General features: G+C 39.5%; 1 protein-coding gene across 2 annotated transcripts; it reads right to left on the bottom strand.

Annotated features, from left to right (window-relative positions):
- Positions 1 to 18,829: 18,829 nt before the first annotated feature.
- On the bottom strand, positions 18,830 to 56,926 carry ywhabb (tyrosine 3-monooxygenase/tryptophan 5-monooxygenase activation protein, beta polypeptide b). 2 transcript variants are annotated; one of them, XM_079897534.1, is made up of 6 exons: positions 56,805 to 56,926; positions 53,899 to 54,198; positions 47,448 to 47,571; positions 19,964 to 20,127; positions 19,537 to 19,632; positions 18,830 to 19,457 (listed from the first exon to the last, which is right to left on the bottom strand). In XM_079897534.1, the coding sequence occupies exons 2-6, from the start codon at positions 54,190 to 54,192 to the stop codon at positions 19,407 to 19,409; spliced, it is 729 nt and encodes a 242-aa protein (XP_079753660.1). In that variant the 5' UTR covers positions 54,193 to 54,198; positions 56,805 to 56,926; the 3' UTR covers positions 18,830 to 19,406. The 2 variants fall into 2 exon arrangements, with proteins under 2 accessions (XP_079753660.1, XP_079753661.1); XM_079897535.1 differs by having other exon boundaries at positions 56,829 to 56,925.
- Positions 56,927 to 72,089: the final 15,163 nt, after the last annotated feature.

A 72,089-nucleotide genomic window follows, 5' to 3' on the forward strand; every position in this document is an offset into this window, starting at 1 on the left:
AATATACATACCAAGTTTTGTGATTCTAGGTAAAACTAAGCCCCCATTTTTGACTAAAGGTGGCGCTACTGAGTCCCTCACCACGCCCGTTTCTGAAACTTTGCCCATGTCTACTGGATAATAAGTGTGATGTGTCTGTCGAGTTTCATGCAATTTCAAGTATGTTAAGAGTCTCAAAAGCATCAAAAAAGAATATTAAAATTTGATGCGTTGCCATGGCAACAGTATCTAAGATATCAATAATCCTTTCACAGGTCTACATCTGCCGTGTGTCTACATTATACACATAAAGTTTGAAGCAAATCGGGTAAAAATAAGAGAGTGATTTCAAAGCATTTTGAAAGTGACACACTTCCTGCTGCCAGTTGGTGGCGCTATAACTTTGACTCACAATAGTCACATCCTTGTGTTCGGCCTCTTACAACGAACACACTGCTGAAGTTTCATCAAGATCAGATAATGTATGCTGAAGTTATAACACACTTCCTGTGTCCCTTATTCGCCATAAATTCGTTTCCTTGCCATGGCCAAACCGTTCGAGATATCAAAAATCTGTCCGCAATTTAGCATCCTCAATGTCTTGACTTCATGCTGACCGAGTTTGGAGGCGATTGGATGAATTCTCTAGGAGGAGTACATTAAATTCCACAGCATGCGTTTCAAAACAACCCATAATAGCCGACTTCCTGTTGGGCTGGCGTAAAAAGTAAAAGTACGAAAGTTGTTCGGCCCGATGAGATCTATAGGTGTACCGAGTTTCATATTATTACATGCAAGCGTGTCTGATTTATGGACCAAGTTTTCGGACCCCGTTCAAGGGGGCGCTGTCGAGCCCCCCTGCCACGCCCGGGTACCAGCTTCAGCCCGGCCCTGATGGCCGCGGGTTCTGACCCGTGTGCAAAGTTTCAAGAGTTTTCGAGCACGTTAAGGGTCTCAAAAGTGCCCGAAAGGTTGACAGAAAAATAATAATAATAATAAATATAGCTGCGAGCAGCGATTACGGGCCCAAGCCGGTGGCACCGCAACCCCGGTGCCTTTAGTTACCTAAAGGCACCGGGGTGGCGGTACCGCCGGCTTTGGCCCTCCATCGCTGCTCGCAGCTATATTTATATATATATATATATACATACATACATACACACACATACATATATATGTATATATATATATATATATATATATATATATATATATATATATATATATATATATATATATATATATATATATATATATATTATTGTTCAAAAGTTTGGGGTCAGTAAGATTTTTTATGTTTTTAGGAGAAGTCTCTTCTGCTCACCAAGGCTGCATTTATTGATTAAAAATACAAACAAAAACAGTAATATTGTGAAATATTATTCCAATTTAAAACAGCTGTTTTCAATTTTTAAATATTTTACATAGTAATTCATTTCTGTGATCAAAGTTGAGTTTTCAGCATCATTACTCCCGTCTTCAGTGTCACATGATCCTTCAGAAATCATACTAATATGATGATTGATGCTCAATAAATATTCATTATTATTTTCAATGTTGAAAACAGTTGTGTACAGATTTTTTTTTTCAAAATGCTTTGATGAATGTAAAGTTCAAAAGAACAGCATATATTTCAAATATATATATTTTTAACATTATAAATGTCTTTACTGTAACTGTTGATCAGTTTAACTCATCCTTCATAAATAAAAGTACTGATTTATTTTATTTATTTCCCCAAAAAATAAAATTTTAATTATTACTAACCCAAAACTTTTGAGCGGTAGTGTTTAATGTTACAAAAGCTTTAGATTTCAGATAAATGCTGTTCTTTTGAACTTTCTATTCATCAAAGACTGTACACAACTGTTTTCGACATTTAAAATAATAATGAATGTTTCTTGAGTATCAATCATCATATTAGAATAATTTCTGAAGGATCATGTGACAGTGACGACTGGAGTAATGATGCTGAAAACTCAGCTTTGATCACAGGAATAAATAACAGTTTAAAATATATTAAAATAGAAAGCAGCTGTTTTAAATTGGAATAATATTTTACAATATTACTGTTTTTGTTTGTATTTTTAATCAAATAAATGCAGCCTTGGTGAGCAGAAGAAACTTCTCTGTTATGTGCGCGCCACAGACTGCACGCACGTCCGCTTAGAGTTCCGCCTTTTGCCTTCCGTCAATATTACGTTATTAGAAAAAATTTTTTTAGAGAATCGATTTTTTGACATTTGTGAATCGATTCAGAATCGTCCACGTCCGCATCGCGATGCATCTAAGAATAATTTTTTTCTCCCACCCCTAGATTTCATACAGCAGGTTAATAAACAGTTACAATTAAGTCACTTACATTTTAGATGCAATGTTGACTGTTTTTGTTCTGTTTCAGCAGCGAAAATAGTTAAACAAAGATCACGGCAGAACCATCACTTATCACGTGTTTTCTCATAACTGAACGATTCAGCATTTTTAACGAATCGGTTGACTCAAAGATTGAATGATCAATCCATAAACATCTGTCTTAATCATGATCGACTCATTCGAACGAATCGTTTGAACGAATGAATCAATGACTCGCTTATTAAGATGGATGCCTGGCGACACCTAATGGCGGTTTAGTGTTGTTTATTCTTTCCCACATGTGTGTGATTTGTGTGTGCAACATTATCATTATTTTTCTTTCACTATTATATTAGCGATTTAAAAGCACCCACTCGTGTCACACGTCGATTAACCGGTGGGAAAATATCCTCAGACACATACCTAATAAATGTACATTTAAATACAATATTGGCCTACCTGGTAAAAAGTTTTATATACTATTTTGATGTCCTTTTGGACACAAGAGGGCAGTATAGCCCTATGTTTGCTTTTTTGTTGAACCAAATAGCACTAAATAGCCTGTTTTAACCTTTTCATTCTTCTTGAATTGCAAAAACAGAATAAAATGGGTTTAGTTGTGATATTTGTATTCTTTTATATAGAAATAAATGGTATATAATTACATTTTTAGAAGATTTTTAGTGTTTCCTTTTTGGACATTACTTTAATCCCTCGCCATAGCAAAACCGTTTGAGATATTTATTATCCATTCACAATTTAGCATATTTAATGTAGTTTCATCATGTTGAAAAAGTTTGGTACGAATAAAATAAATAGTTTAAGAGGAGTGGCTAAAAATTCAGAGGCTGATTTTGCAAAAAAATTCACATTCAGACCAAAATATCTGACTTCCTGATGGCCAGAGCTATTGAATGTAAATTAGAAAGTTGTCCGGCTTGATGAGAACAATATACAAACTGTTTTTTCTTTACTGTAGTTAAAACTAACCCCCCCACTTTTGTCAAAAGCATGTTGAAAGTGACACACTTCCTGCTGCCAGTTGGTGGCGCTATAACTTTGACTCACAATAGCTACATCCATCTGATCGGCCTCTTACCACGAACACACTGCTGAAGTTTCATCAAGATCAGTTAATGTATGCAGAAGTTATTCCACTTCCGTGTTTCTCTTTTCTCGCCATAAATTCGATTCCTCGCCACAGCCAAACCGTTCGAGATATCAAAAATCCGTCCGCAATTTAGCATCCTCAAAGTCTTGACTACATGCACACCGAGTTTGAAGGGGACACGGTGAATTTTCTAGGAGGAGTATTTCACATTCCACAGCAAGCGTTTTCCAAACAACCCATAATAGCCGACTTCCTGTTGGGCTGGCGTAAAACTTGACCGGGGTAAAGTTGTTCGGCCCGATGAGATCTATATGTGTACCGAGTTTCATATTAATTCATGCGAGCGTGTTTGATATATGGATCAAGTTTTAGAACCCCGTTCAAGGGGGCGCTGTTGAGCCCCCCAGCCACGCCCGGGTCCCAGCTTCAGCCCGGCCCTGATGGCCGTGGGTTCTGACCTGTGTGCAAAGTTTCAAGAGTTTTTGAGCACGTTAAGGACCCCAAAAGCCCCTGAAACCTTGATTAACAATATAAAAGCAATAGTCCAATCCCCCCCCTCCCCTCACACACACACAGACACAGAGAGAGGGAGAGAAAATTCTTCAGAAAATCCACATTCAAACCAAAATATCTCTCTTCCTGTTGGTCGGAGATGGTTCATGTAAATTAGAAAGTTGTCCGTCTTGATGAGAACAATACACATACCAAGTTTTGTGATTCTAGGAAAAACTAAGCCCCCATTTTTGACTAAAGGTGGCGCTACTGAGCCATTCCACCACGCCCGTTTCTGAAACTTTGCACATGTCTACGGGCTAATAAATGTGATGTGTCTGTTGAGTTTCATGCAATTTCAAGTATGTTAAGAGTCTCAAAAGCATCAAAAAATAATATTAAAGTTTGATGCGTTGCCACGGCAACAGTATCTAAGATATCAATAATCCTTTCACAGGTTTACATCTGCCGTGTGTCTACATTGTACACATAAAGTTTGAAGCAAATCGGGTAAAAATAAGACACTGATTTCAAAGCATTTTAATAGTGATGTACTTCCTGCTGCCTGTTGGTGGCGCTATAACTTTGACTCACAATAGTCACATCTGTGCGATCGGCCTCTTACAACGAACACACTGCTGAAGTTTCATCAAGATCAGTTAATGTATGCAGAAGTTATAACACACTTCCTGTTTCATTTTTTCGCCATAAATTCGTTTCCTCGCCACGGCCAAACCGTTCAAGATATCAAAAATCCGTCCGCAATTTAGCATCCTCAATGTCTTGACTTCATGCTGACCGAGTTTGGAGGCGATTGGATGAATTCTCTAGGAGGAGTACATTAAATTCCACAGCATGCGTTTCAAAACAACCCATAATAGCCGACTTCCTGTTGGGCTGGCGTAAAAAGTAAAAGTACGAAAGTTGTTCGGCCCGATGAGATCTATATGTGTACCGAGTTTCATATTATTACATGCAAGCGTGTCTGATTTATGGACCAAGTTTTCGGACCCCGTTCAAGGGGGCGCTGTCGAGCCACCCGGCCACGCCCGGGTACCAGCTTCAGCCCAGCCCTGATGGCCACGGGTTCTGACCCGTGTGCAAAGTTTCAAGAGTTTTCGAGCACGTTAAGGGTCTCATAAGTGCCCGAAAGGTTGACAGAAAAATAAGAATAATAATAATAATAATAAATAATCCTACCGAAAACAATAGGGCCTTCGCCCTTTCAGGGCTTGGGCCCTAATAATAAATAATCCTACCGAAAACAATAGGGCCTTCGCCCTTTCAGGGCTTGGGCCCTAATAATAATAATAATCCTACCGAAAACAATAGGGCCTTCGCCCTTTCAGGGCTTGGGCCCTAATAATAATAATAATAATAATAATAATAAATATAGCTGCGAGCAGCGATTACGGGCCCAAGCCGGTGGCACCGCAACCCCGGAGCCTTTAGTTACCTAAAGGCACCGGGGATGGCGGTGCCGCCGGCTTTGGCCCTCCATCGCTGCTCGCAGCTATATTTATATATATATATATATATATATATATGTGTATAAATATCTATCTATCTATCTATCTATCTATCTATATAATATATATATATATATATATATATATATATATATATATATACACACACACACACATACATATACATATACACACACATATATATATATACATATAAGACAGAAAATATTACTTGTCTTACCTTATTCTGATTTTATGATACACTCAAAATATTCCACAACAAATCCTTTAAATTTAATGTAAAAATAAAAACGAAAGTAAGCAGTGTTGGTCTCACGTAACCCTCTCATTAGAATCAAAATGTTTCAATATTTGCGATGTATTTGGATGCTAAACTATTCTTTATTATAGGCTTTGTACTTCACTTGTGTTCCAATATCGATGGAAAAAATCATCCTCTTCACACGCGCAAAAATGTGCTTGGAAACATCACAGTGGAGCTCTGCTTTCTGTGAATGGTACAAATTGTACTACTGACTATTTAAACAGAGCAGTGTAATTCGTTTATGTTAGGTTGACTATTTTTATTATTATATTGTTTTAGGGCTATAATGAACAGGCTGCGATGTCAAGATAGCAATTCTGGAATGTGTGTGTGTGTGTGACGCGGTTGCGGTTTAACAGTGGACACAAAAACAAATAAAATGTTTTAGTTAATTCCTACATCCATAGGAATACATTGAAAATGCTCGCTCTACTCTGCACCATTATCAATGTCTGTGCGGACGTCTGTATTTTACTAGTATATAGTATACTATAGTTAGCGATTTAAAAGCACCCGCTCGTGTCACACGTCGATTAACCGATGGGAAAATATCCTCACAGTCATATACCTAATAAATTTATATTTAAATACAATAGGCCTACCTAGTAAAACGTTTTATATAGTATTTTGATATCCTTTTGGACACAAGAGGGCAGTATAGCCCTATGTTTGCTTTTTTGTTGAACCAAATAGCACTAAATAGCCTGTTTTTTACTTTTTCATACTCCTTGAATTGCAAAAACAGAATAAAATAGGTTTAGTTCTAATATTTTTATATAAAAATACATGGTGTATAATTACATTTTTAGAAGTTATGAGATGTTTCCTGCTTCCTTTTTGACATTAATTTAATCCCTCGCCATAGCAAAACCGTTTGAGATATTCAATATCCGTTTACAATTTAGCATCATTAATATATTTTTATGATGTTGAAAAAGTTTGGTGGGAATAAAATAAACCTTTTAGGAGGAGTAACTAAAAACTCAGAGGCTGATTTAACAAAAAATCCATATTCAGACCAAAATATCTGACACCCTGTTGGTCGTAGCTAATAACTGTCAATTAGAAAGTTGTCCGGCTCGATGAGACCAATATACGTACTGATTTTTGTAATTGTGGGTAAAACTAACCCCCCCACTTTTGTCAAAAACATTTTGAAAGTGACACACTTCCTGCTGCCAGTTGGTGGCGCTATAACTTTGACTCACAATAGTCACATCCATCTGATCGGCCTCTTACCACGAACACACTGCTGAAGTTTCATCAAGATCAGTTAATGTGTGCAGAAGTTATAACACTTCGTGTTTCTCTTTTCTCGCCATAAATTCGTGTCCTCGCCACGGCCAAACCGTTTGAGATATCAAAAATCCGTCCGCAATTTAGCATCCTCAATGTCTTGACTTCATGCTCACCGAGTTTGGTGGCGATTTAATTAATTCTCTAGGAGAAGTGTTTCAAATTCCACAGCAAGCGTTCTCCAAACAACCCATAATTGCCGACTTCCTGTTGGGCTGGCGTAAAATTTAGAGCACGAAAGTTGTTCGGCCCGATGAGATCTATATGTGTACCGAGTTTCATATCATTACATGCAAGTGTGTTTGATTTATGGACAAGTGTTCGGATCCCGTTCCAGGGGGCGCTGTTGAGCCCCCCTGCCACGCCCGGGTACCAGCTTCAGCCCGGCCCTGATGGCCGCGGGTTCTGACCTGTGTGCAAAGTTTCAAGAGTTTTCGAGCACGTTAAAGGCCCCAAAAGACCCTGAAACCTTGAAAAACAGGAATTTTAAACAAATCTCACTCAAAAGACAAATCCCCCCACCCCTCACACACACAGAGACGCAGAGGCAGAGAGAGAGAGGGAGAGAATTCTCCAAAAAATCACATTCAAACCAAAATATCTCACTTCCTGTTGGTCACAGCTTATGACTATAAATTAGAAATTTGTCCGGCTTGATGAGAACAATATACATAACGATTTTTGTGACTCTACTTAAAACTAAGCTCCCATTTTTGACTAAAGGTGGCGCTACTGAGCCCCTCACCACGCCCGTTTCTGAAACTTTGCACATGTCTACTGGATAATAAATGTGATGTGTCTGTCGAGTTTCATCCAATTTCAAGTATGTTAAGAGTCTCAAAAGCATCTGAAAAGAATATTAAAGTTTGATGCGTTGCCACGGCAACAGTATTTAAGATATCAATAAACCTTTCACAGGTCTACATCTGCCGTGTGTCTACATTATACACATAAAGTTTGAAGCAAATCGGGTAAAAATAAGAGGGTGATTTCAAAGCATTTTGAAAGTGACACACTTCCTGCTGCCAGTTGGTGGCGCTATAACTTTGACTCACAATAGTCACATCCATGTGATCGGCCTCTTACAACAAACACACTGCTGAAGTTTAATCAAGATCAGTTAATGTATGCAGAAGTTATAACACACTTCCTGTTTCCATTATTCGCCATAAATTCGTGTCCTCGCCACGGCCAAACCGTGCGAGATATCAAAAATCCGTCCGCAATTTAGCATTCTCAATGTCTTGATTTAATGCTGACCGAGTTTGGTGGGGATCGGATGAATTCTCTAGGATGAGTGTTTCAAATTCCACAGCATGCGTTTTTCAAACAACCCATAATAGCCGACTTCCTGTTGGGCGGAGCTAATAACTTAGAGTGCGGAAGTTGTTCGGCCCGATGAGATCTATATGTGTACCGAGTTTCATATTAATTCATGCAAGCGTGTTTGATATATGGACCAAGTTTTCAGACTGTGTTCAAGGGGGCGCTGTTGAGCCCCCCTGCCACGCCCGTGTACCAGCTTCAGCCCGGCCCTGATGATCGTGGGTTCTGACCTGTGTGAAAAGTTTCAAGTGTTTTTGAGCACGTTAAGTGCGCCAAAAGCCCCTAAAACCTTGAAAAACAAAGATTAAATGGAATAGACAAACCCCCCCCCACACACACACAGACACACAGAGAGAGAGAGAAAATTCTTCAGAAAGTCCACATTCAAACCAAAATATCTCTCTTCCTGTTGGTTGGAGCTTATAAGTGTAAATTAGAAAGTTGTCCGGCTCGATGAGAACAATATACATACCGATTTTTGTGATTCTAGGAAAAACTAAGCCCCCATTTTTGACTAAAGGTGGCGCTACTGAGCCCCTCACCACGCCTATTTCTGAAACTTTGCACATGTCTACTGGCTAATAAATGTGATGTGTCTGTCGAGTTTCATGCATTTTCAAGCATGTGAAGAGTCTCAAAAGCATCCGAAAAGAATATTAAAGTTTGATGCGTTGCCACGGCAACAGTATCTAAGATATCAATAATCCTTTCACAGGTCTACATCTGCCATGTGTCTACATTATACACATAAAGTTTGAAGCAAATCAGATTAAAATAAGAGGGTGATTTCAAAGCATTTTGAAAGTGACACACTTCCTGCTGCCAGTTGGTGGCGCTATAACTTTGACTCACAATAGTCACATCCATGTGATCGGCCTCTTACAACGAACACACTGCTGAAGTTTCATCAAGATCAGTTAATGTATGCTGAAGTTATAACACACTTCCTGTTTCCATTATTCGCCCTAATTTCGTTTCCTCGCCACGGCCAAACCGTTCGAGATATCAAAAATCCGTCCGCAATTTAGCATCCTCAATGTCTTGACTTCATGCTGACCGAGTTTGGAGGCGATTGGATGAATTCTCTAGGAGGAGTACATTAAATTCCACAGCATGCGTTTCAAAACAACCCATAATAGCCGACTTCCTGTTGGGCTGGCGTAAAAAGTAAAAGTACGAAAGTTGTTCGACCCGATGAGATCTATATGTGTACCGAGTTTCATATTATTACATGCAAGCGTGTCTGATTTATGGACCAAGTTTTCGGACCCCGTTCAAGGGGGCGCTGTCGAGCCACCCTGCCACGCCCGGGTACCAGCTTCAGCCCAGCCCTGATGGCCACGGGTTCTGACCCGTGTGCAAAGTTTCAAGAGTTTTCGAGCACGTTAAGGGTCTCAAAAGTGCCCGAAAGGTTGACAGAAAAATAATAATAATAATAATAATAATAATAAATATAGCTGCGAGCAGCGATTGCGGGCCCAAGCCGGTGGCACCGCCACCCTGGTGCATTTAGTTGCACTAAAGGCACCGGGGTGGCGGTGTCACCGGCTTGGGCCCTCCATCGCTGCTCGCAGCTATATTTATATATATATATATATATATATATATATATATATATATATATATATATAAATGTAATATATATATATATATATATATATCGGACAAGTAATATTCTCTGTCTTGTCACTTTAAAATATATATATATATAAAATTCAGAGGCCGATTTTGCAAATAAATCCACATTCAAACCAAAATATCTGACTTCCTGTTGGTCAGAGCTAATTACTGTAAAATAGAAACTTGTCCGGCTCGATGAGACCAATATATGTACTGATTTTTGTAACTGTGGGTAAAAGTAACCCCCCATTTTGCCAAAAGCATTTTGAAAGTGACACAGTTCTTGTTGCCAGTTGGTGGCGCTATAACTTTGACTCACAATAGTTGCATCCATCTGACCGGCCTCTTACCACGAACACACTACTGAAGTTTCATCAAGATCAGTTAATGTGTGCAGAAGTTATAACACTTCGTGTCTCTCTTTTCTCGCCATAAATTCGTTTCCTCGCCACGGCCAAACCGTTCGAGATATCAAAAATCCGTCCGCAATTTAGCATCCTCAAAGTCTTGACTTCATGCACACCGAGTTTGGTGGGGATGGGATGAATTTTCTAGGAGGAGTATTTCACATTCCACAGCAAGCGTTCTCCAAACAACCCATAATAGCCGACTTCCTGTTGGGCTGGCGTGAAACTTGACCAGGGAAAAGTTGTTTGGCCCGATGAGATCTATATGTGTACCGAATTTCATATTAATTCATGCAAGCGTGTTTGATATATGTACCAAGTTTTCAGACCCCGTTCAAGGGGGCGCCGTTGAGCCCCCCTGCCACACCCGTTTCTGAAACTTTTCACATGTCTACTGGCTAATAAGTGTGATGTATCTGTTGAGTTTCATCCAATTTCAAGTATGCTAAGAGTCTCAAAAGCATCCGAAAAGAATATTAAAGTTTGATGCGTTGCCACGGCAACAGTATCTAAGATATCAATAATCCTTTCACAGGTCTACATCTGCCATGTGTTTAAATTATACACATAAAGTTTGAAGCAAATCGGGTAAAAATAAGACGGTGATTTCAAAGCATTTTGAAAGTGACACACTTCCTGCTGCCAGTTGGTGGCGCTATAACTCTGACTCACAATAGTCACATCAATGTGATCGGCCTCTTACAATGAACACACTGCTGAAGTTTCATCAAGATCAGTTAATGTATGCAGAAGTTATAACACACTTCCTGTTTCCATTATTCGCCATAAATTAGTTATCTCGCCACGGCCAAACCATTCGAGATATCAAAAATCCCCTGGCAATTTTTCATCCTCAATGTCTTGACTTCATGCTGACCGAGTTTGGAGGCGATTGGATGAATTCCCTAGGAGGAGTATTTCACATTCCATTGCATGCGTTTTCCAAACAACGTATAATAACTGACTTCCTGTTGGGCTTTTGTAAAACTTAGAGCACGAAAGTTGTTCGGCCCGATGAGATCTATATGTGTACTGAGTTTCATATTATTACATGCAAGCGTGTTTGATATATGGACCAAGATTTCGGACCCCATTCCAGGGGGCGCTGTCGAGCCCCCCTGCCACGCCCGGGTACCAGCTTCAGCCCGGCCCTGATGGCCGTGGGTTCTGACCTGTGTGCAAAGTTTCAAGAGTTTTCGAGCATGTTAAGGGCCCCAAAAGCCCCTGAAACCTTGAAAAACAAAGATTAAATGGAATACACAAATCCCCCCCCCCCCACACACACACACACAGACACACAGAGAGAGAGAGAAAATTCTCCAGAAAATCCACATTCAAACCAAAATATCTGACTTCCTGTGGGTCTGAGGTTATGACTGTAAATTAGAAAGGTGTCCTGCTTGATGAGAACAATACACCTACCAAGTTTTGTGATTCTAGGAAAAACTAAGCCCCCATTTTTGACTAAAGGTGGCGCTACTGAGCCATTCCACCACGCCCGTTTCTGAAACTTTGCACATGTCTACTGGATAATAAATGTGATGTGTCTGTCGAGTTTCATGCATTTTCAAGCATGTGAAGAGTCTCAAAAGCATCCGAAAAGAATATTAAAGTTTGATGCGTTGCCACGGCAACAGTATCTAAGATATCAATAATCCTTTCACAGGTCTACATCTGCCGTGTGTCTACATTATACACATAAAGTTTTAAGCAAATCGGGTAAAAATAAGAAAGTGATTTCAAAGCATTTTGAAAGTGACACACTTCCTGTTGCCAGTTGGTGGCGCTATAACTTTGACTCACAAAGGTCACATCCATGTGATCGGCCTCTTACAACGAATACACTGCTGAAGTTTCAGCAAGATCAGATAATGTATGCAGAAGTTTTAATACACTTCCTGTGTCCCATTATTCGCCATAAATTCGTTTCCTCGCCACGGCCAAACCGTTCGAGATATCAAAAATCTGTTCGCAAGAATTCATCCTCAATGTCTTGACTTCATTCACACCGAGTTTGGCGGCGATCGGATGAATTCCCTAGGAGGAGTATTTCACATTCCATTGTATGCGTTTTCCAAACAACGTATAATAACCGACTTCCTGTTGGGCTTTTGTAAAACTTAGAGCACGAAAGTTGTGCGGCCCGATGAGATCTATATGTGTACTGAGTTTCATATTATTACATGCAAGCGTGTTTGATATATGGACCAAGATTTCGGACCCCATTCCAGGGGGCGCTGTCGAGCCCCCCTGCCACGCCCCGGTACCAGCTTCAGCCCGGCCCTGATGGCCGCGGGTTCTGACCTGTGTGCAAAGTTTCAAGAGTTTTTGAGCATGTTAAGGGCCCCAAAAGTGGCAAAAAGGCAAAAAAAAAAATAATGAAGAAAAAAAAAAAAAATAATCCTTACGAAAACAATAGGGCCTTCGCCCTTTCAGGGCTTGGGCCCTAATAAATAATCCTACCGAAAACAATAGGGCCTTCGCCCTTTCAGGGCTTGGGCCCTAATAATAATCCTTACGAAAACAATAGGGCTCTGCGCCCTTTCAGGGCTTGGGCCCTAATAATAAATAATCCTACCGAAAACAATAGGGCCTTCGCCCTTTCAGGGCTTGGGCCCTAATAATCCTACCGGAAACAATAGGGCCTTCGCCCTTTCAGGGCTTGGGCCCTAATAAACAGAGCAATTCCAAGAGGGTCCTCACACCATCGGTGCTCGGGCCCTAATAATAAACAGAGCAATTCCAAGAGGGTCCTCACACCATCGGTGCTCGGGCCCTAATAATAAATAATCCTACCGGAAACAATAGGGCCTTCGCCCTTTCAGGGCTTGGGCCCTAATAATCCTACCGAAAACAATAGGGCCTTCGCCCTTTCAGGGCTTGGGCCCTAATAATAATCCTACCGAAAACAATAGGGCCTTCGCCCTTTCAGGGCTTGGGCCCTAATAAATAATCCTACCGGAAACAATAGGGCCTTCGCCCTTTCAGGGCTTGGGCCCTAATAATAATAATAATAATAAATAATCCTACCGAAAACAATAGGGCCTTCGCCCTTTCAGGGCTTGGGCCCTAATAATAATAAATAATCCTACCGGAAACAATAGGGCCTTCGCCCTTTCAGGGCTTGGGCCCTAATAATAATAAACAATAATCCTACCGAAAACAATAGGGCTCTGCGCCCTTTCAGGGCTTGGGCCCTAATAATAATAATCCTAACGAAAACAATAGGGCCTTCGCCCTTTCAGGGCTTGGGCCCTAATAATAATAATCCTAATGAAAACAATAGGGCCTTCGCCCTTTCAGGGCTTGGGCCCTAATAATAATAATAATAATCCTAACGAAAACAATAGGGCCTTCGCCCTTTCAGGGCTTGGGCCCTAATAATAATAATAATAAATATAGCTGCGAGCAGCGATTACGGGCCCAAGCCGGTGGCACCGCAACCCCGGTGCCGGGGTGGCGGTGCCGCCGGCTTGGGCCCTTCATCGCTGCTCGCAGCTATATTTATATATATATATATATATATACACATACATACATACATACATATACACACATATATATATATATGTGTATATATATATATATATACATACACACACACACTATATATATATATATATATATATATATATACATATATATATATATATATAGAAGACAGAAAATATTACTTGTCTTACTTTATTCTGATTTTATGATACACTGAAAATATTCCACAACATTGATTAACGTTGATTAACCCGTTGATTAACCGGTGGTAAAATATTCTCACCGTCACATACCTAGTATATTTTTATATAGATACAATAGGCCTACCTGATTTTGAACACAAGAGGGCAGTATAGCCCTATGTATGACTTGACTTTTATGGGACTAAAGAGTACAATTGCTATTTTTAAACGTATAAGTAATTCTTAAATTGAAAAAAAAAAAGAATAAAATGGGTTTAGTTGTGATATTTGTATACTTTTATATAGAAATAAATGGTGTATAATTACATTTTTAGAAGATGAGGCTTTTAGCGTTTCCTTTTTGTACATTACTTTAATCCCTCACTATATCAAAACTGTTTGAAATATTTAATATCCGTTCACAATTTAGCATCTTTAATGTATTTTCATCGTGTTGAAAAAGTTTGGTGTGAAAAAAATAAACCAGTTAGGAGGAGTAGCTAAAAACTCAGAGTCTGAAACATCCCAAAAATCCACATTCAGACCTAAATATCTGACTTCCTGTTGGTTGGAGCAAATTACTTTAAATTAGAAAGTTGTCCGGCTCGATGAGACCAATGTACGTACTGATTTTTGTTACTGTATATACAACTAACCCCCCCACTTTTGTCAAAGGCATTTTGAAAGTGACACACTTCCTGCTGCCAGTTGGTGGTGCTATAACTTTGACACACAATAGTTACATCCATCTGATCGGCCTCTTACCACGAACACACTGGTGAAGTTTCATCAAGATCAGTTAATGTATGCAGAAGTTATACCGCTTCGTGTTTATCTTTTCTCGCCATAAATTCGTTTCCTCACCACGGCCAAACCGTTCGAGATATCAAAAATCCTTCCGCAATTTAGCATCCTCAATGACTTGACTTCATGCACACCGAGTTTGGTGGGGATTGGATGAATTCTCTAGGAGGAGTACTTCGCATTCCACAGCAAGCGTTTTCCAAACAACCCATAATAGCCGACTTCCTGTTGGGCTGGCGTAAAACTTGACCGGGGAAAAGTTGTTCGGCCCGATGAGATCTATATGTGTACCGAGTTTCATATTAATTCATGCAAGCATGTTTGATCTATGGACCAAGTTTTCAGACCCAGTTTAAGGGGGCGCTGTTGAGCCCCCCTGCCACGCCCGGGTACCAGCTTCAGCCCGGCCCTGATGCCAGGGGGTTCTGACTTGTGTGCAAAGTTTCAAGAGTTTTTGAGCACGTTAAGGACCCCAAAAGCCCCTGAAACCTTGATTAACAATATAAAAGCAATAGTCAAATCCCCCCCTCCCCTCACACACACAGAGACACAGAGACAGAGAGAGGGAGAGAAAATTCTCCAGAAAATCCACATTCAAACCAAAATATCTCTCTTCCTCTTGGTCCGAGCTAGTTACTGTAAATTAGAAAGTTGTCCGTCTTGATGAGAACAATACACATACCAAGTTTTGTTGCTGTTGATAAAACTAACCCCCCCCACTTTTGACTAAAGGTGGCGCTACTGAGCCATTTCACCACGCCCGTTTCTGAAACTTTGCACATGTCTACTGGATAATAAATGTGATGTGTCTGTCGAGTTTCATGCATTTTCAAGCATGTGAAGAGTCTCAAAAGCATCCGAAAAGAATAGTAAAGTTTGATGCGTTGCCACGGCAACAGTATCTAAGATATCAATAATCCTTTCACAGGTCTACATCTGCCGTGTGTTTACATTATACACAAAGTTTGAAGCAAATCGGGTAAAAATAAGAGGGTGATTTCAAAGCATTTTGAAAGTGACACACTTCCTGTTGCCAGTTGGTGGCGCTATAACTTTGACTCACAAATGTCACATCCATGTGATCGGCCTCTTACAACTAACACACTGCTGAAGTTTCATCAAGATCAGTTAATGTATGCAAAAGTTATAACACACTTCCTGTTTGAATTATTCGCCATAAATTCGTTTCCTTGCCACGGCCAAACCGTTCGAGATATCAAAAATCCGTCCGCAATTTAGCATCCTCAATGTCTTGACTTCATGCCGACCGAGTTTGGAGGCGAATGGATGAATTTCCTAGGAGGAGTACATCAAATTCCACAGCATGCGTTTCCAAACAACCCATAATAGCTGACTTCCTGTTGGTCTGGCGTAAAACTTAGAGCACGAAAGTTGTTCGGCCCGATGAGGTCTATATGTGTACCGAGTTTCATATTATTACATGCAAGCGTGTCTGATTTATGGACAAGTGTTCGGATCCCGTTCCAGGGGGCGCTGTCGAGGCCCCCTGCCACGCCCGGGTACCAGCTTCAGCCCGGCCCTGATGGCCGCGGGTTCTGACCTGTGTGCAAAATTTCAAGAGTTTTCGAGCATGTTAAGGGCCCCAAAAGTGCCCGAAAGGTTGACAAAATAATAATAATAATAATAATAATAATAATAATAATAATAATCCTACCGAAAACAATAGGGCCTTCGCCCTTTCAGGGCTTGGGCCCTAATAATAATAATCCTAACGAAAACAATAGGGCCTTCGCCCTTTCAGGGCTTGGGCCCTAATAATCCTAACGAAAACAATAGGGCCTTCGCCCTTTCAGGGCTTGGGCCCTAATAATAATAATAAACAGAGCAATTCCAAGAGGGTCCTCACACCATCGGTGCTCGGGCCCTAATAATAATAATAATAATAATAATCCTAACGAAAACAATAGGGCCTTCGCCCTTTCAGGGCTTGGGCCCTAATAATAATAATAAACAGAGCAATTCCAAGAGGGTCCTCACACCATCGGTGCTCGGGCCCTAATAATAATAATAATCCTACCGAAAACAATAGGGCCTTCGCCCTTTCAGGGCTTGGGCCCTAATAATTATAAATAATCCTACCGAAAACAATAGGGCCTTCGCCCTTTCAGGGCTTGGGCCCTAATAATAATAATCCTACCGGAAACAATAGGGCCTTCGCCCTTTCAGGGCTTGGGCCCTAATAATAATCCTTACGAAAACAATAGGGCCTCCGCCCTTTCAGGGCTTGGGCCCTAAAAATAATCCTTACGAAAACAATAGGGCCTTCACCCTTTCAGGGCTTGGGCCCTAATAAATAATCCTTACGAAAACAATAGGGCCTCCGCCCTTTCAGGGCTTGGGCCCTAAAAATAATCCTTACGAAAACAATAGGGCCTTCGCCCTTTCAGGGCTTGGGCCCTAATAATAATAGAAAAAAATAATCCTACCGAAAACAATAGGGCCTTCGCCCTTTCAGGGCTTGGGCCCTAATTATACATTTTTAAGACCAGACAAGTAGTTTGTTGAGGGTTGGTTTGTAAAGGACTACACACCTGCGCACATGTTCAAGGCTTGCACCTTTGAACCTATTTCAAGGTTTGCGTTCTCGAGCCACCAGGCACTGTTTCATGAGTTCACACTTCCATACAATTAGAGGGGGTAAAGTTTAATGTGTATTTGGCGTGCTATCCAGGGGGAGGGCTCCGAGCTTGGAGTTCGGCCTGAACCCCGTATGTAAGTGGTTAGGACTAGAAGTGTGGAGAAGGGATGCTGCTGAACTGTCAATGGATTGAGGTGAGACTGCTGAATGTATACCTCTTACCATTGATTGCTGAGTGCCCTCCACTTGTGTTAATTATCTGAACATGCTCCTCCCGAACTTTAAAACCATTTAAAAATCATTTTGAGCAGATCAGCGGGCCGGAGTGCATTGAGGGTTTTCTGTTAGAACGGTGTCATGTTAGCAGCCCCTAAGTTAATAACTAATGATCTTTGCAACGGAAGTAAATCAATCAATCAAAACTAACTTTAGCTGGACAATAACATTATTCTAGAGCTGCTGTAAATCCAAAATAATCTCTGTTACTGTCATTATTATCACTGTAAAGCTGGTTTGAAACAATCTATATTGTTAAAAGCGCTAAATAAATGGTGACCTGACTATACAAAATTGATAAAACTGGAATTCACCTTTTTTGCTTACTCTACCATTTGGGGTCAGTAAGATTTTTTTAAATGTTTAAGAAAGTCGTCTTGTATGGTCACCAAGACTGCATTTACTTGATAGTGATATTTTGATATAGTAATATTGTGAAATATAGCAATTTAACATAACTATTTTCTGTTTACTACTGTTTTCTATTTATGTATATTTTAAGATTTAATTTATTCCTGTAATGACAAAGCTGAGTTTTAAGCATCCTTACAACAAAGAAATCATTCTAATGTTTAAAAAAAAAAAAAAAAAAAAAAAAAAAAAAAGTATAATGATCAATGTTTAAAACAATTATTTAAAATAGAAATCTTTGGTAACAAATGTCTTTAACTGTCCCTTTTGACCAATTTAATGCATCTGTGTTGAATAAAAGTAGTAATTTCTTTCAAAATAGAAATCTCACACACACCTAGTGGCAAAAAATATGGGACTTTTTCAAACATGCCATTCCAGCCTCATGTTAAAACCTGTTTAAATATTTAACTTCTGTTGATTTATATTGACTGTCAGGTTTTATAAGAGTATAATGTTGAAGCAGAAACTATTTAACACATAGGGCTTTTGTTTGCAAGAGAACTTAAAAGCTGTTTTTACTCATACTATTTAAATGGTAGTAATGAGTTTTGAATATGAAATACAATAGTGTCCTCTTATCAATGTTAAAAAATGAAATGGCTTGTGTTTAAGAATATGAAGTAAAAAAAATACAGCTTAATCAGAAACAGATTCAAACAAGAAAGCAGATAAGTCAGAATTAGTATTTGGTGAAAATAAACTGCCAGTTTAATAACCATACAATAAAACCTGTAAATACCAATGAATTATACTAAAAAATATGACCGTAAAAAAAAAATTAAAAAAAATGCACAACCAGCTAAAGTGGAACAAAGGGAATTATCAGGAAGGACGATTAGAGTTCACAACCCCTGATCCCCAATACACTCACTCTTACACTCACTACATACAAACACACATACTCACACAGCCACTCAGTTACTCTCTGTTAGCGATAGTCACTTACAGACACTCAGAGACACATAATGGACAGGGTTAAATAATCAGTACACATTAAATTCACAAACAAAATGACTGGACCTGCTATAATGTCAGCATGTCTCCCTGTGACCCACCCCCCTCCCAGCCACTGGTGTCTGTAAGGGGCTTTGCTGAGCGTCTTTCTGTGGGTGCTGATCATCAATCAGAAGGTATAGGGGAAGGGGCTAGGAACTGAATGGAGAGGGGTGGGTGGTTTTGGGTGGAATGAGGTGAAGGGTTGGTGGAAGCCATTTGTGTATTTAAAATGGATGTGTGAGTGTTTGGAGATCAGTGCAGCTCCCCTAGTTCTCATTATCGCCTGCTTCGTCACCTTGGTTTTCTGACGTCCAAAGCTGCAGGCATAAGAATCAATATATTAATTAATAAAGCACTTAAACATAACTGGTGCAGTATGTGTGATGGAGGACTCACAGTGAGGTTGTCCCTTAGAAGCTGCATGATCAATGTGCTGTCTTTGTAGGAGTCCTCATTTAAAGTGTCAAGCTCAGCAATAGCTTCATCAAAAGCCTGTAATAAAAAAAACCCTCAAATTTCTCATTTGGGCTGAATGAGTGAAATATACAGGTGCTTCTAATGGATACAGCTCAAAAATCATTCAATGTAGTAAAAGGAATAAAATACACATTTATGTGATGAAGTGTATAGATTAGAGGCTGTTAACACAGGATGAGTTGTTACATTTATCTGAGATCAAAACAAAATGTAAACATGCATGGCTGTTTTTGGCAACTGTCCCTTGTCTCAATGTTTGGCAAGTTGAAAACAATCCAGCTTTTGTTAAAGAAGAACTTGTCCTGTGTGAACAGCCCCTTATGCTGCTAGTCATTTCGATACTAACTGTCTTGGCGAGGTGACAGGCATTCTCAGGAGAGTTGAGGATCTCGTAGTAAAAAACTGAAAAGTTGAGGGCAAGACCCAACCGTATGGGGTGCGTGGGCTGCATGTCCTTCTTGCTTATCTCAAAAGCATCTTGGTAAGCCTTCTGAGAGCTCTCAACTGTGGCTGAGAAGAACAAAAAGATAATTTTGTATTGATCACATTCATAAAAGCCAAATATACTTTATAATTAATTTAGTATAAATGTTACACAGAGAGACAGATTGAAGACATTTCCTGATATAAGGTAATACAATATAGCACGATAATAAACATGCACTGTACTGTTATTGTGGGCACTAGTACGGATCTCTATAGTGGACCTTACGAACTATTCAGATTTTTAGAACATGGATGGGAGGCCAGCATATCGAGTGGAGGTGCAACTGAATAAAAATGCACGTTCACTCTCTTATGGAACAGCAGAAATGCAGCTTTTACCCCAGTAACCCCCATAAACAAAGCAGCTGTGCTACATTCTGTTTCTGAACAGTATTTAAATGTTTTAAACAGCCATTTGGATTTTTGTATTCGCAATGGTGTTCATCACAGCACCAAATACTTAAATTTAATAGCAAATTATTTATTTTCACATTTAAACATTTTTAAATTTCAGCTATAGCAATTATCATAACATGAAAATGTAATACTGTCAAATGAATAATAGAGACACAATAGTGATTTATTTAGCAGAAAACAAAAGTTAAGTTTACATTTAGCTGAAAAACCAAAAATGAAATATAGCTGCGAGCAGCGATTGCGGGCCCAAGCCGGTGGCACCGCCACCCTGGTGCCTTTAGTTACACTAAAGCCACCGGGGTGGCGGTGTCACCGGCTTGGGCCCTCCATCTGCTCGCAGCTATATATATATATATATATACAGTACCAGTCAAAAGTTTGGAATTTTTTTTTAATATATTAAATATTTTTAATGCTTTTGAAAGAAGTCTCTTATGCTCATCAAACCTGCAGTTAAAAAAAACAACAAAAAAAAAAAAAAAAAAACAGTAATATTATGAAATATATACAATTTAAAATAATGGTTCTCTTTTTTAATATACTTTAAAATGTAATTTATTTTTGTGATGCAAAGCTGAATTTTCATCAGCAAGTACTCCAGTCTTTGGTGTCTTATGATCCTTCAGAAATCATTCTAATATGCTGATTTATGATCAATGTTGGAAACAGTTGTGCTGCTTAATATTTTTTTATAACCTGAGATACTTTTTTCAGGATTATTTGATGAATAAAAAGTTAAAAAGAACTTTATTTATTTAGAATAGAAATCTTTTGTAACAATATACACTACCGTTCAAAAGTTTGGGAACAATAACTTTTTTTTTTAAAGAAATTAGTACTTTAATTCAACAAGAATGCGTTAAATTGATAAAAGGTGATGGTAACGATTTATATTGTTAGAAATGTTTTTATTTTGAATAAATGCTGTTTTTATGAATAAATGCTGTTAACGTTTTACTCAATGAATCCTGAAAAAGGTATTCCAAAAAAATATATTAAGCAGCACAACTGTTTCCATCATTGATAATAACTGAGTATCAAATCATCATATTAGAATGATTTCTGAAGGATCATAAGACACCAAAGACTGGAGTACTTGCTGATGAAAATTCAGCTTTGCATCACAAAAATAAATTACATTTTAAAGTATATTAAAAAAGAGAACCATTATTTTAAATTGTAATAATATTTCATAATATTACTGATTTTTTTTTGTTTTTTTTTGTTTTGTTTTTTGTAAAAATAGTAGTGTTTCCAAACTTTTGACTGGTACTGTGTATATATATATATATATATATATATATATATATATATATATATATATATATATATATATATATATATATATTTATATTTATATTTATATTTATATATATATATATATATATATATATATATATATATATATATATGCCAGTTGGTGGCGCTATAACTTTGACTCACAATAGTTACATCCATCTGATCGGCCTCTTACCACGAACACACTGCTGAAGTTTCATCAAGATCAGTTAACGTATGCAGAAGTTATATTACTTTGTGTTTCTCTTTTCTCGCCATTGTTTCCTCGCCACGGCCAAACCGTTCGAGATATCAAAAATCCGTCCGGAATTTAGCATCCTCAATGTCTTGACTTCATGCTGACCGAGTTTGGAGGCGATTGGATGAATTCTCTAGGATGAGTACATTAAATTCCACAGCATGCGTTTTTCAAACAACCCATAATAGCCGACTTCCTGTTGGGCAGAGCTAATAACTTAGAGTGCGGAAGTTGTTTGGCCCGATGAGATCTATATGTGTACCGAGTTTCATATTAATTCATGCAAGCGTGTTTGATATATGGACCAAGTTTTCAGACCGTGTCCAAGGGGGCGCTGTTGAGCCCCCCTGCCACGCCCGGGTACCAGCTTCAGCCCGGCTCTGATGACTGTGGGTTCTGACCTGTGTGGAAAGTTTCAAGAGTTTTTGAGCACGTTAAGGGCCCCAAAAGTCCCTGAAACCTTGAAAAACAAAGATTAAATGGAATAGATAAATCCCCCCCCCCCACACACACAGACACACAGAGAGAGAGAGAAAATTCTCCAGAAAATCCACATTCAAACCAAAATATCTGACTTCCTGTGGGTCTGAGGTTATGACTGTAAATTAGAAAGGTGTCCTGCTTGATGAGAACAATACACCTACCAAGTTTTGTGATTCTAGGAAAAACTAAGCCCCCATTTTTGACTAAAGGTGGCGCTACTGAGCCATTCCACCACGCCCGTTTCTGAAACTTTGCACATGTCTACTGTATAATAAATGTGATGTGTCTGTCGAGTTTCATGCATTTTCAAGCATGTGAAGAGTCTCAAAAGCATCCGAAAAGAATATTAAAGTTTGATGCGTTGCCACGGCAACAGTATCTAAGATATCAATAATCCTTTCACAGGTCTACATCTGCCGTGTGTCTACATTATACACAAAGTTAAGCAAATCGGGTAAAAATAAGAGTGATTTCAAAGCATTTTGAAAGTGACACTTCCTGTTGCCAGTTGGTGGCGCTATAACTTTGACTCACAAAGGTCACATCCATGTGATCGGCCTCTTACAACGAACACACTGCTGAAGTTTCATCAAGATCAGATAATATATGCAGAAGTTATAACACACTTCCTGTGTCCCATTATTCACCATAAATTCGTTTCCTCGCCACGGCCAAACCGTTCGAGATATCAAAAATCTGTTCGCAAGAATTCATCCTCAATGTCTTGACTTCATTCACACCGAGTTTGGCGGCGATCGGATGAATTCCCTAGGAGGAGTATTTCACATTCCATTGTATGCGTTTTCCAAACAACGTATAATAACCGACTTCCTGTTGGGCTTTTGTAAAACTTAGAGCACGAAAGTTGTTCGGCCTGATGAGATCTATATGTGTACTGAGTTTCATATTATTACATGCAAGAGTGTTTGATATATGGACCAAGATTTCGGACCCCATTCCAGGGGGCGCTGTCGAGCCCCCCTGCCACGCCCGGGTACCAGCTTCAGTCCGGCCCTGATGGCCACGGGTTCTGACCGGGGTGGCGGTGTCACCGGCTTGGGCCCTCCATCGCTGCTCGCAGCTATATTTATTTATATTTATATATATATATATATAAATATAAATATATATATATATATATTATTATTCTTATCTTAGCAACTATATTTATATATATATATATATATATATATATATATATCAGACAAGTAATATTCTTTGTCTTGTCACTTAAAAAAAAAAAAACATTTCATATTACATGCAAGCGTGTTTCATATTATGGTTTCATATTATTACATGCAAGTGTGTTCGATATATGGACCAAGATTTCGGACCCCATTCCAGGGGGCGCTGTCGAGCCCCCCTGCCACGCCCGGGTACCAGCTTCAGTCCGGCCCTGATGGCCACGGGTTCCAGCCGGTGGCACCGCCACCCTGGTGCCTTTAGTTACACTAAAGGCACCGGGGTGGCGGTGTCACCGGCTTGGGCCCTCCATCGCTATATTTATTTATATTTATATATATATATATCAGACAAGTAATATTCTTTGTCTTGTCACTTAAAAAAAATATATATATATATTCTTTTTCCCCTATTTTTAATATATATATATATAATTACCTTTTTTTGGATGCTAAGCTATTGTTTATTATATGCTTTGTACTTCACTCACGTTCCAATATCGAAGGGAAAAATTATCCTCTTCACATGCGCAAAAATGTGCTTGGAAAATTCACAGTGGAGCGGTGCTTACTGTGAATGTACGAATTGTACTACTGACTATTTAGATCAGTGTAATCTTTATATGTTAGGTTGACCATTTTATTATTATATTTTATTAAGTCTATAATGAACAGGCTGCAATGTCAAGATTGCAATGCTGGAGTGTGTGTGTGTGTGTGTGTGTGTGTGTGTGTGTGTGTGTGTGTGTGTGTGTGTGTGTGTGTGTGTGTGTGTGTGTGTGTGTGTGTGTGTGTGTTCATGTTTTTCTGTCCCGGTCGGGACTTTAACCTGAATGCACACAGACTCATGGGGACTCGTATCACAGTGGGGACCTAAATAGAGGTCCCCATGGGTAAACAAGCTTCATACAGAATGAGTTTTTTTGGAAATGTAAAAATGCAGAAAGTTTTCTGTGATGGGTAGGTTTAGGGGTAGGGTTAGTGTAAGGAGATAAAATATACAGTTTGTACAGTATAAAAATCATTAAATCTATGGAGAGTCCCCACAAAGATAGTAAACCGTGTGTGTGTGGGTGGGTGTGTGTGTGTGTGGCGTGGGCGCGATTGAACAGTGGACACATAAAAACATACTCCATTATACAGGACGACATTCAAACTGCAAAGTGTTAACTTATATTTGTGTACAGTCGCAATAAAACACAACATTGTGCTTTTGTAAAATAATTTCAAGCAATCCACCCCCGAAAGGCGCTAATTTTAAAATGAAACTAAAATGCTCATGGCTGCACGGGCATTCATAACGGTGTGCGTCCACGGCGATGAACGAGCAGAACAGAGTGAACGTTTTTCAGTTAATTCCTACTTCCATAGGAATTCATTTGAAACGCTCGCTCAACCACTATCAATGTCAGTGCGGACGAACATATTTTACTTTCGTTTTTAAGTTGGCGATTCAAAAGCCCCCAGCGGTGTCACAGGTCGATTAACCGGTGGTAAAATATTCTCACCGTCACATACCTAGTATATTTTTATATAGATACAATAGGCCTACCTGATTTTGAACACAAGAGGGCAGTATAGCCCTATGTATGACTTGACTTTTATGGGACTAAATAGTACAATTACTATTTTTAAACTTATAAATATTTATTAAATTGAAAAAAAAAAAAAGAATAAAATGGGTTTAGTTGTGATATTTGTATACTTTTATATAGAAATAAATGTTTTTTAATTACATTTTTAGAAGATGAGGCTTTTAGTTTCCTTTTTGTGCATTACTTTAGTCCCTCACTATAGCAAAACCGTTTGAGATATTTATTATCCATTCACAATTTAGCATATTTAATGTATTTTCATCATGTTGAAAAAGTTTGGTGGGAATAAAATAAATAGTTTAAGAGGAGTGGCTAAAAATTCAGAGGCTGATTTTGCAAAAAAATCCACATTCAGACCAAAATATCTGACTTCCTGATGGCTGGAGCTAATGAATGTAAATTAGAAAGTTGTCCGGCTTGATGAGAACAATATACATACTATTTTTTTTTACTGTAGTTAAAACTAACCCCCCCCCACTTTTGTCAAAAGCATGTTGAAAGTGACACACTTCCTGCTGCCAGTTGGTGGCGCTATAACTTTGACTCACAATAGTTACATCCATCTGATCGGCCTCTTACCACGAACACACTGCTGAAGTTTCATCAAGATCAGTCAATGTATGCAGAATTTATTCCACTTCGTGTTTCTCTTTTCTCGCCATAAATTCGATTCCTCGCCACGGCCAAACCGTTCGAGATATCAAAAATCCGTCCGCAATTTAGCATCCTCAGTCTTGACTACATGCACACCGAGTTTGGAGGGGACACAGTGAATTTTCTAGGAGGAGTATTTCACATTCCACAGCAAGCGTTTTCCAAACAACCCATAATAGCCGACTTCCTGTTGGGCTGGCGTAAAACTTGAAAGAGGGATAGTTGTTTGGCCCGATGAGATCTATATGTGTACCGAGTTTCATATTAATTCATGCAAGCGTGTTTGATATATGGAACAAGTTTTCAGACCCCGTTCAAGGGGGCGCTGTTGAGCCCCCCTGCCACGCCCGTTTCTGAAACTTTTCACATGTCTACTGGCTAATAAGTGTTATGTGTCTGTCGAGTTTCATCCAATTTCAAGCATGCTAAGAGTCTCAAACGCATCCGAAAAGAACATTAAAGTTTGATGCGTTGCCACGGCAACAGTATTTTAAGATATCAATAATCCTTTCACAGTTCTACATCTGCTGTGTGTCTACATTATACACAAAGTTTGAAGCAAATCGGGTAAAAATAAGAAAGTGATTTCAAAGCATTTTGAAAGTGACACTTCCTGTTGCCAGTTGGTGGCGCTATAACTTTGACTCACAAAGGTCACATCCATGTGATCGGCCTCTTACAACGAATACACTGCTGAAGTTTCAGCAAGATCAGATAATGTATGCAGAAGTTATAACACACTTCCTGTGTCCCATTATTCGCCATAAATTCGTTTCCTCGCCACGGCCAAACCGTTCGAGATATCAAAAATCTGTTCGCAAGAATTCATCCTCAATGTCTTGACTTCATTCACACCGAGTTTGGCGGCGATCGGATGAATTCCCTAGGAGGAGTATTTCACATTCCATTGTATGCGTTTTCCAAACAACGTATAATAACCGACTTCCTGTTGGGCTTTTGTAAAACTTAGAGCACGAAAGTTGTTCGGCCTGATGAGATCTATATGTGTACTGAGTTTCATATTATTACATGCAAGCGTGATTGATATATGGACCAAGATTTCGGACCCCATTCCAGGGGGCGCTGTCGAGCCCCCCTGCCACGCCCGGGTACCAGCTTCAGTCCGGCCCTGATGGCCGCGGGTTCTGACCTGTGTGCAAAGTTTCAAGAGTTTGAGCATGTTAAGGGCCCCAAAAGTGGCAAAAAGGCAAAAAAAAAAAAAAATAAAAAAAAAAAGAACAAGAAAAAAATAATAATAATCCTTACGAAAAGGATTCCTTCGCCCTTTCAGGGCTTGGGCCCTAAAAATCCTTACGAAAACAATAGGGCCTTCGCCCTTTCAGGGCTTGGGCCCTAATTATCTTGAATTAAATTTGGGTAACTGAACTCTTCATGATGTTCAGGGGATTGTATTCTCAGGTGATAAATTAAACCAATCATAGTTAAGTTCTTCGACAACAATCCGCCTCTCTATATTTCAGCTGAACAAATGTTACATATTGCAAATCAGCATCATTTTTGGTCACAAAAAAAAGTGCATCAACATTGCTGACATGTTTCTCTGTAGTAGCTTATCCATTTTCTATTCACAAAGACACTAAAATATTGTTTAATATTCAACAATATTATTGATCTGCCTTATTTAGGGTGGACGATGATGCAATTTTCTTCTAGAAACAAACTTTGTTGTATTATTTTCATGTTATCAATGTGAAGCTGCTTTGATACAATCTGTATTGTAAAAAGCGCTATATAAATAAAGGTGACTTGACTCGACACTTAACCCCTTCAAGCACAAAACCCCTTTAAGCCCAAAGCAGGAAAATGACATGCTTGAACTCAAATGCTTGTATTTCCTAAACCCTTTGCGGTATAATTTTAAAGAAGACAAATGTAGCTTTATTTTCCAACTTTCAGAATTAATATAAGTAAGTAAAAAAAAAAAAAAAAAAAAGCATACCTTGTCCAAAGACTATAGAGATAGGAAGAAGATTCACTCCTATTACTTATGAATGGGAGAAACCGCAACGGGCAATATGACGGAATAGTCCCACCTTCTAAAGTAAAAGAGCCATGCATTGATTGGTAAAGTTATAGCGCCACTGCAGCTGCCGTTAAAAGACTTTTTAAAAAAAATTAGAACTGCAAAGCTTTTTTAACGCTATTTGAGCATAAGAAACATTTATGGGACAGTTCATGTCAGATTTTGTTGCCGATTTGAAATACGTTATTTTTTAATTGTGAACTCGGAAAGCAGTTTTTGAGATTTCAGGATTCCCCCATTCAAATAAATAGAACTTGGTCTTGGATGCTCGAAATAGCTGCCCAGAGGCGTTGCAAATATGGGTGGCGAGAGAACACTTTCCTTGAATGGGACTTTGACCAGACACGAGCAGCACGACTAAAAGCAATAAAACTTATTATAAACAGCGATTCTGTCTACACTGAATGTGGTCGCGAGTGACAAATCTCCGACAGTAAACTGATGCCTCGTTCAATTTATGACATACTGACACGAAGGACAAATACTTTGCAATGAGCGCTTTGAAGTTCTTGCAAGGTTTTTCTCTGACTAGTGTCTTGAAAAATGGCCACTTGGAGCTCCAAAGTGCCACTTGATAAAAAAAAAAAAATTATCTTAAAGCTATATAAAGTTAGTTACTTTTACATCTGCCACATATATAGTAAACCATTCTTTAAAAAAAAAGTTTTTTTTTTTTTTTTTTACTTTTAAATCTGTGTACACGATAAATCTCATTGTTTATGAATATTGGTATATATATATATAAATAAAAGTTAAATAATATATAAATAATAAATATAATAATAAACCTAAATAAAAGGTGTGCTGCAATTTATCAAACCAGGCAGTTTTAAAGATAAGCTGATGAACAAAGATGACATGACTGTAGCTGAGCTAAAGGGGTTCTTACAATCACACTTGGGGGACCGAAATAGCACAGAGCTGTTCCAAGAACTGATGTGCACCAAGCAGAGTAAACACAAAACCCCTAAGCAGTTCTTTTACCGAGTCATGGGGTTGCAACAAAAAAAATACTCTTTGCGGCGAAACAAGCTGATTCAGACATATAGTGCAGCTACACAGGATGTGTTCTTACACACTGTTTACCAGGGTCTAAGCCACTGGTGTAAAGATATTTGCAGCAAGCTAAAACCCTTGCTAGCTGATAGCGATGTAACTGACGATGCTATCCTCAGGCACGTTATGAAAATCATAAGTGACGAGAATGAGAGGCTGCGCTGACTGGGCCCACCAACCAGAGCAAGACCATCCATGGCTAATAATGCCCAAGTTACCGATGAAACTGACAGAGATGTGAGTGCTACAAAAGGGTCTGCTGCACAAAAAGGTCAGAATGACCAGATTAAACTTCTTACTGCAAGGATTGATACTCTAACCAGCATGGTAGATGCTATACAACACTCAATAACAGTACGAACTGAGGGTGGCTGCCAATGCTCCTCCTGCCAACCATCCTCTCGCCGGGTGAGCCACTGGCGTTGCTGTCCACAGTGTGCAGACGAAGGGCGACATGACTACACACCGTTTCATCTCTGGTGAGGATGGAGACCAGGCAGTGGGGTGCCTACAACGACCTCAGCGACAGGGAAACGGGAACCGACCACTGCAAAGGGGCAACCTGCCAGGTTACAAAAATCACATAACATAACCTGCTCCCCCCAAAGCCAGCCAGGCCTAGGGAGAGAGAAGTGCTAGGACAAGAACACAGGCACAGAAGACAAAAATAAACAATACTATAAACGAGGTGAGGTCCAGGAGTCAAGGAAGCAAGTGTTCTGGGCCCCTGTAAGTCCAAAAATGACAACATCAAACTGATCGGAAGCAAGGCACTGACCCATTGCAACTTGAATGGCTTAACCGTAAGAGCATTACTCGACACAGGTGCCCAAGTAAGCATGGTGAACCATGAGTGGAAAGAGAAATATCTGCAAAGTGTTGAGGTGAGGCCGCTTCGGGAGCTTCTTGGGTGTCAAAATGATCTGGAAGTCTACGCTGTAAATGGAAATCTTATCCGATTTGACGACTGGGCAATCACCTGCTAGGAAATGAGGACCTAAGTCTATCTATTAAAGTCCCATTCCTGGTAAGTAAGATGCCAATTGAGAGACCACTCCCAGGTTTCAACTTAGATGAAGAACTGATTCGAGGGAAGTCTAAACAGTTGATGCCAACACTTACCTCACTACTAGCCGGAGCCATTGATAATCCCTTGCAAAATGGCACAAACTTTAGTCAAGGTGATCCAAGCTGCTGAAGATGATGACAGAGATGGGCACTTGAAGGTTGGTCCAAGAGGAGTAGTTATCCGAGCAGGACAGGTAACTAGGGTGAAGAAAAAAATCTTCACGCCCTGATGAAACTTACCAATTCACAAAATTAACGGAATGCATAACTGATATAAAAAACTAGATGACTAGTAATTTCCAACTACTTAATTCTGAAAAAACAGAGATTCTATCTACTGGACAAAAAACTTCCACAAGCAATAACCTAGAATACTGTCTAAAACTTGATGGCTGCTCTGTCGAGTCTTCGTCGTCAGTTAGGAACCTAGGTGTGCTCTTTGATACCAATCTTTCATTTGAAAGTCACGTGTCTAGTATCTGTAAAACCGCATTTTTCCATCTTTAAAATATATCTAAATTACGTCATATGCTCTCAATGACAAATGTGGAACAATTAGTTCATGTATTCATGACATCAAGGCAAGATTATTGTAATGCTATTATGGGTGGTTTCCCTGTATACTTAGTAAATAAACTACAGCTGGTCCAAAATGCAGCAGTTATAGTTCTTAACAGAACCAGGAAGTATGACCATATTTGCCCGGTTCTGTCGACACTGCATTGGCTCCCTATTAAACATCGTATAGATTTTAAAATATTGCTGATTACTTAAAGCACTAAATGGTTTAGCTCCCCAGTACTTGAGCGAACTCTTAACACATTACAGTCCTTCACGTCTATTGCGATCTCAAAATTCCGGCCAGTTGATAATATCTAGAATATCAAAAGCAACTGCTGGCGGTAGATCCTTTTCCTATTTAGCACCAAAACTTTGGAACAGTCTTCCTAACATTGTCCGGGAAGCAGACACACTGTCAGTTCAAATCTAGACTAAAACACATATCTTTGGCCTAGTATACACAACACATTATAGACTTATATAATTCAATGTTAGGCAGCATAATTTAGGTCAGTCGGAACCGGGAACACTTCCCATAAATCCTGATGTACTTGTTACATCATAAGGATGGCGTCTACGCTAATATTAGTCTCTGTTTATCCCAAGGTTTACTGCAGTCTGCCGGATCCAGGCTGTATCCAGATCTGATGAAGGTTCTGTAAAGGACTTTTTAAAGAAGGACTTTTTAAAGAAGGACTACACGCCTGCACACATACATACATACATACACACACACACACACATATATATATATATACATATACATATACATATATATATATATATATATATATATTCAAACGCGCATACCTATGGACTGAACAAGTGATGTGCATGTTTGTGACGTCAGTGTTTGCGCAGAGGTTGTGTAGGTTTGCACAGAGATAACTGATAATCATTTGCACCTTGAAACCTATTTCCGGGAGTGCGTTGTTCTGTTTTGTGCGGATTCGCGGCCAGAGCGTGTTGAGGGTTTTCTGTTAGAATGGTGTTGTGTTAGCGGCCCCTAAGTTAATAACTAATGATCTTCACAACGGAAGTGAGTCAATCAAAACTAACTTTAGCTGGACAGTAACTTTATCCTAGAGTTGCTGTAAAGCCAAAACAATCTGTTACTATAATTTCCTATTATCACTGTAAAGCTTGCTTTATTGTTAAAAGCGCTATATGAATGAAGCTGACTTGACTTGACATGAAGTGCAGAAACCCTTTGAAGATGGCACAGTCTGACTCGGTGGTCTTATTTGAGCCTCATGAAAATAGTTACCATTTAAGATTCTTGGACATTGGAGAGGGGCTCTTAGGATTACAACCCCAAAGTGACCCTTGTGTTTCCATACCCATCGGAAATAGCACAGTGGGTGATGTGACCCTGCCACGTGGCACAATGATTGGAACATTACAGCGGATTGAGAGGATACTAGTGGAGCCTGGTAAAACAAGTGAGCCAAGGCAGACAATGATCCAAGCTGCGACCACTCGAGAGGATGAGGTGAAAGCATCATTGTGGCATTCAACCTGGAAGAGGGCCAACGAGAGGTTGTTCAAAAGATGTAAGAGTTTCAGACACATGACAGCATTCATTGCACCCTGGGGGCTTTATGAGTGGGTCCAAATCCCCTTTGGGTTGTCCAATGCACCTGCTGCCTTCCAACGCAGTATGGAAGAAATGTCTGACACGCTCAGGGATGAGTGCTGCATTCCGTATTTAGATGATGTCTTATGCTATGTGAGGTCCTTTGAGGAGCATGTTGAGAGTATCTGTAGAGTGTTGAGGGCCCTCCAGTATCAAGGTGTAAATCTGAAACCTGAAAAGTGTGAAATGTTCCAGAGTGAAGTCAGGTACGTAGGACGGCTAGTGTCAGCAGAAGGAATGTGGACAGATTCTAAGGACCTGGAGGCTATTTGGTCCTTAACAATCAGGACTCCCCAGACAGTAGGTGATGTGAGGTGGTTACTTGGGTTCCTCAGCTACTACAGTGCCTTCATTCAAGACTTTTCCAGGACAGCAACACCCTTGTACGAACTGCTGCCATCCTATACCAGCAACAAGACGGGAGGTTGAGAGTAACAGGGTACGGATCCAGAACATTGACAATGACGGAGAGGAACTACAGATTACACAGTGGTAAACTTGAGTTCCTGGCATTGAAGTGGGCAGTGTGCGAGAAGTTCGGAGACTACCTGTTCTACGCCCCACACTTCAGTGTACACCAACAACCACCCCCTGACATACTGGCCATACATGAAAGCTGAAATGAAAGAATGTGTGACCAGAAAGTGCCCGTGTATAAAACAGAAGAAACCGACTGTACATGTACGAGCGCTCATGGGTAACATCACAACACACTCAGCTATAGAGCTGGTCTGCATTGACTACATGCACCTGGAGTCGAGCCGTGGAGGATTTGAATATATCCTGGTCGTTATGTTTGCTTTAAGTCAGCCTGTGCTACAGCCATAGCCAACACTTAATGCAGTGACAGCTTATCTGATCACACATATACCTGTCTGGGGTATAAATAGTTACTTACCACAAATTGGTTATCCCAATTCATACACTCCTCACACATACATACCTTACATTTTCACTGTGCCTGTGTTGATTGCACATATGGGAGGTAAGAGGTTGACCACTGTAGCTTTTCTTATTTTGTCAGGGAGAGTGTGATAAAGTATGTATACAATTGTTTTTTTCTTTGCTTCTTTGAATATGTATATTGTAGGGCTGTCAAACGATTAATCGCGATTAATCGCATCCGAAATAAAAGTTTGTTTTTACATAATACATGTGTGTGTACGGTGTATAATTATTTTCTATATATAAATACACACACATGCATATATATATTTAAGAAAATGTGTTATTTATATATAAAATATTTATATATAATATAAATTATATATAATATAAATATATATACACAGTATATACATGCAAATATTTCTTAAATATATACATGCATGTGTGTGTATTTATATATAGAAAATAATTATACACCGTACACACACATGTATTATGTAAAAACAAACTTTTATTTTGGATGCGATTAATCATGATTAATCGTTTGACAGCCCTAGTATATTGTTATGAGTAAAATGATTGCATTATTTTCTTATGCAGTGTTGATGTGCAAATTAACAAATGTATATTTACATTTAAATGGACAGAAAAAAAATTACTCTTATTTTGATATTTTAGTTGGAGAGTCGTGAACGGAACAGTGAACTGCACATGCTCCCTCATATCTGCAGAGGAGCTGTGAAAGAGCAGACGCGACCTTCTCGTTCTTCACATTTTATCCTGTTTTACAGGTAAAAAAAACATGGACATTCAAAAGAGGAACCTTTAAAGGTGCCCTAGAATGTGAAATTGAATTTATCTTGGCATAGTTAAATAACAAGAGTTCAGTACATGGACATGACATACAGTGAGTCTCAAACACCATAGTTTTCCCTTTCTTATTTAAATCTCGTTTTTGAAAAACACCCCTGAAAAACAGGCGAATCTCCACATAACACCAACTGTGACGCAACAGTTGGGATCATTAATATGTACGCCTCTAAAAATGTGCATATGCCAGCCCATGCTCAGTGCCAGGCGGAACTGCGCAGCCGAATCATCAGAAGTTCTGCAGGTGAAGAAACAAGCAGGAGGAGGATCATAGGGAAAATGGCAGATCTATCTATAATCTGATACCGCTACAGTTTAATTCGAAGTTGTTAGTTGCTCTGCCCGTTTCACCACGGACTGTTTTTCTAACCTGGAACATATATCAAGCAGCCAGGCTTCTCTTGGCGTCTCAAACGGACGAAGGGGGCAATTTCAACTAACGTTATATTCCCGCAAGCGGTGAGTAGTGATTTTATTAACAATAATTTACACTGTTATCTAGATCCAGCGCGATATTGTTTTTTCCTCGAGAGACATCGTGGCTTGCAAATGAGCGAACGAAGCATGGCAGTTGCTCAGTGTTTGGATGTACAAATGAACACAAAAGTATTTTTTTAGTTCCTTCATCCAAGCCTCTGGAGAACCAGTGGGTTATGTGAATTTCTGATGTGTTAATTGTTCAAGTTCAGACAGATAATCTTTCTCTCAAAGTCGTTCAACACTGTTTATGCATCAGTAGATCGCGTTGCAGTGATAAGATCTTCATTCACGCGATCAACAGGCTGTCATCTGCTCAATGCTGGAATAGATCTAAATACTTAAACTTCTCATGATTCGTTAATCCCGATAGCTGTAATAGTAAAAACGTATAAAAGCTGTAATAGTAAAAGTTTTCCAGATAGCTCTACATGTAATGCCAGATATTTCATATGCAAGCATGTCAGCCAATCACAGCAGTGGGCAACAACACTGAAGTCTCACAGCAGACACGCCCCTTCAAACAGAGTGTTCAATCCAGGGAATGAAATCAGGCTAGGAAATATGCCTTTTATTTCTAAATTATAACAAATTTTGATCTAAAAAACATACTAACATTATAAGGGCACCCCAGGAAACATTATAAAATAATAAAATAATCCATTCTACGGCACCTTTAACTATACGACAGCGATTGCACTATTACCATGTATGGTGAATGTAAAGTGTTAAAATTGTTTTAGTTGGTCTTGATATATGCTCACTATAATATGAGGAAAATTATACAAGTATGCTCCAGTGGTCATTATATCTAACTAGTGTTGTATTAATAGTTTTTGGATCATAAAAAGTTTGTTTACTCAAGTTAATGAGTTAATAGGTAGCATTAAGTGTATCTTTGATGCTCACTCTGTGATCGCGTTTGGCGTGCTTGCCAGTCACGTGACCAGGCACTGAAGAGAGCATAGAAAGCCAATGAGTCTCTGTGTATCCATCATAAATCCACTCCTATGTAGGTAAAAGAGTGAATTGTGTTTCACAATGGTTTTAAGAAGCAAGTGTCTTTTGAAATACACACTTTCACAGTACATATGAAATAAATTCATACTAAATCTCATTATGAATATTGGTATTACTGTTTTGTTAATCTGTCAGATCGGTCTCCTGAGCAGAGGCCTGCAACACAATTAAATGAAACAATATCGCAACATTTCGACAAATAAATTATCTGATTTTACATTTAATTAGAGTGAGATTTTCACTCTTACCTTGTCCTTTCCTCATTGGGACGCGCTCATACACATGATAAATCCTCTGTACCTCTCGGTTTCATATGGATTACAAAATCAGATAACATTTATTAAATATTTAGACATTTAAAGCTTTTGACATATTTCTTATTCTGACTGAGCTGAGGCAAGTGGCTTTCGGTTCATTCTTGTGACGCACAGTTCCCGGAGACAGAGACCACAGAAAACGTTTTGTTGTTAGCCTATTGTGAGTGTACATGACTAAAAGTTTACAGTTTTGAATGATATACTCTTATATGTAAGAACAAAAAATGGTAGAGTATATTAAGTTCTTTTAGCGGTTATGAGAAAAATAAATCCAAATGAAAGTGACGCTGCGTCTGTCGAACGCTAATTCAACATGCCAGAATAAACCCAGATTTTAGAACAATGCGTAGTGCCACTCGTCATTAGGGTTGGGTACCGAAACTCGGTTCCAATAGGGAACCGGTTCCGACGTAAACGGTAGTAACCAGACCGAATAAGAACGAAACTTTCGGTGCCTGATTTCGGTGCCTGACGTTTTTTTACCGCCCCCTATAAAACATCTCGCGGCACGAATGATCCAATAATAAAACATCTCCAGTTAACCAGCAGAGCATTCATTTAGTTCGTTTGTTAAATAAGAGATCTAGCGCTGAAATGTGTTTTTTAAATCAAGTGATCAAAGTGCTCGTTGCCGCTGCGATCAGTGGCGCGGATACAGTGTTTTCTCTTGGCTCGCGCACACACTTGGCTTCACTCGGACGCGCGCTTCAATACGTTGCGGAGATCGATCTATTTATGAGGCGCCGTCTATATGATTATGTGCGCGGAGAGTTTGTGTGTGCGTGCTCGCGTCTCAGATGAGTGTGTGTGTGTGTGTGTGTGTGTGTGTGTGCTCGCGTCTCAGATGAGTATGTGCGCGGAGAGTTTGTGTGTGTGTGTGTGTGTGTGTGTGTGTGTGCTCGCGTCTCAGATGAGTATGTGCGCGGAGAGTTCCGCGCGTCTCGTGTGTGTAGAGTTTGCGTGTGTGTGCGTGAGCGACTTTAGAAGTTGTGCATTTCATATGTATTAGTTTGAGCATTCAGTAGTATACATGTATGTGTGACTACCTAGGGTTTCATATGTGCGTGAATGAAGTTTAATTTAAGCCCTAGACGGCGCCTCATATCTATTCGTTCTGGTGAAATCTCAAAATATAATGGACACAAAGTGTCCCTGCTTGATATACAACCACTGATGAGCATAATCGGTTTAAAAAAATAAATAAAAAAATAAATAAATGAAAAACTACGAATGCGGATTAGAACCCAAAACCTCTGACACGCTTGACTAAAGTTCAAGTTCAGCTGCCAGTGTTCCTCTTCGGATAAGTCTAGCATTTTAATGCCAACTGCAAATCTTGAATATCAAGTATGAAGTATATCAATATCAAGTATATTTATATGGCTATACTGTGTGTTAAATATTTCTGCTCAGTGTCAGATATTTCTCTGTTTTGTAAAAGTCATAATATGAGAAGACAAAATTTTGATCTTAACTCAAGTGTTTTGTGCTACATCAGTAGCTTTTTAAAGGGCACAATTTTTCATTTAATCAGAAATCAGAAAATCTTTTTCAGAAAATCACACACACACACACACACACACACACACACACACACACACACACACACAGAGGTATTATTTTTTTGATAAAGTGTGTGCGGTTTAGTTTTCTTAAGTACCGTTTCAAGAACCGTTTAAGCACCGGAACCGTTTGAAAAATACCGAGTAGGTACTGGTATCGGATAAAACCTAACCAATACCCAACCCTACTCGTCATGGTACAAATAATTCAGCAGAAGCAAGGATATTTAGACCAAATGGGAATCCCCATCCCACCCTGTCAAATCGCACCTTGCTTAGTGTAAAAACCTTAGTGTAAAATGGAAATGCATGGTCATTTTATTTTATAAATACAAGCAATAAAATGTATATGGTGTAACAGTTTTAGAGACTAGACAATAGGGCTGTGTTGAAAAAATCGTTTCACCGATTCTGAATCGATTTTCATATTAATTTCTAAAGATCGATCCGTAACTCAGAGGATCGATTTTCCCCGTGAACTTTAACTTTCCGCGTCATTGAATTCACGCATGCGCGCGATGTGGAAGGACATTAAAACAACGTCAGTAACGTTAAGCAAGCGGTTGCTTTGAAAACTCCAGAAACGCTCAAAGCTGCGATCTGGCACCATTTCGGGTTCAGAAGCAATGCAGAGAACGAGCATGACAAAAGCAAAGGTTTTGTAAGTTCAAATTTTATTTACATTCTGATAGAGATGCGCGGTTGGCGTTTACAGCCGCGGACTCCGCGGATAAACCGTGAATCGGGCGGATGACGTGACGAAAAATTATATTTTCGGATGGGTGGCGGGCGGTTAACCAATCAAATAAAAAATATATGCATACATTAAGCGGATGGCGGGCGGGTGCTGTTTTGAAAATTGGTCAAAAACGTTGGTGCGGACGGATGAGTTTTGTGATGCGGTTGAAATAATAGCCCATCCGCGCATCTCGTTGTCTGTTTACTGTGAAGCCAGTAACCAACAATCTGTTTACATTTGCACTGGCTTAGAACAAATGTGTTCTAAATGTTGATCATTAAAATAAAAAATAAAGGTGCATTTGCATCTGAACTGTAGCAGCTTTATGGAAAATTCTTAATGTCATTTTTAATAATAGGCCTACATCAGGTTCGCGTCTAAATAATCGGTCTACTGCTGCTGATATAGCCTACCTCTGCGTCCTCGGTCGTCTAGTGCAAGTTTGTGAAAGCAGTTGTATCAACACTCTGGAAGGGGGATTGTTCTTTACAACCACCAATACTCCATTAATTTGCAGTTGAATGTCTATAATAATAGTATCAATATGTTGCATAACTAACGTTACAGTCCTGTAATTCAGGTAACAGCTGGAAAAAAATGCTTTTTTCAAAAACCATTATCTAAATCTCGAAGATCGGATCGGATCGAATCGGATCGGATCGAATCGAATAATGATAATCGATTCAAGATCTTGAGAATCGGAATCGAATCGATTCTTGAAATTTGAATCGAAACCCAGCCCTACTAGACAAATCTCTGCATTAATAAAAAAATAAAATAATAATTACAGTATGTTTGTTCGGGATTTGAACCAGTGTCATCTAAATGATTGAAACCTAAATTATACTACTCGACCACGAATTTACTAGAAAGCCCAGAAGTTCGGTTGTCCATCAGTCAGTGTGTCCGCGTACACGAGAGAAAAGTGCTCTTCATTTGTCACATTCCTCAATAGAATAGTAAAAATAATCAGCATCATTGCACCCAATTTATTTTCACTGACTGCGAGATAGGCCTATGATTTTTCTGTTGCCCACCGATGTCTACAGTATGAAATAGACTATTGTTGTCATCTCTATTTTTAACTTTTTATTCTATTTTTCTGTTCTAAGATTGTTCTCGTTTAAAATGTAATTTTACATATTAAACTTTTGCTTTCATTAAATGTAACTAATTCTGTTGTAGCCTAATAGGCAATAAAAAAAAAAACTAAATTATTATTTATAAAAAAGTTTTACAAGACCTTGTGCTGTGTTTTAATAATCAGATTCAGATTATTATAGTTCACTGTTCGTTCAAATAGTAGTCTGTATGTATGTATCGTTTGTTGAAATATTAACCAAATTTTTATTAAAAGTTTCAACTCCACCAAATCTTAAGTTGTTTCATTAGTGTACAGCAAATGTCAATAGTTCTTTTTTTTTCATGTTTGTTGTAGGCTTATTTGGAAATTACCATAGTTGTAGTATTTCATCCTTATTGTTAATTGACATTAGCCCCACTTACGTTTCAAAATGCAGCAATTGCAACTGTTTTTGCAAAATGTCCCTTTGCGCCACCTGGCGGTCATTTTGCGAACAACTTTGAAATGCAACTGGTTTATTTTTACGCGGTGGTAATAGGCATTCTGGTTGACTACCAACTGTATATCATCATATACAGTTATACAACATAAACGGTGCCAGGATTGCATAATTTCTTGAAGAACAATGATGGATAGATTGTTCAGGCGAAATTTGCCATAAACAATGGACAATATAATCAATATTTCACAGATTTAATGCTTTTGTGGACAAAAAGTGCTGTTGGATGTTTTTCAATAGACGCTTGTCATGGACATTTTACCCAAGTGCGACGGATTGGATTCATCCCGTGAACGCTATTTCATAACACATTTATGAAGTCCTGTTTTGATTTTGCATGTTGTTACTTGCACTCCCATCATAAATTACAATATTACTGTTGCTGGAGCACCTATATTGTAAAACAGACACTGCAGATTGACACTAAACCCTTAGAACTTTCAAATAATGTATAATTTGTTATTCTTAATATTTTTAGACAGTCTCCAATACAGAGGGGCGGACTTAACCAATAAGCGAGGTAAGCGAGGTAAGCAGCCGTTTTGGGCCCCGGGGAATTAGGGGGCCCTCGACAAATACCAAGAAGCCTATATACAGGGTTCCCACACCTTGGTTGACTCCTAATTCAAAGACCTTTCAAGGACTTTTTCAGGTCCAATACCCTCAAATTCAAGGACTTAATGTGGGGACACATTTCAAGTGAGAGCAAGGTTACATCGTTTGACTGTTTTCATGTGTCAAACACAACTATGCAAAAAAGCTTATTTTTGTCCATATGACAGAGATCTGATATTCTATTTGTCACGTTTCTGTTTTGCATAAAACTGAAGAATATTCTTAAAATGATCTGATATTAACTTATGCATGAAACGTTGAGGTATCATCGTAGTAGTTTTGTGCTCACGTGAACATCATGACAACGTACTACACTAAGTACCTCATGTGGGAAACACTTAACATAACGCGTAAACATGCATAACTAACGTAAATCAAGCAAGCTAGTATGCATAGGCCACGAAGTGTTGGCGAAAAAACACATTAGCGGACCGGAGGTAATAACATGGAATTTTTCTCCAGAAATTTCTTGCACAAAATAAATGGCTATGTTTACTGCATGTACACGTTTTGTTTTAATCAGACTGAATTCATTCCGATTGATGAATCCCAACGTAGTGTTTACATGAAAACAAAAATTGATGGTGTGTATGTGCGAGTTTATATGTCACAATCTTTAAATCAGAATTGATTTTGATTGATTGGATTAGAAACGGAATAAACCACCCCTTTCAATCCGATCGAAATTTCATTCAGGTCAAGCTCAATCGGATCGAAGTGTGCCGGTTAGTGTAGCCCGCGAACATGAACAGCACAGAGGGAGTTTTAATGAGTGACGATCCTGCCTTCTGGCCGAAACACCGGTCAGATAATGAGCTTTGAGTTTGTGATTTTTTCTTATATTTGTGAATTAATTTTTATTATTATATTTTACATTGACAAAATACAACAGTTCCCGGTTACAGAAATTGACGCATAATATTAAAAGTGTAGCCTAAAAAGTGTAAAGTTTTTTTTATTTGTGAATTAAATTGTATTTAAATTTTACATTGGGAAAATAAAAGTTTCAGGTTACAGATATTTTTAACATGCAGTTTATCTACAAATGTAGAGAAAGAAAAAACAGAGAAAGAAAAACCATGGTAAACAGTGACAAAGCCTGAGGTCTGGACAGTGATCGTCAAGAGGTTAAATAGACAAAACAACGACATTTAAGTAGCACTAATTAAAGGGATACTTCAGGATTTAGCATTAAGCTTTGTATAAGTAAAAAACCTGTAGTATTTTTGAATTGCCGTGCTTTCCACCCTCATATCCCCCTGAGACGAGAGATTTATGTATTTTTTGTCTGGAAAAAATCCTCTGATGATGCAAAAATTGTCATTTTGTATCATCAGAGGATTTTTTGGCCAGAGGCTAAAGACTACAGCCAGTAGTAGGGGCTGTCCCGCATGTTTTCAACCCGCCCATAGAGGGTGGGATCTCACTCACAGAATGTACACATAGTGTCAGCCGTCCTTCTTTGGAAGCTAAGCTAGCAGGCTCTTGTTCTGTGGAGAAAGCTGAGTAGTAGGAGAAAGCTGAGTAGTAGGGGTTACCATCCTCTTTTTCCCGGACATGTCCGGCCGTCAAGATAGTCCAAAATGTCCAGGATTCGGCTTTTGCTTTCTGCAGTCGCCATTCATTGTTTACATGCACACCTTTTGTTTCAATCTAACTGAATTCATTCCGATTGGTGAATCTTAATGTAGTGTTTACATGAACGCTAAACAAGTGATCGGTTGATGTGCGTTTTAACATTACTAAGAAAATTCCCGCTCCTCCGTGAGAGATACGAGACTGGTGCGTCTCACAGGTGCCGCTCATCAGTAATCACGCCACCGGCCTCGCGCCATTCTCCGGCGCCCCTCAGTCTCGTCCTGGCGACACAGTAAACATAATGAATGGCGACTGTAGAACGCAAAAGCCGAAACCCGGACATTTTGGGTGATCTCGAAATCCCGGGAAGACTCATCACGGAGACTCACTAGTTGCCTAGTCTTTTTCTTTAAGCCGGTAGGCTTGGCTTGGGAGTGGCCTCCTAGGGCAGCGAAGCAAGTGTATTCTGGGAGTTGCTGTCTTTCATTCACATAAGCCAAAAATACATTTTCTGGCTTTTCTCAGTCTAGAAAGCTCCAAATTCAAAAATAATTTCACATTTCTTCTAGAGCCCGACCGATATGGATTTTTGGGCGCCGATGCCGATACCGATACAAAAAAAGCCAGACACCGATATATCGGCCGATATTATTTATGTGTATATTATAATACAGTAGCAATATTATTTATGTGTATTATAGTACAGTAAGTTTGGACACACTTTACAATTGGTGTGTACAAACTTTTGATGGGTACTAGAGCCCGACCGATAAAGGATTTTGAAGGCCGATACCAGTACAAATATTTGTTGGTTTTAAAATCCGATATTCCGATATATCGGACGATATTTTTTATTTTTTTTCAGAAACGCACAACAAAACATTAACAAATTTCCCTAACATTAGTTATTTGTAGTTATTTATGAGTTTTAACTAAAATAATATGATAATGCATTTTAAAAAGAAACTTGTTTCTTTTATTGTCACAACAGAACAGAGGAACATCAAAATATATTAAAGTTCTGATAAATAAAATGTATAAAAATACAAACTTAAGATTTTTTTTTAAGACTAAACGTTTAGTCCTTTGAACAAAAACAACAATTTCACATTCAAATTGACAACAAATTCAAATTGTCATAATTTACTCTCTCAAGTTGTTTTTTTCTTCTGTTGAAAATAAGTTATTTGGATGAATGTGGGTAACCAAACAGTTGATGTACCCCAGTGACTTCCATAGTATATTTTTCTCCTTTGGAAGTCAATGGGGACCAGCTACTGTTTGGTTACCCACATTCTTCAAACTATTAATATTAGAAAAATATTAGAAGGAAATTAATACAGTTGGAACAACATTAGAGTGCCTGTAAATAATGAGATAATTTTTATTATTGGGTGAACTATCCCTTTAAGGACAAGCGGCAATGTGTTTACAATTGCTACTGTCTCTTTAAAAGAACGCGCTGAGAAACGCACACGTTAGAACAGCGCATCAGCATTTAAAATTAAATGTTTAACCGACAAAGCATTAAAGCACATGCACATTATGAACTTTTGTGAACTGCAGTGTTAACATTTTATGTGAATATAGCCTATACGTCGCGTTGTTCCGCTTCACTCTCGGCTTATTTAACCGCAGCAAAACTGGACATGAGTCACGAATTTTGTCATCCTTATTCGAGTTAAGAGAACTGATAGGGATGTTCTTTTAATTGTTATTCAAGCAATGTATGTCTCGTGAGTCGTTACCAACTCACCATGAACACACTTCACCGATGATCTCACTCGCGGTTCTCTCTGCCCGACTCTGGCTGGATCAGCAGGTTGCAGAATGTGTGGCGAGTGTTGCCAACAGGGACGGTGTAGAGTGCCCTCTGGTGGACAAACTATACAACGCCAACACTCATAACATGGTTGAAGGGTGTTTCGTCCGTTTTTATTTTATTTTTGAAATATTCATTTATCGGCCGTTATAAATGCCGATACCGATAGTTTTGAAAATGCCTAATATCGGCCGATAATATCGGCCTGCCGATATATCGGTCGGGCTCTAATTTCTTCTACATAAATGACCCATTTTAAATACACATTCATCTTTCCAGAGGTGAAGTATACTTTTAAATGTCACTGTATGGATGGAAAAATATATTTGAATAGGAGTTTATTGGCCTGGCACATCTTGCCTTGGAAATATTTGCAAAAACATTCATTCCAAAACATTAATCTTTCTTTGCTGAAACCATTCTTTTGCTGATTTAGATGTGTGTTTTGGATCACTGTCATGCTGTAAGATGACTAGTTCTCTTTGTTTATGCTTCGATTAATCGGTTACTGATCGCTATGGGCCGATAATTAGGGGGCAAGCACTGAAAGTGCGTAGGCACCTATTGAAATCGTGGGCGTTCTTATTCTTCTTCTGTATAGATGTCTATGCCAGCCCATAGAACCACATTTGGCACACTGATAGAGGACAGTCGGAACAGTCACCATAACAAATTTGGAGTCTCTAACTCAATCCCACTAGTGCCACCAACTGTCCAAACTTTTACTCATGTTTCTGCTAATAACTTTTGAACCATAAGGGCTAGAAACAAAATTTTCCCACTGATTCCTTGGCTCAAGATGATTCGATTGCATCATATGATGCAATTCTTTCTGCCATTTAGATTTTTTTTTTTTTTTAAATACTTTTTTAAACTCGTCCTAGATGTTTACTCTGATTTTCACAAAAATTTAACCAGATCATCTTAAGACCATGCAGACAAAAATGTATGGAATTTATGGAAACATTTTCGTATTCAGACCAAACTTGGTACATGTCATCACAAGCATGACTTGAGGCTACATGCTGCGTTTCGGTGCAGTGCCACCTACTGGTCCAGTGCTATTTTTGGGTATAACTTCTGAACAATTTTTCCAAAAATCATACAAGTAGTCTCGTTAAATATCGGGCGCCATGCCGAGTCAAACGATATCCGATTTGTCCATATCGGCAATTTTGAAATGAAAAATTGAAAAATGCTGTATTTTATGAACGCATAAACGTATCATTACAAAACTTGGTATGGGTCATCGACACAATGCTCTAAAAGTCTGAGAAGTTTAGGATGTTTAGAAATTATTGACATGCTTATAACTTTGGATTTGGTTGACTTATTTTCACAGGAGTCATATCCTTACATTCCTGAATCCTTGTCGAGTCCAATGATACCAAACATGCTAGGTTTCGTCTTATGGCTAGCGCAAAGTTGTAAATTAGCGCTTAAACTTTTGCGAATATCTTTGAAACCGTAAGTCGGTTTGAGACTAAACCACCGTAGGAAATTCGTAAAGTCGCTGGCTACATGTTTGTCAATTTTGATAGTAAGTGGCAAATAAATCTAATCAAAGTCGCCCATGAGTCAGCGTCAACTTATTATAAATAATGTTCTTACACTGAATGTTTGGATTTTGTGAAGGTGTGAATCATTTTTTATTAATATTTAATATAATAAAGTTCTGTGTAACGAATTATTAACGAAGGAATTATTTTGAATTTCTTTTTTCTGTTGAACAAGTTATTTTGAAGAATATGGGTAACTAAACAGTTGCTGGTCCCAGTGACTTCCGTACAGTAGGGGTAGGGGAAGTACAGTAGGGGAAATAATTATTTGATCCCCTGCTGATTTTGTAAGTTTGCCCAATTTAAAACCTATTTATAATGTGTTTTTCTGGATTTTTGGTTGATATTCTGTCTCTATCCGTTAAAATAAGCCTTCCATAAAAATTATAGACCCTTCATTTCTTTGTAAATGGGCGAAAAATCTAAATCAGCAAGCGATCAAATAATTATTTTCCCCACTGTATATTTTTATACTATGGAAGTCAATGGGGACGAACAACTGTTTGGTTACCCACATTCTTCAAAGAAGAACAAGAAAGAAATTAATACAGGTTTGAAACAACATGAAAGAGAGTAAATAAAGACAATTTTCACTTTGTGGTGAACTATCCCCTTTAAGGACAAGGGGTAGCATGTTTACTATTAGGCTGATGTCACTTTAAGACCTGCATGCATACAAGCATCCGATTTTCTGTCAACTGTGTAGTTTGACAGTATTAAAGCAATCAGACGCGAAAAATAAAGTCTTGTAATCGGGCGCTGTTTGATAGGCTTCTAGTGAGCATGCGCTTCGTGTGTACACGCTCAGAAAAAGCGCATGTCAGAAGAGCAAGTGAACAAAATGTTCACTTTTTGAACCAAAACCACCAAAGCACATGCAAAAAATTATGCTCTCAGCCACTTAGTTCGTTTATGCCATGGGCCAGCTCTGATTGACGGAATTGTCTCTGATTTTCTCTTTGTCTTTTGATGTTTGATTAACAATAATGACACTGCACACTGCTCTTGAATGATTAACATTTGTAACTTTAATTTTAAGGATTTAACTATTTAATTTATGCAGGGAAGACTATCCAGTATTTTATTTTACATTTGATTCTTTATTCAATTTCTTTAGTATTTCTTACCTCAGTAATACTGTTAGACCTATCTGAAAAAAAAAAAACAACCTTAAAGCACTATTTCATTTGCATCTTTATTGTTTTGTATTCTATTTATTTGTATTGCTTTGTTTATTTGTACTTATTTTATTACTAAGTGTTTACTTGTCGTTTTTTTTTTTTTTTTCATTCAAATCAACAATTGAAATTAGGCTTGTGCTGTCAGCTATAGGGTATATGTCGAACGTCGCATGACGAAACCGGAAACCTGGTCTCATCGCATCCGCTTGTCATAGAAAGTGTTAACAGCCGTATGAACTGACGCCGATATCTATGGAATTTTAAGGTAATCAGCTAACCTACCTATCTCACTTTGTTATTGCCGTTTTATTCTATTTAAATATCTAAACGTTAGTGTGAAGATTTTTTTTTTTTTTTTACTTTTAAATATCGATCTTCACATGCGAGGGACATTGGTTATGATCATCTTTGCTCACTCCTTTTAAGTTATCTTGAGTAAAACAGTAAAAAAATGCATGAAGCACATACAAAAGACCTGAACCGGAAGCGATGCGTTCTGTTTTCCGGTTTCGTAATGCGACGTTCGACATATACCCTATTGTGCAAAAAAATTGCCACAATTTATTTCAAATAAAATCTGTGCTCTATGTAAGCCATTGCAACAAATTAATATTTATATTTTTCAAGGTATCATATCGAAGTTAGAAATTTCAGTATCATGACAGCACTAGTGCCCACGATAAAAATAACACGCATGTTTATTAACGTGATATATCGTATTACCGTATGACGCCATCTGTCTAATAGATAGACCGATAAATGATTATAGATAGACAGAGAGAGAGAGAGAGAGAGAGAGAGAGAGAGAGAGAGAGAGAGAGAGAGATGGATAGAACAGTCAAATCAACCAATGACCATTTTTATTTAAGTAAAAGTGAAACCAATTTTACAATGCACTTACCGGTCTTAGTTTCTCCAGATGCAACCTCAGATAAGTATCTATAGTAATCACCTTTCATTTTCAGATAAAACACCTTGCTCTCTGCTTGAGAAGCATTGGGAATTAAGAACTTCTCCAAAAGACCCTGTCAAGACAAGTTGGGAGCATCAGGATGGCTCATATTGTGGAAAATGTCCCTATCTTTCTGAAGGAAGGTTAAAAATAATGAATGACATTTGAATCTTATTGTTAAATTAAAACGAAATTAAGTGTTCTTTGACGAACAAGAAATATATTTTATTTAAGAAAATGTGTTTAAGAATGAACATATTCAGAATCATTTGATCAGGGCTGCAACTAATGATTATTTTGATTATCGATTAATCTGTCCATTAATTTTCCAAATTAATCCATTATTTTAAACATTATTCCACATCATGCCAATGTCGTCTTCTAGGGCTGGGCGGTATATATCGTTACCGCGGTAGAAAATGTCAACCGTAACATTTTAAATGTCATAAAATTTAAAATGTCAACCTAATTTTTTTATTCCGTGATACCGCGACATGTAAATAAGTGGGCGTGGTTAACACACGTGCAGCGTGCATGAGAATGAGACACTGAGATTTGTCAAAGAAACATGGAGAAAGCAGATCAAGAGGATCCACAAAGGAATTACGTTTTCTAAAGGGTTGTTGTCAACGTGATATTTCCAGGGGAAAAGGCGCAGCAGTCAACTAGAGCAGTGCGGCACCCGTAGGCTACAGTTTAGAGTGCACGATCGCAACGGGGAAAGCATGATTTTTACTTGACAACAACAGTTCATATATCAATATCGTTACGAATAGAAATAACCTATGATGTATAGTTATCTGCATCTTTGTCTCTATAGTTACTTTTTAAACACGAAAGCATTCAGTATGACACGCGAGCGGTTGCCGTGGTAATGAACATCCTGCTTGTTAAAGCAAATGTATAATCCTGTATCTGAGGCAAAATTACTAAATATGCAGCGCGAGTTATACATTTCTAACTCCAAACAATTGGCCACTGAAACAGCTGATAAAATCTTGCTTCGACTCAATGCGTGATTATAACGTGTCACTCAAATTCGCATTTCACTGATGCAAAAGACGCGCGCGCGTGCACACGCACTGAGAGGGAGCGCGGCGTGTCGGTGTTCACCGAGCTATGTAAAATAATGACGCAGTTACAACAAGGTGTGTATAATTTACACTACTTAGTCAACACTAACAGTTGCTGCTGTTCGGTTTTCATACTGCTGTTCTACTCCTAGTCACTTCTGTTCTGAACTTGACGCTTCTGAACATAGCTTTAGGTAAAGAACAAAACAAGTCCTTTAAAAGCAGACATGGCAAAAATGTACCGGAAAAACATTTAAACATAACTAACTAGTATCTACTAATATCCTACCAAATTAAAAGGAAGTAACTCATTTATTATGAATAGAATAGTTCAATATAAAATATTTAGATATTATAAACTGATTGATGAAGCAACACTTTAATTTAAAGTTTAATTGCACATATGAGTTGTATTTAATATCAATCAGTTGGGGTCAGTTCATCTAAAAGTTGATGAGAGTGTTTTGTTTACTATATTTAGCTATTAAAAATAGTTTACCAAAGAAATAATTTACCAAATAAAAGAAAAAGAAAATTCAAACACAGTGAAGTACTTTTCCTTTCTAAAGTAGCCTATTTGGGTTTATTTATTATACAAAGCCCTTTTTGTCGATTTTTCGAGAAAAACTAGATATAAATAACTATATTGTGAAATATATCGTTACCGTGAAATAAAATTAGTCATACCGTGAAACAGAATTTTGGTCATACCGCCCACCCCTATCGTCTTCCAAACAAATTGTAATATTAAGCCTATGAAAACAAATATAGTGAATGTATCTATGCAGACTATACTATTCATTACAAGAAAGAAATTTGTTAAAATACAAACATTACATTCTAAACCTAAAATCAACTGATTGCTTACTATTTTAATGCAAAAATTAAAACAACTAAATTAAAAATGATGAATGAAACAAAAACAAAAGCACAAAAACTGAACTTATATGATGTATGAAGAACACACAATATTACATTAATGTGCTATTCCAACAACAGTGCATTTACTGTTACTGCTCTCATTAATATGATTGTTACATGAAGAATTTTAAACCTACACTTATTTCTAACAAAAAATATTTTAGCAAAATGTGTATTTTAGTCAGACTAATACAATAGTGTATTTACTGTTACTGCTCTCATCAATATGATTACTTGGGTTACATGTAGAATTAAATAAAATATTTTAGCAAAATGTGATTTTATAATTATTGCGCTCTATTCTACTGCGCTCCGTCTGTTTGACGCGCATGCACCCACCGGCACTCGTTCATTGAACACTGAAGTTTAACAAGACCCTTGTTGTCCAAATATGCTAATAGGAAATAATCACAGGACTTTCTAAAACGATATAACCATAAAGTTTAAGTTAAGTTAAGTTAAGTTGAGGAAAACATGTCAAAGGCATTAAACAGCACACGCATCTGTCAAAGCACGACAAAGCAAGGTGGTAAAAACAAATATAAAGCATCATGTTTCGGACAACTTGGATCATGAACCTTTCCGGATCATGTACAGCAGCTCATTCTGTGTCCGTCACTATTTTCCATATGCATTTTGTTAATAGAAATTAGTGGTCGACTGATATATCGCCAAGGCCGATGTATCGGCCGATATTTGCCATTTTTTAAATATCGGCATCAGCCGATAAGTTTTTCTAATTGGCCGATGTGCTGGAAGAGGGTTGGAAGAGAGTCGCTCCGGACTTTTATTTTGACGGCTGGCGCTAAGAACACCAGCCCCTGAGAAGAGAAAGGCAGCACCTGATCACACAGCGCTCACACACAAAATCAGTGGTTCAAATTCGACAGAAAATTCAACATTTGACATCCGGGAACGGCAGGAATATCAGTAGATTGCCGATTGATGATCTCCATAGCTGTTTGTCGGCCTCACCAGCAGGGGGTGCAAGCGGCTGTTGACGAAGAAAACTATAGAGCAACGGGTGAGAGACTCATTCATCCGTTGAATTACAGAAATGGAGCAAGCAGTAGGCTATTTGTGATTATTATCATATGGAAAAGCTGATAAAGACACAAAAGCTGTGTTTACATTTAAGTCTTCACTGTTACTTTTGTACATGTAAGTTTTGCACAGCTTTCTCTGTCGTGACTGAGATTATGTTATTCCCCATCAAACGTTAAATCTGAGGTAGAAGACACATATTTCTCTTGGTTGTTTCGTTTTCTTAACTTTATATTGAGGCGCTGTGCTGCAAAACTCCGATTCCCTCAATACATCACTCTCCAGATTCCCCTGCGGTCTAAGGACACTCAAAGTAACTCAATGGACAAAATACAGTGATATAAAAGACCAAACTCCCACCTTATTGGGGATGTAGGCTATATTAATAGGCTACAGGCAAGCAGATGGACCAGAATATGAACATAACGCGCAAAGTTAAGGTAACGTAACGCGCTAAGCATTTCCCAGTGATATACTGGCATAAGTTCGCCTGACACTGGACATTTCGCACGTTTAGGGACCGTCTCTAAAGTTACATAAGACATTGGTACACAGGTTTCTAACTTCAATAGCATTTGAAGAGAACAGAGAAAGCTGTGCAAAACTTGTACAAAAGTAACAGTGAAGACTTCAATGTAAACACAGCTTTTGTGTCTTTATCAGCTTTTCCATATGATAATCATCACAATTCATCGCCCTGATAATAATCACAAATAGCCTACTGCTTGCTCCATTTCTGTAATTCAACGAATGAGTCTCTCACCCGTTGCTCTAGTTTTCCTTGTCAACAGCCGCTTGCACCCCCTGCTGGTGAGACCGACTAACAGCTATGGAGATCATCCATCAGCAATCTACTGACATTCCTGCCGTTCTTGGATGTCAAATGTTGAATTTTCTGTCGAATTTGAACCACTAAATTTGTGGAAGCGAATTTGTAAAGCGAAATAAAATGGATCGAAAATTGCCGGTCGAATATTATAGGTTGTATTTTTAAACAGAATGAACATTTCAGAAGTGAAATCTGAAAGGTGAATATGGATTATTGAATTTTTAATAATGAAAACGTGTGTGAAATGTTTTCAAGTGAAATATTCACAGCTTAAATATACAACCATGTTGAATTTCAGCCCATAAAAATGCAAGCCCTGAAAATACAATGCTTTAAAATGTAAGCAGGGTTAATGCAACGCATATTTTTTCAAGTAGTGCAATTCAACAAGCTTTTTTGTTTCAAATACATGTGTCATTATTATACTTCCATAGAACTGGTAAACAAAGAAAGTAAATGGTATGCGAAAAAGTAAAGCGTTTGCTTTTATATTATTTGTAACAGAAAAGGCAAACAATCAGGCTAAAATACTTTTAAATACTTTTTTTACTTTTACTTTTAAAATACTCATTTACCGTCAACATTCAGCAAATGTGCATCTACATCATTTAAACAAATCTCTGAATATCTAATAAACATTTAATTTAACAAAGCTTGCAGATTTAAATAGATTTAATAATCCAGCTGTGATATCTTGTGAAGTGTGCATTTGTAGCCTGCATAAACATGTTACTGCGAGTGACGGTCGGTAAATATTTGTTTTCTAATTTATTAAATATTGTTTAAAGTAAATATAAAGTGTGTATATACAGACCCTTTCCAAAAAATTTGAATATCATGGAAAAGTTTATTTATTTCCATAATTCCATAAAAAACATTAAACTTCCATAGATTATAGATTCAGGGCCCACAATTTAAACGATTTCAAGTATTTAGTTGTTTATTTGTACATAATTTGGGCTTCCAGCTCATAAAACCCACGAAAACAGGATTTCAAAAAATTTGAATATTACATGAAATCACACAGTGATACCATGGTCATTGAACCAGGTTTTGGTTATTTTGGCAGTGTGGGCAGGTGCAAATCCTGCTGGAAAATGAAGGAAGCATGAAGTGCTCTTCAAATGTCCTGGTAGATGGCTGCGTTGACTCTGGATTTAATAAAGCACAGTGGACCAAAGTCCTCTTTTCTGATGAGAGCAAATTTTGCATCTCATTTGGAAACCAAGGTCCCAGAGTCTGGAGAAAGAATGGAGAGGCACACAATCCAAGATGCTTGAAGTCCAGTGTGAAGTTTCCACAGTCTGTGTTGGTTTGGGGAGCCATGTCATCGGCTGATGTTGGTCCACTGTGCTGTCCACTCAACGCAGCCGTCTACCAGGACATTTTCAGAGCACTTCATGCTTCCTTCAGCAGACAAGCTTTATGGAGATGCTGACTTCATTTTCCAGCAGGATTTGCACCTGCCCACACTGCCAAAAGAACCAAAACCTGGTTCAATGACCATGGTATCACTGTGTGATTTCATGTAATATTCAAATTTTTTGCAATCCTGTTTTCGTGGGTTTTATGAGCTGGAAGCCCAAATTATGTACAAATAAACAACTAAATACTTGAAATCGTTTAAGTTGTGGGCCCTGAATCTATAATCTATGGAAGTTTAACATTTTGAATGGAAATATGGAAATAAATAAACTTTTCCATGATATTCTAATTTTTTGGAAAGGGTCTCTCTGTGTGTGTGTGTGTGTGTGTGTGTGTGTATACATGTATGTATGTATGTATGTATGTATGTATATATATATATATATATATATATATATATATATATATATATATATATATATATATATATATATATATATATATATATATGTGTGTGTGTATGTGTATGTGTATGTATATATATATATATATATATATATATATATATATATATATATATATATATATATATATATATATATATATATATATATGTGTGTATGTGTATGTATATACAGTGGTGTCAAAAAGTGTTTGCCCCCTTGGTAATTATGATCAAATATGGCTGTAAAAAATAAATCTGCATTTTTAATCCTTTAGATATTTTATTTAAAAAATGTGCAAAAATCTAACCTTTCATTGAAGTAAAATAATTGAAAGTGGGGGAAAATCACATTATGAAATAAATGTTTTTCTCCAAAACACGTTGGGAAAAATTGTTTGCCCCCTTTTATTAAATACTTTTTGCAACCTCTTTTTTCCAAGATAACAGCTCTGAGTTGGGGGGCTATATCAGTCACCCTGCTCTCTAAGATATCGGAATCAGCCAACCAAAAAAACAATATCGGTCGCTTTTCAGCACTATAAAGCGATTTGACTGGATGATGGTTTCCGAGCAAAGCTTGCAGACGCGACTAATCGATAATCAAATTCATTGTTGATTATTTTCATTATCGGTAATAATCGATTTTATCGATTTGTTTTTGCAGCCCTACATTTGATGTCATCATAAAAGGTTTAGAAAGTCAAGAAAAAGAAATGAAGATACCAGCACATCATTGCAGATGTCCTGCAGTTCAGTCTCAATTTTTTCACGGTACTCGCGTGCCATTTGCTGCTTCTTCTCATTCCCCTCGGTTTTCTGCTCAATGCTCGAGATGACACGCCAGGAGGAGCGGCGGGCGCCTACCACGTTCTTGTATGCCACGGAGAGCAGGTTGCGCTCTTCATTCGAAAGCTCCACGCCGCCCTCGGTAACAGCCTTCATAGCTGCTGCCATGTCATCATAGCGCTCGGCCTGCTCAGCGAGCTTGGCTTTCTGCACCAGGTCACTCTTGTCCATTTTACACTGAGAATCAGATACGAATTGGTATGAGGACAGTATTTCACATAAACCACTAAATTAAATGGAATTTAAGGTTTTGAAAGCACAAGACAGAAACATGCAACACACTCAAGACCCCGATAAATTCCAAGCGAAAAATCAAAGAAAGCATTGGTGTGACAAATTTTAATAAAATCAAGCCAAAAGGAAGTTCGTTTGGAGTTTGTAACAGCTTGTCATTTTGTGCAGATACAAGTTGTAATATTATGTTGTATAAATAGCCGATTAAAGGGTTAGTTCACCAAAAAATGAAAATTCTGTCAGTAATTAGGCTACTCATACTCATGTTGTTCCAACCCCGTAAGACTTTCGTTCATCTTCGGAACACAAATTGAGATATTTTTGATGAAATCTGAGAGCTGTCTCACTCCTTCATAGGCTTCTAGGCAATTTCATTCTGCAGGTCCAGAAAAGTTAGTAAAAACATTGTTAAAATAGTCCAAGTGACTACAGTAGCTCAACCTTAAGTTTATCAAGCGACGAGAATACTTTTTGTGCGCAAAAAAACCCTAAAATAACGACTTTATTCAACTATTCATTTTCTTCTGTGCAGGCCTCTGATGTGAGTTCACAAAGAGCGCCACGACGCATGCGCGAGAACTGAGAAGATGACGTAGATGGGTCTCGATGTAGCGTTTAAAATGGTTCTAAAATGTGCATTTCCTGGATGTCCAAATCGTGAGAAACCAACAAGAAAACGTAATAGTGCCTTACAAATGTCGCAAGATGAATGGCTTACCTTTCACACATTCCCATCAAATGATCGTGAGCATCATCTTCTCAGTCCTCGCGCATGCGTCGTGGCGCTTTTTTTTTTTTTCTTTCACAGAAGAAAATGAATAGTTGAATAAAGTCGTTATTTTTATTTGTTTTGTGCACACAAGAAGTATTCTTGTCGCTTGATAAACTTAAGAATGGAGCCACTGTAATCACTTGGACTATTTTAACAATGTTTTTACTAACTTTTCTGGACCAGCAGAATGAAATTGCCCAGAAGCCTATGAATGAGTGCGCCAGTTCTCAGATTTCATCAAAAATATCTTAATTTGTGTTCCGAAGATGAAAGAAAGTCTAACGGGGTTGGAACAACATGAGGGTGAGTAATTACTGACAGTTTTCATTTTTGGGTGAACTAACCCTTTAATCTCATATAGGATGCATTTCGTTGAATTAATTAACCCACAAAGCACTTCAGTTTACCGGTGTTAATTTTTCAGCTTAGCGCTGTTATTTGAAACAGTAATATTAATTTTAGATCTTTGTTTTTTATAAAATATTTCATATTTTAATTAACAATGTGGTTTAATTCAAATAATTTCATTATTTTCTGTGCATGGGCTATTCCATTTTATTTTTGCACATGCATTTTGATTCTTTATATGCAAGTAATGTTGTCCATTTATTTACATGTCTGCATTATTCTGGCTTTTTTTTTTTTTTTTTTTTTTGATAATGAAAGTTGGGCATAGGAGTGTAAAAAATCATTTTAAAAGATAAGGAATCTTACACTGTTTCACTATAGGCTACTGTACTATTTATGTTGAAGTTGAAGCGCTTGGGACATGGCTTTTAATGGTGAACGTTATTTTTGTAATCCGGTTCTCAAAAAATTATATCAAAATTTGGATTTAGCTTTATCAGCCAATATATTGGTTAATGACTTTTTAATATAAATAATTATAGGTAGGCCTATATGCCAAAATTGTCATAATGGTGCATCCCTAGTTTATTTTGTTATAACAAGAAAAGCGTGCAGCACATGTTTAACGTTACCTAAAGACAGCTACCAGCACCATGGGCGGTGTAGGTTCGCCAACAAATTGATAACTAAAATGAATGAGCTTGTGAATCGGAAACGAATCGTGAAATCTGTGTCAATACCCATCCCTACACAGGATTGTGATCTCTCACAGAGAAGAAAGTGATAGGAAACTGACAAAAGTGTAATGCGATGCCAGCAGAAAACATTATGGCATCATGTTTAAAGTGCCCCTATTATGCTTTTTCGAATATTATTTCTTCATGCAGTGTGTAATATATCAGTTTATGAAAGTAAAATGTCTGCAAAGTTCATCTGAACGACAAACGAAGTTACTCACTTGTCACACATTTACATTTAAAAAGTCTGCTTAAGGGCAAATAACATGAAAAATGCGTATTTTAATAGGACTGTGCCGCAGCTTTCATAATTTGTCAGTTTCTCGGTCGTGAAGTTCAGCCACTCGATTCAATTGAACTCAGTCATGCTCTGCTGACGTGAACTAGCAGGCTAACCACACATCCTCATTAAAAATAACAAGATTCTTAGAGAATGTGTAATGATTGTCAATCTTCAAAACAATACTGCTAACATTATACTATAATCAAACACAAAATGCAAGCAGTAAGCTCGTATATTTCATTGTAATTATTCACTGCGTCTGGCAGAGGCCTGAAGCATAGCAACCTGCTAAATCCCTTCGCTGCCCGCAAAAAAAAGGGCAATAGGCCAGTTACGCAATCAAAGGAATGAAAACACGTTATGGAAGACACATGGGGAGGGATATAACGAAAAAGGAAAGTACACTCACGTTCTGAACGGCGTTTACTCTTACTTTAATCGCTAAAAAGACACAATTCGGTTCCCTTGCTCTTCGGTTGTTCTGGGCAGTACCTCTTTCGCTTACATTGACACTTCCACTTCCGCTTCCTGCGTGCAAGCCAGTCGGAGAGCCCTAACCCTAATTTCAGCCAATGCCACTTGAAGGCAAGCTTAATTATAGCCAACAGAGAAGCGTAAAAGCTGTACGCAGTCCTGTCCTCTATTGTTCAGCATTTTACGCTAATACTTTTTATTTTTATTTTTGACATATATGTATATTTTACAATGATAAATTTTGTATCCAAGAGAAGTCCGAGTAGGGAATGTCGTGATAGGTGGGACCCATTTACGGCATTACCATCAGTAAATGTGTTGTAGTATTTAATAATAGGCGTAATAATATTGAGTAGTATTGTAGCCTATATTGCCTAAAGAACATATACAATATCGATGTTTTCTTTTCTTTTTTTGCTTTCACGTTTTACCAATTATTATAATTTTGGATTGAATTGTAATAAGACTGATGCTGATATAATGCATGTTTAAGAATAAAGACTAAATGTACAATTTAGTTACAAATATTGTATTATATTGTTATTTAAAAATATATACGTTCTCTCTATGGCTTCCATTTCACCGTTTCAATAAATAAATTAGGCTTGAATTGTAATGTGGAGAGAGAATGCCAGCTCCTGCAAGGACTTCAGATGAAGCAAGCTCTGAATCAGCATGCACCAGTGATACATTTTTCTATAGGCTATATCCTAATCATTTGTTAACAAACATGTATTCATTACTTCAATGAGCTCATTGTTTCTGCCTTTAATACATTCTTTAAATTAATACATTATTAGCTAACTTTGTGATTTGTACATTTCTGAAATACATAACTTGGACACAGTCACCTCTAATAACATATCCCTCTAAATTGTAATGTAGACATGCATTTTCTGTAAAGCTTCTTTGAAACAATATGTATTGTGAAAAGCGCCATACAAATAAATATTAATTGATATGAATTAATAATTTATTTGACTGATGATTGACTGTTGTGTATACCTAATAATAATAGAACGCTTTTTTATGAATGAAGGTAAACAAAATATGAAGATTTTAAGAAATAAATGTATTCTTTCTATGACTTCCAGATTTCAAGAATTAAATTACAATTACATTTACATTTATTCATTTAGCAGACGCTTTTATCCAAAGCGACTTACAAATGAGAACAATAGAAGCAGGTAAACTAACAGTAGGACAACTATATACAAGTGCTATGACCCTTCTCAGTTTAATCTAACGCAGAATTTTTTTTTTTTGTACTTTTTTTTTTATAGAACAGAATAGAATAGAGTAGTAGAGAAAGTGTTAGTATTACTGGATCAAGTGCTGTCTAAAAAGAAGCGTCTTTAGACGTTTCTTGAAAGTGGCTATGGACTCAGCCGCTCTGGTTGAGATAGGCAGATCATTCCACCAGCAGGGAACAGACATAGTAAAGGTCTGAGAAAGAGATTTTGTGCCACTTTTAGTCTGGTAGGAAGGGGAGGTCCACCTGCACCCGAAAGGTATATTTTTTTAACCTAGTTTTTTGTAATCCTTAAGGTGTCTAATAAAGGAATTTTGATGTTCCCCACACAAATTATTGTCCCATATGTGATTTTTTGTATCATCTTTTGTGTCCGTGCTTGATTTTCGGCTGTGAAAAATGAAAACTTTAAATCTACATAGAATCTGAACAATACATCCTACAGACACAATCCACCCCATTTTCTCTTCGTCTTTGCATGAGGAATTGATAGATATGAGGATTGTCATGATTAGATGATGTATGGTGCATTAAAACTCAAATAAACGCAAAAAAATGTAAAAAATCGGTGACATTGGATCACTGGAACTCCTCCCCTATGGACCCTATTGATATATGTTTTCTAACTTTTGTATTTTTATAGTCTTTATGATGTCTAATAAGCAAATGTTGATGATCCCTACTTGAAAAATTGTCACATGTTGGTCCAAATGAACATCTCCCATAATAAGGAGTTACTATTCAAACCGTTATATTGGTATCATATTTATTGAAACAAAACAGAAAACCACTCATATTGTCAAATGTGTGTATATATAGGGTATAACAAATCCCCATTAGAATAAACTGAAATAGAAAAAAGTGATTCTAATCAAAGGTCAAAAGGTCAAGGGCAATGATGTCTATTCATCATACAGCAGGTCTTCATAATCGACCTCTTGCTCCTCGTCTTCTTCACCATCTCCATCCATCTCCTCGACTGTTTTCTCCAGCAAGTCAGTGAGTAAAGTGGGGAGGATAGGTCCACAAGACCACACTGGTTCCAGGGTACCCTCTTCAGTCTTTTCCCAGCCTTGGCCAGGATCATGGGGCTTGGGACACCAGAATATCGGTGTGGCTGCTCTCTTGTAGTTGGCCAGATGGTGGTCGACACGGTTGATGTGTGGGACCAGGTTGTCTCTCCAGGGCAGGAGCCGGGACAAATCCACCTTGAATCTGGTGGTAAGCGTCTCATCCTCTCCAATAATTTTTTTCAGCATGATGCTGCGCACGTTGTTCACAGATTTTTCGCGGGCCTGGCCATACATTACACATGTAAATACCTCGATGTCGTCCACCACATCTGGCTCCACAGACCACTGATCACCAAGTTTTCTGAGGACATAACTAATTAGTACATCGATATTGGGACCGGAAAGCACAGACGGATCCTAAATGGCAGCGAACTGCCAGAATGTAAGGGGGCAGACTACTGCACAACAATACTCTGCCTATATGTCTTCACTGGAGAAGACGTTACAAGTACCTTTAGAGGCAAAGGGAAGGTTGGGCCTCTGAAAAAGCTGCAGAGTAATCCAAAGTACCATGCAGCCTTCAAGTGAGTATTTTTAATCAGATATCCTGTAGCATGTAATGGCAATTAATGCTTAACATAGGTATTGATACATTGTGACTTTGCAATACTATAATTATTTATGTCCTCAGAAAACTTGGTGATCAGTGGTCTGTGGAGCCAGATGTGGTGGAGGACATTGAGGCATTTACATGTGTAATGTATGGCCAGGCCCACAAAAAAATCTGTGAACAACGTGCGCAGCATCATGCTGAAAAAAATTATTGGAGAGGATGAGACTGTTGTGTATAAAAAAGGACGCTGGACAAGAGATTTATGCATGCAACTAGGGCTGGGCGATTTAAATCGTGATATTGTTATGCGCATCTCATCAGTAAAGCCGGTTCCTTGATTAGTAGTAAATCGCCATCACCTGCTTTCAGATGGAGCGGCATTTACTACAAAGAGCCGTGGTTAACTGACAAGCTGAGCCATATCGCATTAAAATCGCGGACGTATCGCCAGCGATAATTAATGCGATATGGCTCAGCTTGTCAGTTAACTACGGCTCTTTGTAGTAAATGCCGCTCTATCTGAAAGCAGGTGATGGCGATTTACTACTAATCAAGGAACCGGCTTTACTGACGAGATGCGCATAACAATCTCACGATTTAAATCGCCCAGCCCTACATGCAACTCTCATTACTTTTCGGACAAACCGGAACCAAACATTTCAGACCAAAACAGCCAAAACAGCTGCAACCTAAACATGCAGCGAGGTGTTACCAAACGAACACAGATTAATTCGTCCTGAGCGGACATAACATTTTCCCCTCTCTGGGGGGTTCAACTATGAAAAGTAGACACAAAGTCCTTCAGGTAATCGGGCCGTGCCCTGGCGCGCACTGCCCGTGGAGAACACACAGCTGAAGGTGAGGCGAACAGTGGTAGGGAGGCTGGGGAAAGGGGCAGCAACAATGATGATGGGGGCACTGGGTGTGACAACGAGGGAGTATCTTCAGGCTGTGCGACTGCTTGTGGTATGGAGTCCTCCTGCTCCGCTCTGGGTGGCATTATGTCCCCGCTGTTCTGAGTTAACATTGCAGGAGGTGCTGGCACCTTCTGAAGGCAGCTGGCGTGCCAGCGGGTGCCATCAAGGAGGTATGTGGCTGGTCCCAGTCGGCGGACCACTTGCTGTGGAGTGGACCAAAATGATGCCATCTTGTTTTCCCTGTGCGGTTGGCGAGCTCTCACCCAGTCTGCCACAGCGATATCTGGGATCCTGAACTTCTTTTTCTTGTCAAACCACTGTTTCATCCGCTTCTGACAGCGGGTGACTGAGGCTTTGACTGGTGTGAGTGTGTTCTGGACTGCGGTGGGGTGGAGCCTGTCCAGTAGTAGGTGTAACTCCCTACCCAGCATGAGCGAGGCTGGGGAAACCTCTGTGGTTGAATGCTGGGTAGCATGGTAGTGTAGCAGTGTTAGACGTATGGCTTGTTTAAAGGAACAGCCCTGGGCCTGATGTGCTCTGATGACATTTTTTAGGGATTGATGGAAGCGTTCCCTCCTGCCGTTTGCCTGTGGGTGATACAGGGCTGTACGGATGTGTCGAATCCCCCTGTTCTCCAGTTATGAAGTAAACTCCACAGATACAAACTGTGGACCATTGTCGGTGGTAATGGTCTGTGGAAGGCCCCAGCGGGAGAAGAGAGACTCCAGAAAGTCCACAATGACCTGGGAGGTGATGGAGCTTGTAGCGTATACGACTCTGGGTAAATGTGAATTAGCTCAAGAATATGGGGAATTCTGGGAATATTACTATTTATGACTCATGGTCATAATTCATAAGTCGCATGTACATTTATTTTATCAATTTTCGAGATTACCTTGTTCTGTAACTGGTCTGTCCAACCTTTAATTCGTCCAGCGAGTAAAGGTAAGATCAGTACAGTTAAGAAGGGGTATTCACAAACTCCAAGGAAGTTTATGTCCTGGCCACGGACATCAAACTTTCTGAGTTTATTAATTAAAACTACTCAAGTAGTCTATATATCGAGCTTTGTAGCTTATAATTGGATCTTTTAAAGTTTCATTGACTTATAAGGTGGATTTTCAAACACAGAGACAGTGAAAAGTATTTATGAATTTTAATAAATGCAAAACTAGAGATTATATGAGCTACGAATATAAACGTACGTAAAAATGCAAACAATAAACAAACAAACATATAACCAAACAATAACATAAGTGATCAGAATGAAACAAAATGAAAGAAAGAAAGAGAAGTAGAGAGAAGGGAAAATTAGTAATTATTACATACAGAAACCTTTGTTCACGAGACCCCTGGAAACCGCTTTTATCAGCTCAATATACTTGCAGACTTCTGTGCTCTTTCTGGTGTTGCTGAGGCAGGAAGCGGGAAGCGGCCAGCGCGGACGGTGTCCTGTTCTGCTGGGTCTTCCAGTGCCGCGAAGTTTAAAAAGGCTCACTGAATGTAATATTACCGAGAAAGTCAGGTGCGTCTCCCGGGACGGGAGAGGTTTCAAATCTTGGTTGCAAAGACGGCAGGCTTTTACATGACGCGGGGTTTGCGTCCCAGAGGCCAAGGCGAGGCCTGTCCAGCTGGAGCAGCGCTGCACGTGGAGAAGGAGGAGGAGGTCAGGGACCGGAGAGAGAAGAGGAGAGATCAGCGGGATCGATGAGAGAAGAGAGAGAGGAAACAGGGTCTCTTGCTTTTTAAAGACATCTGTTTACGCCTTCTCTTTGGAACGACAGCGAATCAGGTCTTCTGATCTGACGCGGGAGAAGTTTTCTTTGTGTGAAGAAAAACACGCCCCCTTTTACCATATGTCTTATGAGGGAAAGGATTCATACTTAGAAATATGATATTTCCTAGAACAAATGCATATTATTGTACTTTGCAGTCAAGATTCGTCTCCGTGAGATGGAGAGGATTACAGAGATATCAATTATGACAGGTAAAGATTGGGGAAACATAATGTTACATTTATATGCATAATTACACACAAATAAAGTTTGATTAAACACACAATAAAGTTGTCAGTGTTTCCGTTATGGCATGTGAAGACACTTGAGAAACACAGGAATACATATCAAACATTTTAGGGGTACTTTTCTCTGAAAAGCTCCATGAATTGAGTGTGTGTGTGTGTGTGTGTGGGTCATGAGGTTGTAAAGTCACAGGGAGTCCATGCTGAAATGGGGGTTTTAGAGGGGATTGTCCAGAACAGGGTTCCTTTTGTGACTAAAATGTCCCTCTGGGGAACAACAGATTGCAATTTTGACATGTCCAAGCAGACTTAGCGACGCCATGGACAGACCCGTTGTCTGAAAAGACAACGAAGGATGTGTTTGGAGACAAGGATTTACTAATTGGAACAGCATGTGACCGCATGTCAGGCATTGTCGCTACAAGCTGGTAGTGGTCAGCTCAGGCCATTTGGAGTGTAAACCATACACTACGACCAAGAACCGCTGATAGTGGATCTCGCCACATATGTCTAATTGCAGATGCTCCCATGGTTTTGAGGGCCAGGCCAGGGGTTGCAGGGGTGGCGGGGGTCGACGACCAGTCTTTCCACTTACAAGACATGCTGGGCATTCTTTAACAAGGGCCTCAATGTCTTTGTCTATGCCTGGCCACCACACCAGGTCACGGCATCTCTGTTTAAGTTTCACTATTCCCAGGTGGCCCTCACGTGCCATTGCCAGCACACGGGCGCGAAGGGCCCCTGGAATCACAGTGCAAAACCCACGCGCCCCACATGTCTCATTCCAACAAGAGAGCTCCTGCTTGACCAGAGAAAATGCTAACAGCTCCTCTGGTAATTCCCGTGGCCATCCCTGACGACTGTAGATGCAGAGCTGGAAGATAACTGGATCCTGTTTTGAGGCTGCCTTCAGTTCCTGTAGAGTGAACGTGGAATCGAGCAGAGTGTGTAGCGTGAGAATAATCTCACTTTCGATGTGGTTGACGCTGGTAGGCAGGGCCTGGGCAGGAACTGACCGAGAGAGAAGGTCTGCAACGACATTATCCCGGCCCAGGGTAAACTGTAGAGTATAGTTGTATTGGCGGAGGCGGTCATACCAATGATGCAGTCTCAGCGGCCTGTGCCCGGTGCCAGTAGAGGAAAGCAGAGCTGTCAAGGCCTGGTGGTCTGTTCTCAGCGTAAACTGGCGGCCATAAAGGTAGAGGTGCCATCTCTCACAAGCCCACATACAAGCGAGTGCCTCCCGCTCCCCAACTGAGTATCTTTGTTCGGTTTGGTTCAGAGCTCGGGAGGCGAATGCAACAGGCCTCTCCACGCCATTCTGTACTTGTGACAGTACAGCCCCTATCGCCCCGGCTGAGGCGTCACAGTTGACCAGGGTGTGACTGGATATGTCAAAATGTGCCAACACTGGAGGTGAGGTAAGTTGAGCTTTAAGAGTTTGCACTGCCTTGGTGCATTCTAACGACCAGACCCATGGCTCATCTCTCCGAAGCAGCTGGCGCAGTGGGGCTGTTATGGTTGAATACTGAGGCATGAACTTCATGTAGTAGCCCGTCATGCCCAGGAATGAAGCGAGCTGGGCAGCCGAGGTCGGTTCGGGAACAGAGAGGATGGCCTCCACATTAGATTGAAGAGGAGAGATGCCCTCAGTGGAAAGTCGGAAGCCTACATATTCAATGGCCGGCACAGCAAAAACACATTTGCTGCCATTGAGGGTTAAACTGTGCTTGGCGAGGGCTTCGAACACACTCTGCAGGCGACTGTCATGGATAGCCGTAGTAGCACCATGTACCACCACATCATCAAGGTAAATAACAACACCTGGTACACCTGCCAGTACTGAGGTCATGACCTTTTGAAAGCAGGAGGGGGTGGAGCTAAGGCCAAACGGCATCCTCGTGTAGCGGAAAACACCGAGGTGTGTAACGAAGGCCGTCAGGTTTCTGCTTTCAGGGTTGAGGGGCACCTGGAGATAGCCCTCTCTGAGATCCAGTTTCGAAAAGACAGTGGAGCCGTGAAATTGTGCCGTGAGCTCCTTCAACGTGGGCAATGGGTATCTGTCTGGGATGACAGCTTTATTTACTGCGCGGAGGTCCACACAGACTCGCAGAGGCCCTGTTTTCAAATTTGAAATCCATGGTGAAGCATCAACCGGCTCAATGATACCGGCATCCAGCAGCCGCTGCAGCTCAACAGACACTCCATCCCTTCAGGGCAAGTGGAATACGGCGCAGTGGCTGGACGACTGGCATCACCGAGGAGTCAATGAGGGGTTGATGGGCAAAAGCAGACAGACAGCCCAGCCCTTCAAACAGTGATGACCACTTCTGATGTGGTCCGGCAGCGACAGTCATAATAGTAGCCCCCCCTGTGTCAATGAGTGAAAATCCCAATGCCATGAACAGGTCCAGCCCCATTAAATTCACCCCTCGTCGGGCCACATTGAAGACAAAGGAGGGCAAGACCCTAGTTACATAGCTAACAGTCACTGTGATGGACCTAAACAAGTCAATTTTTGAGTTACCATACCCATGTAGGACAGCAGGGGGCGTGGACAGTGGACAGGAATGAAAGAACTTATGGTATGTACTGGCATTCAGAAGGGAGACACTTGCACCTGTGTCTAGCAGCAGGGGAATACACACTGTGTTTATATTCACTGTACATGACTTGAATTGCATGGGCCCTGATGTTACATGGCGAATTATGGTGGGTGAACCACGGGGAGTGTGTGCATCTGACCTGGAGGAGGCAGGGCGGCACATTTTTGCAAAGTGATTTTTCCTGCCACAGTTACGGCATGTTTGGTCATTAGCTGGACAGTGCCGGGCTCTGGTGGCATGTGTGTTTGATCCACAGCTACTGCAGAAAAACTGCCTTTGACGCTGACCCGCGGCCCTTGTTGTCTTGTGAGATGCATGACTGGGTCTGGGGCTGTGTCTGGTACATCCAAACCAGAGCTAGATGGCTGCTGCTGTTGCTGGTCATGTGACTGTGCTCTTATGCATACTGCTTGGCTTAATGATGATTCTGTCTGTGTTAATTTAGCTGCACATTCCGCTGCACTTTCAATTTGGAATGCAATGGCAACAGCCTTAGCTAGTGTTAAGTCGTCTGATTCGAGTAGCAACGTCTCCCTGATTTTAGCCTGTGTAGTGTGCTCAATCAGTTGATCACGTATCATCTCGTCTGTCAATGCGCCGAATTTACAATGGCTGGCTAAACCTTTTAGGTTGGAGACGTACTGATGGACGGACTCCCCTGGTAGTTGGTGTCGTTGTCTAAACATAAACCGTCTCAATAAAGCACTCTGTGGGGCAGCAAACTGGTCTTTTAAAAGTTTCACTGTCCCTGCATAGTCTGTATTTGTCCCGTTGCCAGTTAACGTCTCCAGTACCCATTGTCCCTCGACTCCTAAACAGTGCCTCAGCAATGCTGTTTTCCGAACTGCACTCACGTCAGCTAGTCCCGTAGCTTGTAGGTATGTTTCAAAAGACTGATGCCAGCGATTCCACGGTATTGTAGGCTCACCGGGAAGTGCGAGGAAAGGAGGTGGAGGAGGAAGAGAAAATTCAGCCATCCTCGTCGCCAATTGTTATGTATTAAAAAGGACGCTGGACGAGAGATTTATGCATGCAACTCTCTTTACTTTTCGGACAAACCATAACCAAACATTTCAGACCAAAACAGCTGCAACCTAAACATGCAGCGAGGCATTACCAAACGAACACAGATTAATTCGTCCTGAGCGGACATAACAGAGACGCTTACCACCAGATTCAAGGTGGATTTGTCCCGGCTCCCGCCCTGGAGAGACAACCTGGTCCCACACATCAACCGTGTCGACCACCGTCTGGCCAACTACAAGAGAGCAGCCACACCGATATTCTGGTGTCCCAAGCCCCATGATCCTAGCCAAGGCTGGGAAAAGACTGAAGAGGGTACCCTGGAACCAGTGTGGTCTTGTGGACCTATCCTCCCCACTTTACTCACTGACTTGCTGGAGGAAACAGTCGAGGAGATGGATGGAGATGGTGAAGAAGACGAGGAGCAAGAGGTCGATTATGAAGACCTGCTGAATGATGAATAGACATCATTGCCCTTGACCTTTTGACCTTTGATTAGAATCACTTTTTTCTATTTCAGTTTATTCTAATGGGGATTTGTTATACCATATATATACACACATTTGATAATATGAGTGGTTTTCTGTTTTGTTTCAATAAATATGATACCAATATAACGGTTTGAATAGTAACTCCTTATTATGGGAGATGTTCATTTGGACCAACATGTGACAATTTTTCAAGTAGGGATCATCAACATTTGCTTATTAGACATCATAAAGACTATAAAAATACAAAAGTTAGAAAACATATATCAATAGGGTCCATAGGGGAGGAGTTCCAGTGATCCAATGTCACAGATTTTTTACATTTTTTGTGTTTATTTGAGTTTTAATGCACCATACATCATCTAATCATGACAATCCTCATATCTATCAATTCCTCATGCAAAGACAAAGAGAAAATGGGGTGGATTGTGTCTGTAGGATGTATTGTTCAGATTCTATGTAGATTTAGAGTTTTCATTTTTCACAGCCGAAAATCAAGCACGGACACAAAAGATGATACAAAAAATCATATATGGGACAATAATTTGCGTGGGGAACATCAAAATTCCTTTACTAGACACCTTAAGGATTACAAAAAACTAGGTTAAAAAATATACCTTTCGGGTGCAGGTGAACCCCCCCTTCCTACCCTACTATTTGAGATGGCACCACAAGACGTCGTTCACTTGCAGAGCGCAAGTTCCTGGATGGCACGTAAGTCTGAAGTAAAGAGTTAAAGTAAAAGGGAGCAGAACCAGTGGTTGTTCTGTAGGCAAACGTCAGTGACTTGAATTTGATGTGAGCGGCAACTGGCAACCAGTGCAATTTTGTGAGGAGAGGAGTGACGTGTGCCCTTTTCGGCTCGTTAAAGACCACTCTAGCTGCGGCGTTCTGGATCAGTTGCAGAGGTTTGACTGTGCAAGCTGGAAGACCAGCCAGGAGAGCATTACAATAGTCAAGTCTGGATAAAACAAGCGCTTGGACAAGGAGTTGAGTAGCATGTTCTGATAGGAAGGGCCTGATCCTCCTAATGTTGTACAAGGCAAATCTACATGACCGGGCAGTTCTAGCAATGTGGTCTGTGAAGTTCAATTGATCATCAATTACCACACCAAGGTTCCTGGCTGACCTAGATGGAGTTATGGATGACGAGTCTAGCTGAATGGTGAAATTGTGGTGAAGTGTTGGGTTGGCCGGGACCACGAGTAGCTCTGTCTTCGCAAGGTTTAGTTGAAGATGGTGGTCCTTCATCCAGCCAGAAATGTCTGTCAGGCAGGCTGAGATACGATCAGCTACCGTCGGATCATCAGGCTGGAATGAGAGGTAGAGTTGTGTGTCATCAGCATAGCAGTGATAGGAGAAGCCATGTTTCTGAATCACAGATCCTAGTGATGTCATGTAGATGGAGAAGAGAAGTGGTCCAAGCACTGAGCCCTGAGGCACTCCAGTAGCTAGATGGTGGGTCTTAGACACCACGCCCCTCCATGAAACCCTAAAGGACCTACCTGAGAGGTAAGACTTGAACCATTGGAGTGCGGTTCCCGAGATGCCCTTCATCTTTAGGATTGACATGAGGATCTGATGGTTAACTGTGTCAAAGGCAGCAGACAGATCCAGCAGGATGAGAACTGAGGATTTGGAAGCTGCTCTTGCCAGTCTCAGAGCTTCAGTTACTGAGAGCAGGGCAGTCTCAGTTGAGTGTCCGCTTTTGAAACCAGACTGATTGTTGTCCAAAAGGTTGTTCTGTGTAAGGAAGGAAGATATCTGGTTGAATACAACTCGTTCAAGTGTTTTCGCAACGAATGGAAGGAGAGATACCGGTCTGTAATTCTCGAGATGTGCTGGATTTAGAGTGGGTTTCTTAAGCAGTGGGGTTACACGAGCCTGCTTAAATGCTGTGGGAAAGGTACCAGTGTGAAGAAAGGTGTTTATGATGTGTGTGAGTGTGGGTACAACCGAGGATGAAATGGCTTGAAGTAGGTTAGTGGGAATAGGATCAAGCGGACAGGTGGTAGGGCGATTGGAAAGGAGGAGTTTGGAGACTTCTGCCTCTGAAAGTAGAGAGAAGGAGGGTAGAAAGTGTGTGTTAGCTTTTAAAGTATGTGTGTCAGTTTGTGGATTGGAAAATTGGCCACTGATGGAGGTTGTTTTATTTATAAAGAATGTAGCAAAATCGTCAGCTGTTAGTGTTGATGAAGGAGGAGGAGGAGGAGGGTTGAGAAGAGAGGAGAAGGTTTTGAAAAACATGCGAGAATCTGAAGAATTGCTAATTTTGTTGTGATAGTAAGTCATTTTAGCAGTAGAGATATTAGCAGAGAAGGAAGAGAGGAGGGATTGATAAAGACCAAGGTCAGTAGGATCTTTCGATTTGTGCCACTTCCTCTCTGCACCCCTGAGTTTCGAACGATGTTCACGGAGAACATCAGATAACCAGGGGGCAGAGGGTGTGGCACGGGTTGGCCTGGAGGACAGGGGGCAGAAGTTGTCCAAGCAGGATGTTAAAGTGGAGAAAAGATTATCAGTTGCGCTGTTAGTATCTAGTGTTGAAAGCTGATCAGGTGGAGGAAATGTGGATGAGACCTGAGAGGATAGACGAGAGGGTTAGGTTTCGCCGAAAGGTGACCTGTGGAGGAGTGTGTGTTGTATTCTGTGGCAGGTTGATGTTGAGAGTGAGGAGGAAGTTATCTGAGGTGTGCAGTGGAGTGACCAGTGTATGGTCAGTGGAGCAGTAGCGTGTGAAGATAAGGTCTAATTGGTTATCTGATTTGTGAGTAGCCGCAGTAGATACTCGTTTGAGGTCGAATGAGGCGAGCAGAGTGTGGAAATCAGCAGCCTGAGGTTTTTCTAGGTGGATGTTGAAGTTTCCAAGAACTATGAGAGGAGTACCGTCCTCAGGGAAGGATGAGAGTAGCACATCAAGCTCTTCCAAGTGTGGGAAAGCAAATTTATTAAAATGTTTAATTTAGGTTTACATTGAATTTAGCATGTTAAGGTTAGGTATAAATTATGATTATCAGAGTTTTCTAGCAAAAGACTCTGGTCAGTCCTGTTTTACTGAAACTCTTGGAGTTTGTGTTTTAGCAAGAAAGTCCAGCCAGTCCTGTACTCGGGTCTCAGTATTTGAATAGATATGCTGAGTGGATTAGGGTGGGCAATGCTCTCAGTCTAGAACCGGTTCCTAAACCTGTCTTTTTCGGTTCCTGCCACTAAATGTATATAAACTGTAAGAGAACATTCACGTCAGACTTGGTGACTGCAGCTACCGACAGCTCGTGTTCTCAATAAAGAATCCTGCTGAAGAAACAACCAAGTCTCCTGGTCTTTCGATTCTAAGTTCACAACACAAGAAACTGCCAAGCTGCCCTGGGGGACGATATACAACTACAAAATGGATTTTAATAGGGCTAGTGATAGTAATTGAATGTGATTCAAATGAGCTGTTGTCACACAGAAGTGGTAAATGATCAAATTTCCAATCATTTGAGATGAGCAGACCAGTACCACCACCCCTACCAGTCAGGCGAGGGGTGTGTGAGAAAGTGAATTTAGTGGAGAGGGCAGCCAGTGTGGCAGTGTCCTCTGGTCTGATCCAGGTCTCAGTCAGGGCCAGTAGACTGAGACCCAAATGACTAGAAATAGATGTAATAAAAACAGCTTTGTTTACAGCGGACTGACAATTCCAGAGACCAATAGGAAAAGAGAATATGGTACTTGAAGACAGCGGAAAAGTACGCAGGTTGTTAGGATTGGACTGCCTCTGACGTGTGACATTTGATTTACGTGTGTTAGTAATAGTAGGGATTTGAAAACACATGGATTAAGAGGGGTCAAAAACAGACAGATCAGATGAAAAGTTGTGTAGAAGAGAAAGGAAAAAACAAGAAAAATGAATACTCAAGTGCCTCGCCGGTGTCCTTGCTCGGTGGAGTCGCACAGGTAGAGTCGTTGGTCTTTACAATCTTCAGTCTTCACACGATGAGGGCTTCACACGAGGGCTGCCGCGGTGCACTAACCTATATTTACATTTTTCTTGACTAGTATCACTGCTAGTGCTATTTATACCCAATAAAGCAGTTTTTTATTGAACAGATTCAAATCTAATCTTAAATGTGGTTCCCTTTCGAGGTTGGTCTCTCGACAACGTCGATAGCTGATGCAGTGGAGAAACTCCCTTAGCCAATAGCCAATGGCACTCAAATGCGAGAAGGCCCGGCAGCTATATAAGCCCGCACTGAGTGCTATTGTCTCTGAATCTTTCTCCTTCACTTAATGATGTTTTATTAACAAGGTTCGGGAGGAGCACGTTCAGATAATTAACACAAGTGGAGAGCACTCAGCAATCAATGGTAAGAGGTATATATACTCAGCAGTCTCACCTCATTCCATTGACAGTTTTTGCAGCATCCCTCCACCACCCCTTCTCCACGCTTCTAGTCCTAAACACTTACATACGGGGGGAGTACTCTGGGTTCGGGCCGAACTCCGAGCTCGGAGCCCTCCCTCCGGACAGTATGCCAAATACGCATTAAACTCTACCCCTTCAAATTATATGTAAGTGTGAACTCGTGAAAGTCTGTTGTTTTTGGAAAAGAAGTTCCCCTACTGCGATCCAGGCGAAGAAGATGTCGCTAAGAGGATGCCGATTATGGGGCGGGCTATTTTGGAATGCATGCCATGATACACTGTCACCCTGGTTCGACAGGACCATGTACGATCAGGGGATCAGCATGGGCAGGGTGGTCAGATGGAAGGTGACCACCACAGATGTGTCGGAGAGCAGCTGGGGAGAACCTCTGCTTTTGGAGTTTGGTCGACCGCCCAAAAGCATTGGCATATAAACTGCCTGAAGATGAAGGCTGCTCATTTGGTCCTGCAGGAATTTTTGCCATTTGTGAGAGACCGTCATGTTCTCATTTGAATGGACAACATACATGGTATTCATCAATCCCCACACTGCATGAAAAGAGGTGTATCCGGACCAGTATACTCCTGTATACACTGCTGGAATTCGGAAGAATCCAGGAGTATACTGGCCGGATAGCTCAAATTCCATGGGTCTGTATATATCCGTATACATCCGAAATGATACCAAATCGGATGTATGTTGTGGACGTATACTTCCATGCTACAGCCATTTGTTGCCATGTCAAGTAATCCCATCAAAGGTTTTTTCAAGAGAACATTTTCACACCTTTGTGCACCTTTTGGCCTTCCCCCCTATTGGTCCTTTTCTTTTAAAACCACTCCCATTACCCAGACCACTATTGGAGGACAGGACACATTGAAAA

Source organism: Squalius cephalus (genome assembly GCF_949319135.1).
Source record: "Squalius cephalus genome assembly, chromosome: 16".
NCBI lineage: Eukaryota > Metazoa > Chordata > Actinopteri > Cypriniformes > Leuciscidae > Squalius > Squalius cephalus.

Coding starts and splice junctions, on each gene's coding strand:
- ywhabb (XM_079897534.1), bottom strand. CDS start 54,192: ATGGACAAGAGTGACCTGGTGCAGAAAGCCAAGCTCGCTGAGCAGGCC. Junction 20,128..47,447: donor ATCTGGAGAAACTAAGACCG/GTAAGTGCATTG, acceptor TGTTCTTCTCAG/CCACAGTTGAGAGCTCTCAG. Junction 19,633..19,963: donor CCTGTCACCTCGCCAAGACA/GTTAGTATCGAA, acceptor TTTTTATTACAG/GCTTTTGATGAAGCTATTGC.